The 72,089-nt window shown below is 35.2% G+C and overlaps 4 protein-coding genes and 1 long non-coding RNA gene across 38 annotated transcripts; 4 read left to right on the top strand and 1 right to left on the bottom strand.

Moving 5' to 3' along the window:
* Positions 1-25,261: 25,261 nt before the first annotated feature.
* LOC114298801 (uncharacterized) lies at positions 25,262-42,520 on the top strand. Of its 31 annotated transcripts, none has more exons than XR_014348979.1 (9): positions 34,925-35,053; positions 35,692-35,752; positions 36,739-36,875; positions 38,195-38,232; positions 38,407-38,452; positions 39,195-39,250; positions 39,847-39,912; positions 40,628-40,707; positions 40,901-41,167. It is a non-coding gene; the product is annotated as an uncharacterized LOC114298801 (long non-coding RNA). The 31 variants fall into 31 exon arrangements; XR_014348978.1 differs by having other exon boundaries at positions 34,930-35,064; XR_014348980.1 differs by lacking the exon at positions 34,925-35,053 and adding an exon at positions 35,079-35,425.
* Positions 42,521-43,633: 1,113 nt separating this feature from the next.
* LOC114310707 (uncharacterized) lies at positions 43,634-47,574 on the bottom strand. 4 transcript variants are annotated; one of them, XR_014349019.1, is made up of 6 exons: positions 47,266-47,574; positions 47,028-47,135; positions 46,803-46,890; positions 45,530-45,741; positions 44,580-44,658; positions 43,634-43,967 (listed from the first exon to the last, which is right to left on the bottom strand). XR_014349019.1 is itself a non-coding variant. In XM_082902498.1 (4 exons), the coding sequence occupies exons 2-4, from the start codon at positions 47,114-47,116 to the stop codon at positions 45,541-45,543; spliced, it is 378 nt and encodes a 125-aa protein (XP_082758624.1). In that variant the 5' UTR covers positions 47,117-47,135; positions 47,266-47,537; the 3' UTR covers positions 45,370-45,540. The 4 variants fall into 4 exon arrangements, 1 of the variants encoding a protein (XP_082758624.1); XR_014349020.1 differs by lacking the exon at positions 45,530-45,741 and having other exon boundaries at positions 47,266-47,537; XM_082902498.1 differs by lacking the exons at positions 43,634-43,967; positions 44,580-44,658 and having other exon boundaries at positions 45,370-45,741; positions 47,266-47,537.
* A 5,626-nt stretch (positions 47,575-53,200) lies between these two features.
* LOC114315700 (remorin 1.4) lies at positions 53,201-55,294 on the top strand. The gene is made up of 5 exons (XM_028262321.2): positions 53,201-53,541; positions 53,619-53,669; positions 53,793-53,880; positions 54,365-54,446; positions 54,945-55,294. Exons 1-5 carry the CDS (start codon positions 53,364-53,366, stop codon positions 55,143-55,145), a joined length of 600 nt encoding a protein of 199 aa, XP_028118122.2. The 5' UTR covers positions 53,201-53,363; the 3' UTR covers positions 55,146-55,294.
* Positions 55,295-65,372: 10,078 nt separating this feature from the next.
* Positions 65,373-65,822, top strand: LOC145805478 (uncharacterized). Its single transcript, XM_082900619.1, has one exon. It carries the CDS (start codon positions 65,373-65,375, stop codon positions 65,820-65,822), a length of 450 nt encoding a protein of 149 aa, XP_082756745.1.
* Positions 65,823-65,922: 100 nt separating this feature from the next.
* Positions 65,923-68,005, top strand: LOC114315547 (uncharacterized). Its single transcript, XM_082900618.1, has 3 exons — positions 65,923-65,944; positions 67,336-67,663; positions 67,915-68,005. The coding sequence occupies exons 1-3, from the start codon at positions 65,923-65,925 to the stop codon at positions 68,003-68,005; spliced, it is 441 nt and encodes a 146-aa protein (XP_082756744.1).
* The last annotated feature ends 4,084 nt before the right edge of the window (positions 68,006-72,089 follow it).

Genomic DNA, 72,089 nt, shown 5'->3' with positions numbered 1-72,089 from the left:
TTGGTCCAATGCGTTGTGCATACTTGCATGTGTTTTGTGCCTTAGTTTCATTATCTATTGGCCACTGATTTGGGTGTGGCTAAGGCCCATCCATTTTGGTTTAAGTCCATTTTGCATTGAGTATGCCATTGTAGTCCATAGCATTGAGTATGACATGTTGTCGTATGATTGATCATTGCATTGTGTATGCCTTGTTCATCTCATTGTGTATGTTAGTTTCTATGTGCATTGTGTATGCTAGGTGTCATGTGCATTGTGTATGCCATTGTTAGTTCATAGCATTATGAATGCTAGTTGCATGTTATCCCTTGCATGTTTGCATGGCTTAGTTGCATTGCATTTAGGATTGCATGCTAGAGTTGCATTTGTGCATGCCATGTTATGTGTTGCATTGTGTTTGGAATAGGAGTTAGTCTGAACACAGGAAGCGAGGGACATTTCATACTTGAAGTGATGAAACGTGCCTCGATTCTCGGTCGCCAACACTCTTGACCACCCATGACGAAGTTGTTGGCTTTAGGTGCTTGTGTGTGCATTCATTTCACATTGAGTCGTGCAATTTGGCTCCTCGGCCATCATGCATCAAAATGCGTGATTGGTGGCCCGAGGGTCGAGGACTACACTCCCTTGAGCTTATGCAATGATGAGGAGAGTGGTCGTGCACACATGTATTGCAAATACTTTGCCGTGCATCTCTCTTTCCCTTTGTTGCAAAAAACCAGAAACCAGGAGAGGAAACTGGTCGGCCGACCAGATTTACTGGCAGGGCGACCACTTTTTTGGTTTCCACCACAAAAAGTGGTCAGCAGGTGGTCTTCCATGCCCATAAGCTAGTCGGCAGCCTTCCCACATATTCCCAGCGTGGAGTTTCATCTCTCTAGAGCTTTGTGCAAGTTTCTGAGATCAATTGTAAACAAAGGCGAGTTGGGGCGTCGCGAAAGATTTCCGAACGAGGAAACTCGAGCATGCATGCATCCTTTGTCATCCAAAGCAGAGCTGAGGCAGCCTATTTCATTTGGTTTACATGCTTATTTAAATTACTTACTTAGTTAATTGGTTGATTAATTAGAGTTGTGTAATAATTAGTTGTAGCTTGTTATTCATTTTGTGTGTAATAACTAGTTTAATTAGATTAGCTTAGGTTAACTAGTTGGTTTTGTGTTATTTATTCGGACCCTCCGTCGAGAGGGCGAATTCTGTAATAAGTGTGCGTGTTTGTGATGCATGTCTTCCAACCCCACGTCTTTCTCCCTTTTATTTACCAGCTTACGATGGTTAGTTTTAGGACATGTTTCAATTAACATCCTTATGCTTCGCATGTTTGCATTCATTCATCTGTCTTGTATGCATCGGGCTCGGCGCATCATATTAACTGCATTGTATTTCAATTCCGAGTTGAATACATGTTATCTGTAGCATCTCATATGCCATCTTAGAATAGCCGAGCTTATCGTAGTTGCATTTTGCATGTGTTACATTAGCCATCTTAACATGAACTAGGATCATGCTCTGATTACTAACTAGTTTCTGTTTTGGCTTGGAGTACTCGGTGAGTGTTTATGCTTTAGCATCCTTGCATGTGTGTGAGTGACTGCCATGATAGCATGCTTGCCATGAGGCTAACTACTTATGTGATATACCTGCCTGAATGCCTATGGGTGAAGGTTGGATTATTTAAATTGGAACAATTCATCGATTGCGAGTTTTAAACCCATTTGAGGGTGACAAAATCCGCATTTTAGCCTACTTGCAAGTAGCAAACCGCTTTAAAAAATAAACATGAGATGTTTTGTTCCAACTTAGACGATCCAGTCTATACTTGTTTGTTGTATGCATCACGTAGCAATTCTAGGCTAATAAACCTGAATAAGAGCACATATGTTTTCAAAAATGAGATATCATGTTTAGTAGTGGCCGATCTTTGATCGGGCGAGCAGGGGTGCTCATTGCATGACCTTCCCCAATCGTACCCAAGTTCCCAAGCTGAGGAAACTTTGGTGATGACGGACACGTGGCCTTAGGCACGAGTCAGGGTTTCCTAAATTCCCTCAAAATAAAATATTTAGGTGGCGACTCTGTATCTGGCAAAGCAGTCCATGTTTGGCACTTCTTTCTAAAAATCAATTTTTCAAAACAATTTGCCAAATTTGGACTCTTTGGTGATTTATCAATCTCGCATTGTACTTTACGAGATCAGATTAAAAACCGTGACATTGAGTCCGAACTGTAGTAAGCCCAATGAACAAAACGAGATTTGCCCAGGGCATTCGGGAACGTCTACAAGGAGGGTCCGAATCAATGTCCGATAGTCTAAATTAAACTAATGATTACAAAACCAATTGAATTAATAACTACCTAAATAATGAGTTACAAATTCGAAGATGCACAATGCTTAGATGCGTACCATCCAGAAACTGCCCTGTCTGCCTAGATTGTTCTATTTCACTTTCAGCCACTGCCTTCTGTTTCTGCACAACACACTACCTCACCTTTCATTGATGCCCGGCTGGCCCTCACTGACACCTGACCAGGCCTACAGAAGGCCGGTCGTGCCTCAGTTTCATACAAAATTTTGTTTGGTGCTCCGAAGTAAAAACAGTGCAGACAGAGTATTCTAGACTCTATTTGTCTCTCTCACACTTCTCTGTCATGGGAAACTCTCGAGAGAAGGTTGAAATTGATTCCAAAACCATCAACGAGCAAATTGATTGCTTGATGATCTCAGGTACAATTTTGGACAAAAATTGATAAATGAAAAGGACTATAACCACCCCTCCCTCCTATCATAGAGTTAACTCAAAGAGTGAGGTAGAGATGCTTCAAGGTTCATCAAAACGTCATGAATTAGCATATGATCATTCTTGACTCAATTAACTTGGCATAACGTCCGGCCAAGCCTAAGTAGTTTAAGCCATCTTCTTTAAGTGTGTTGATTGCTTTTAAATCAATTCTTTTAGTCATTGTTATTCATTAATTTCTTTGTCCATGGTGATGTTAAGTCCTCTAAAAGGAGAGAAGTATCAAATAAGAAGTAATTCTCAGCATGAAAGAAAGATTACACCATTGACAATGAATCTCCGTAGAGATTAAGCCATTAAGTGCAAACCTTTAGTTCATGTGTTGAATAACCATCAACCATTTGAAGCAACTCTCGAATGAAATAGAGGAGTGACAACTTGATTATTAAAATGAGGTTATTAAATATGGAAATGAGTTGAAGAAAAGCTAGAACAACATGCAACAAGCTATACAAGTGAACTTATGAGACAACAAGCAAACTAATCAAAGCATAAGCTATTTAAATAAATTAAAACAGCCCCTAACATGCAAAAAATAGTAGCTAAAACCATGTTAAAAGAACACAAAAAAATAGGCAAAATAAAGAGATAAAAAAGCTAGTAAGCAAAGCTAAAGAGGGGTGGCTAACCCCTCAACTTTTGGGACTTCTAAACCATATTTTAGCCTCTGAAAATAGTCCAAACATAGCCCCAAAGCAGTCCTAAAAACAACCCCAAAACTGTGGCTAAATCAAGGAAAAGAGAGGAAATGAGTAAAAGAGAGATAAGGAAGAAGATGCAAAGTTATACCTCTTGAAAGAGAGGATGCTTGTTGTTAAACAAACTTGATTCTAAACACCCTCAAGTTTCTAAAATTTAGGTTGAAACTCTAGCAAAAAGCTTCAAGAACAAACTCCAATGGTGTATGTATTGTGTATGTATAGCTAAAGAAAGTTTGAAGATCAAAGGAGTAAGGAAGATAGTTTTAGCTCTCAAAGCCTCTTGGAAGGTTTTTCTCAACCTTGAATTCTGAAGGAATGAGCTCTATTTATAGAGTTTGAGCCAAAAAGGTTGAAAATATCTTTAAACAAGATATTTGTTTAATTCCCGTTAGCTATCTGTCTGGCGTTACTAACACTCGGCCGGCCCTCAAAACCCACGGTCGGGCCTCAATAATGCACAGTTGGGCCTCAAAATACAAGGCAAGGTGTAAAAGCACTCTGGAGAAATTTTCATTGAAGCCCGGTCGGGTCTCACTAAGGCACGACCAGTTCTCAATAGACCCGACCAGGTCTCAATGACTGCACTTCATGTCCGACTTCAAACGGGCATATCTCCTTCATCCGGACTCCTTTGTAGGTCATTCTTAAGTCTAAATTGAAACCCCAGAAGTCTACTTTCCAATGGAGGTGGCCTCACATCTAAATTCTAAGTATGCAAAGAGATATTCCTATTTTAATGAAGGTTGCTCAGTTTTGTCTTAATCGGATTGATGCCTAACTTCTTCGAACTAGTTTTCTTCTCTCCCCTCATATTTTCTTCAACTCCATACCTATAAAGAAGATGTTTTGAAATATTTTTCAAAGAGTTCACCTCTCTTTCATGTTTTTCCACTTTGTCCTTACTCGATTTACCGAAAAGTGCAATGTTTTAAACAAAATGCGAGCCTCAAAACATCGTAGAAGCATTTGGAAAAATATTTTGAAAGAAAGGTTTTAAGGTCTAAAATATTTTGGCCAAAACGGGGTGTAAGGTTGGGATTAGAACTTGAATCCAAATTTGAGAATTCAAAAGATTGCACAGTGTAACTTTCATCATCAGGTGTTTGGAATAAAGGGCCCAAGTCTTAAGGGAGGTCAAAAATGGGGTGTTTACAAGCAGCCACCCCAAATCTAACAAATTAAGGTTTAGAGACAAAATCACATTTTAAGAACAATATATTTTTATTGCCAAATGTGTCATTATATTTTTAGCAACAAAATTGGACATTTTGAATTATTATCTTTTTTGGATCAAAATTTTTTCTCTCAAAATAAACCTTTTTTAGACCAAATTATTTTGTCCCTACAATAAACTTATTAGTCACATTTTTAAACTTTTTTCGCTAAAAGCCTTTGTTTTTATTTTTCTGAATGATTTTTTAACAACTATCCTTACAAGTTACAACGACTTGAATTTGTTCTCAAATGTTTTTTGCAATAAAATGTTTACTTTTGGGGACAAAAAAAAAAATCCGTCCCTAAAATTCTTATATGTTAGACTGTATATTAATTTAGTCTTTGTAATTTGTCTCTTATATTAATTTAGTTTCAATAGTTTTAATATAGGTAAGGCTCGTCTAGTCCGGTTTTGGACTAGACCGTACTGTTGGGCCATCGTGGGCCAACCATGGAGTCCTCATCGATAATCCGAACACGTTGATTGGATATCGTTGCTACTTGATCATATCATATTTCTGTTAACAATTTATTTTAAAATTATACTGAACATTGACAGAAATGTACTACAATCAAGTGGCTATTGATATCCAATTAATATGATTTTTTGCAAGGACGACAAGCTCTACACATTGAACAGTTCTGTTGGCTACATATTTTGTATAAGCCAATCACAGTTCGACATGTGGCAAGATGAGGGCAATACGGTAAGACAATTCAAATCTTCAATCGTAATCACACATGTGATAGTTAGTATTGGTTATTGTGGATCTGCATAGCACTAGATCTACAAAGAGATGCAAAATGACGTGGCTTCAATAGTTACTCATATTTAAATTCAAAATCAGGAGGGAAGTCTAACTACAGATATGGCATAGTGGAGCCAACATATAGGCATCATGATCAACGATCATGGAGGGATGATTCGATGGTTAGAAATTCATTTCGACGGTTGTCATTGAGAAGTATAAATAGCAGGGAAGGCCCCAGAAAGAGCCCCAGACTCAGATCCAAAAAACCAGTTTTATCTACTTTATTTTTCCTTCCAGTTTTTACATTTCTTGTTCTTTACATTTCTGTACTTCAAATTCCTGCACTGCATTTCGTTTATATGAGTAGTTTCAAGTAATTTGTTGCTGTAAACCTCTACAAGACTAATTTGGATCTTTGTAAGTCTTTCATTTTACTTAATGAAATGCTATAATTGTTCTTCATTTAATCATTGTTTACTTAATTCTCCTAAACAAAGCCACCAGTAAAAGTCCTCTTCATTGAGGCAGAAAGAACTAAAACACAACCGTTTGATAATTGGTTGGCAATTAATATTCTGTAAGGACTGATTGATCGTTGCTGGCACACTCACAATTACAATAATAACCTTCAAAAGCCAAAAAAGCCAACATATATTTTTGGCACGCCCGGTGGGACCAATTGAAATGGCTAGATGTAGGAGACAAGGAGAAAATGAACACTTAGAAGAAGGCATGGAAGGAGAGGTATAAATGCCTAATCTATAGAATAATGTGATAACACATCCTGTGGAAGTACCTGTTTTATTAGAACCTATGGTTGAACAGACCAGCACTTCGGAACAAGTACCACATGTTCAAAATATTGGGCGAGGCCAAGGAATTGGGCCATCCACTGTTCCATCTACTCAACCAATAAATCCATAGGGAGGCCTAGTAGATGCTATGGGATAGCAGTTAATGAACACAATGGAAAGATGGTCAACATCCTTTTTGGATCGAATGAATACTCATCAACCAACTAACGCAAGGCACATAGAGAAAATTTCAAATTTCCCTCAGCAAAAATTGACTAGAGATAAACAGCCTATGCAGAATAATGGACATACTAATGGTCAAACTAGTAACCAAAACTATGAAAGATTATCACCTCAGTCTTGGTATGAGCCTCTTTCATGGCCTGTGACAAATCAAAATGCCTCATTACTTAACAGTGATGCCATGCAAATTGGTGGATCTAGCCCAACACAAGAAAATGGCATAAGGATGTTTCCAAATCCCATGTTCGAAGCCATACCTGGCACGAGAGGGTTCACTAATCCTTTGTTCGAATTTGTACCCGAGGGGTTGGAAGGATTTCCTACAACTGGAAGAGACACCACACCTGTTCCAACACCTTTTGCAGGTCTTTTCGTAGGACAGGTTCAGAGGGGTCACCCATACCCTCAACAGCAACCGGCACCATAGGGACAACCAATCCCAAATATGCCGCCCTATGGACCAAGAGGACCTCAGGCATAAGGTTGTCCACCAAATCCTGTGTTTGCCCCTCCAGTAGTGGTTCAACAAGCACAAAATATGGTTCCTAGGAACCAAATTGCTGATATTGTTAGAGAAATGTGTGGACTGATGGCTCGGGGGGTTCAAACTCCTGTGTACAGGAAGCCATATCCAGAATGGGTAGATAGGGTACATGAATACCCAAGAGGATTTAGGATACCAGACTTTGCTCTTTTTTATGGAAATGGAAACTAGTCAACAGCTGAGCATATTGCTAGGTTTGTTGCTCAATGTGGTGAATTTACCAATAATGATTACATGAAATTAAGATTGTTCCCAAATTCTTTGACTAGGACAGCCTTTGTATGGTATATTAACCTTACACCTGGCTCTATCCAAACTTGGCAACAAATGGAGGAGGCATTTCATGCCCAATTCTTCCAAACAGAGCCAAAAGTTTCCATAGCAAACTTGGCAAGGTTGAGTCAAAGGCCTGATGAGAAGGCCACTCAGTTTATTGCCAGATTCAAGATAGCACAAAACAAATGTAGGATCATTTTACCATAGCCTGAATTTGTGAGATTGGCTCAAAATGGTCTAGAGTTTAGGCTTCGAAAGAAGTTTGACTCAACTGAGTTTAGAGACTTAGTGGAACTAACCTATAAGGTGTCTAGGTATGAAGCATTACTAGAAGAAGAACAAGATTGAAGTAATGCATCATACAAGACATATTATAGAGATCCTAATTATGAGATTGATGCAACAGAGATTGTAAGAAAAGAACCTGTGATCTGTAAGGCATTAATTCATAAAGACATAACAATAGACCAGCAGTTTAAAAAGAAAGACTTTCATAGGAAATACTTTTTCGATTTAACGAAGGCAGATGACATTTTTGATCATTTGATTGTGGCAAACTTCCTGAAGTTACCAAAAGGTGTCAAAATTCCATCTCCAGAGGAACTTAAAGGAAAAGTGTATTGTAAATAACATAATTCTTGGTCTCACTCAACTAAAAATTGCATTATTTTTCAAGACAGGATCCAGGAGCAGGTTCGAAAGGGGAGTTTAAAATTCCCAGCTAAAGCATAAAAGGCCATGGGGATTGACACTAATCCATTCCCAGAAATTGGAGAAGTGGCAGCCAATGTCATTGTGCCAAACTTCCAGAACTTATCCTTGAAAGAATTAGAAGAGGTCAATGTGAAAATACATGTTGCTAGCCAGACTACTATCAAAAAAGATACTAGAAATTTACCAGCTGTTGGACAATGTGTAGCAAGCCAGAGGGAAAACTCTGATGAAGAGGCACTGGATGATAATTCTTTAAAGGCAGCTGTCATGCAAAGAATGTGTCTAAGGTGCAGGTTGAGCTATAAGTGGTTGAAAGGGCTTTCGATTGATGGAAAACAATATTATAAGAATGTGCAAAGGCATTCTAAACCAACCAGTGCTTATAACAATATGCCATATCCAACTGGTACTAGGCAGCAGCTATTCATGGGTCAACCAACAGTCACTAGAGTGCACTCTAAGGGCAAGAGACCTTTACATGAATTCAGATCACCCAACTATTAGAGAATGAAGGGCAATCATCCTGAGAGGAGACTTGAAGTGGGTTCAAGGCATGGGATCAAAGCCAGAGATTGATCTCTTAGACCAGCCTCACACAAAAGGGAAAGTGGCCACCTTCATGGAAGACCTGAATTAGGCCCAAAACAAGGAACCAAGCAGTGGCCTTCACAGCCAGCTTCGAAATTGGCTTCGAAGGAAGAAAGAGGTAGTTCGACAACTGGGCTAGTGGGTTCATGGGTACCTGGAGTCCCAAATTGGTTTGTCATACAAAACAAACCTAGAGAAATGTTTACCCAAATAAATATTGTTGGAGACCAAGGTAGGATAGTTAAACCTCCTTTGGTAGCTCCAAATCACTGGGTGTTACTAAAGCATCCAAAAACAAAGGAACCAAATATGGTCCCAGCGATTTCTAGGTCCTAGAGGAGGAAGATCTAACGAAGGTACACTCAGTACCAGAAGGATTTGAAAGAAAGTGGAGAAAGCTCTTCATTGGTCCAGCCAAAGGGCCAAATAGAGGGAGAAGAAAGTTCAAAGTTAGATCATAATCCAAAACCAACTCCTCAAGAAAAAAGGAGTTGCAGCAGAGAGCAATTGGCCAAAGTTCATTCTGAATTGAAAGCCAAAGAAAGATCCAGTTTGGCAAGATTGGAAAAGGCTTTGATAGAAAGTGATAGTGAGACAGAGGGAGAAGTTGGCCTGGACCAAAGGAAGGAGATAGTTAAGGAAGAAATGTTTGAAGCCTTCATGGCTGAACAGACATTTTTGGTCGAAAAACTAGCAAAAACAGACCATTCAAAGGAGGTTGTTAGTAATAAAGTGCCAGAATGCAGTATAGATGATGCTTTTGAAGAAATTGAACAAGTTAGCCAGGAAGAGAAGCAGGTACATCCAGTTGTCCAATTTGGCTCGTTTCCTCCAATATCAGTGAATATGGTGCATATACTACCATAAGAAGTCCAAGCTGAAGATGAAAACCAAGGTCAGGAGATTGACCCAATTCCAGTTTCTAGTGAAGACTCACAAGTGAGTATGGTGCAAGATGAATCCGAAGTGGCCACGCAAATGGAAACTGGAGATGAGAGTAAGGAAGAGGTGAGTATTAACCTCTCATACCCTTTTGAGTATCCCACAACATCCATGACACAGCATGTCAAACCCTTGTATATCAAGGCCTTCTTCGACGGGATACAGATGAATCGAGTATTAGTAGATAATGGGGCAGCAATGAACCTGCTTCTGAAATCTTCTTTGAAGAAACTAGGAAAGAGGAACCCCAGACTAATCCCAACCAGTACAACCATTGCTGGTTTCACTGGTGACAAACAGATGGCTCAAGGCATTTTGCCTATCAACCTGAGTGTGCAAACCAGGGACTATATGACGGCATTCTTCGTTATCGACAGCAATGCTAAGTACAATGCTCTACTTGGAAGGGATTGGATTCACACCAACAAATGTGTGCCTTCTTCTCTACATCAGAAGATCATGATGGCCTTGTGCAATGGAGAGATAGAGGAGATCAATGCAGACCCTCAACCCTTCATAGCTTGTGCAAATTTTGCAGAGGCCAAGCTGTATACTGAAGGAGTGGCACCACTCAATGTACTGAGGAAACCTGATGGATCAGCCGAAGTGATGGTTAATGAAGAATTAGCACACCTGAAGCACTTAGTCTGAGAAAGTGCTGATGAAGAGTTTGTCGCCAAAGATGACAATGATGCCTGGTTATAGGCAAAAAGATAGAACCCAGGAGGCCATATCTTTGGCTTTGATTAAGTTCTCAGTATTGGACATAAAATCAATAGTCCAAAGGGTGCAAGAGCAAGAAGCCATGGCAATTGGCTGTAAGCAAAAACAACAACAAGTCAGGGTTTTGACCTTGGATAAATACTGTGCATTGGACATTGAAACAAAAGTCCAAGAGATGCAAGAAGAAAAAGCCCTGTGGACAGACTTTGTCTATAAGGAAAAGGGCAAAGACGTTGAATCAAAGAAGCTAGGAGCAGGACAAAGCAAGGAGACTACTTCAAAGATAGAAGAAATAAAAAAGGAAGCATCAGTGAATCCTCAAATGCAAGACCCTCTGGAAGAAGTGAACTTAGGAGAAGGTTCTATACAGCAGCCCACCTATATAAATGCTTGGCTGAATGATCTTGACAGGGACCAGTTGTTAGTGGTCTTGAAAAGATATAAAGGTTGTTTTGCATGGTCCTATAATGAACTGCCAGGATTGGATAGGTCATTAGTAGAACATAGGCTCCCTATAAGGCCTAATTTCAAGCCATACAAGCAAAAACTAAGAAGGATGAGTCCTGAAGTGATTCAGAAGGTCAAGGAAGAAATTCGTAGGCTTCTCAAGGCAGGCTTTATTAGGACAGCCAGGTATGTTGAATGGCTATCCAATATTGTGCCTGTAGTTAAGAAGAATGGTAAAATGAGGGTATGCATCGATTTCAGAAATCTGAATTTAGCAACTCCAAAAGATGAGTATCCTATGCCCATAGTAGATTTATTGGTGGACAGTTGAGCAGGGCATCAAATTTTATCAATGATGATGAGCACTCTGGTTATAACCAAATCTGCATTGCAGAAGAGGATATCCATAAGACAGCATTCAGATGTCCTAGGAATATTGGAACCTTCGAATGGGTTAAAATGTCATTTGGCCTAAAGAATGCTGGAGCTACATATCAGAGGGTTATGAACACTATCTTTCATGATCTCATTGGCGGATATTTAGAGTATTACATTGATGATATTGTAGTAAAGTCCCAATCCATGGACGAACATTTGTTTTACTTGGAAACAGCTTTTGAAAGAATAAGAAAGTTCAAGCTGAAACTTAATCCTCTCAAATGTGCGTTTGGCGTATCAGCTGGAAACTTCTTGGGCTATGTAGTACACAAGAAGGTAATACAAATTGATCAGAATAAAGCCAAAGCTATCATCGAAGCCAGACCTCCATCAAGTAAGAAAGAAGTACAAAAATTCCTTGGACAGGTTAATTTTCTTCGAAGATTTATTTCTAATACTGCAGGAAAAACTAAAGTATTTTCTTCCTTATTAAGGTTGAAGGGTGAAGAGGAATTTGTGTGGACAGCAGAGCATCAAACTTCTTTCGAAGGAATCAAAGCCTACTTGGCCAACCCTCCAGTGCTGATGCCACCAAAGGGTGATAAGCCCTTGAAGTTGTATATAGCTGCAGCAGAAGATTCACTGGGAGTTTTCTTAGCCCAAGACAATGAAGAAGGCAAAGAGCAAGTAATTTATTACCTTAGTAGGTTTCTAAATTCTTGTGAATGTAAATATTCAGCTGTAAAAAAGCTGTGCCTTGCATTGTATTTTGCTGCAATGAAATTAAGATACTATCTTTTGCCTACAACTGTCTTGGTAATTGCAACCATAGATTTAGTTAAATATATGTTATCTAGACCTATGTGGAGGGGAAGAATTGGCAAAAGGATACTAGCTTTATCAGAATTTTCATCTAGAATATGTCCCCCAAAAGGTAGTAAAATGACAAGTTTTAGCTAATTTCTTGGCAAACCATCCATGTCAAACAAAAGGCCAAGAGATAATGGAACTTGGTATGGTTAGTATTAAACCATGGCACATGTGGTTCGATGGATCAAAAGCCAATGGTCTAACTGGAATTGGTGTGGTGATTAAGTCACCACAAGGGTAGAACCCACACATGGTTTCAGAGTGGATGAAATTATTTGTTCCAATAATCAACCTAAATACGAAGCTTTAATAATGGGACTAGAAATACTTATTGGGGTACAAGCTCATGCAGTTGACATATTTGGAGATTCTCAATTGGTAGTTAACCAGGTAAAAGGGATTTTCAAATATCAAAGTATAAGCATGTTGCCATACTATGTTGTTACATTACATTTGTTTTCTCAATTTCAGGTAGCAAATGTAACTTATGTCCCAAGATTCTTGAATAACAAAGATAATGATGTGGCTCAGAAAACTTCGAATTTCAAGAGGAGGGATACACTCAAATGAATATAAGTCAAACAACATATCAAAAGGTAATACCACCCTTAAATAAAAAGAATGTGGTCTTAGAAGTCAATCATAATGACTTACAAGAACAAGATTAGAGGCATCCAATAATGCAGTATCTAACTGGCCTATCTTCGAAAGCCAGCAGAAAAAACAAATTGTAATCTATGCAATACAAAAGGGGGGCAGATGGGTTATTATTGGAATGTTTAAGTCCAAAGGAAGCATTGACAGCCATGACTGAGGTTCATGAAGGCATCTGTGGTGCTCATCAGCCTAGTGTGAAGATGAGATGGCTGCTTCGAAGACATTCTTATTATTGGTGAACCATCCTTAAGGATTGCATAGAATATGCTAGATGTTGCCAAGCATGCCAGAAGCATGGCGCAATAAGACATGTACCCATAACTGATCTGCATGCAGTTGTGAAGCCTTGGCTATGGATATGATAGGGAAAATACACCCACCCTCTTCGAAGCATCATTGTTTCATCTTAGTGGCCACAGATTACTTCACTAAATGGGTCGAAGCTAAGCCGTATAAAGCTGTAGATCAGACCAAAGTCATTGGATTCATTAAAGATCTGATCCACAGATTTGGCATCCCACAGACCATAACTGTTGATAATAGAACTATATTTGATGGGAGAATGGTAAAATCTTTTGTGGCAGAGTTTGGAATTAGCCTTGTTAATTCTACCCCCTATTATGCACAAGCTAATGGTCAGGCAGAATCATCCAATAAATCATTAAAGAAAGGAATACAGAAAGTTATGGAAGACAATCCTAGAGATTGGCATAACTTGCTGTTGGATGTACTATGGGCTTACAGGACTTCTCCAAGATCAAGTACAGGAGTTACTCCTTATGCCTTAGTATATGGGCATGATGCAGTATTACCTGTAGAAATTAACATCAGGTCTTTAAGGGTGAGAGGTCAGGATCAGTTAGTTCCTAAGCAGTATCATCAAAGTATGTGCTTGGAATTAGAGAACATAGATGAAGCTAGAATTCTGGCATTAAATAGCATTCTTTTTCAAAAGAAGAAAGCAGCCAAAAATTATAATAAAAAAAGTCAAGCACATTAGCTTTGATAAAGGTGATTTGGTATGGAAGACAATACTCCCAATAGGGATTAAAAGCCATAAGTTTAGCAAGTAGTCACCTAACTAGGAAGGACCATATCAAGTTCATAGAGTCTTTCCTTTAAGAGCATATTATTTGAAAATTTTGAATGGATATGTACATCCCAAGAAAATTAATGGCAGATATTTGAAGCCTTATTATCCAACCATATGGGAGACACAAGGAATAGAATGAATGTTAAATAAAAGAGCATTAAAACACTCAAATGATGAATAAGGATTTTATTTCATACTGAGTTGAATACATGTAGCCATAGATTGGCCCAGAAGGCAGTACAATATTTCAGTTGTTCCTTTATAATAGATTTTCTACTCTTAAGAGATGAGAACAACTGAATGGCTGTAGCCATATCCTGTTTTCGATCAGCCAGTCCTTGGTTGGAGATTTGCAGCTTGGTGGCAGTTCGATCCAAAGCCTAATACTGCTGATAATACTTCTTCAAGTTGAGCTTTCTTCTCCAGTAGTTGAGCTCGGAATTGGGAGACAGATGAATGGTGCTCCTTCAATTCTGACACTTCAGCATGAATTTGAGAAACAAAACTCTGGTCTCTCAGTAATTTCTCCTCTGCGGCCTTGGCAACATGGCAGATGTTGATGTAAAAATCAATGGTGGCTTCTACCTAAGATAAATGACTTAAAACAGTCATACTGGATTGCTCAAAAATCTTACAACATGGAAGGAAGTCATTTCTGATTATAGGCCTTTGTAAGGCTTCGAAAGGAATCCTTGAGAAGGATGTCAGCAACTCCAAACAGCTGTCCAAGTCTATTGAAGGCAAGGGAGTCTTAACACTGGAGGAAGAGCTCTCAAAAATTTCTAATAGAAAATCAGCTAGGGCTAATGACTCAGTTTCATTGCTAGCTGTTGGAATGGTGGAAGGCACGTCAAAAAGACTAGCTAGCCTAGCTTCGAAGATGTCCACCTCATTTGTTGACATGGAGAGTATAAAAAGAACTCTAGTAGGAGAAAGAAATGACTGCATAGGAATAAGAGAAGAAGGTAAAGTATCCCTAGCAGCCTCTATAGTTTTGACTACCAGCAGGTTAAGAGAAGAGAGACTAGAGCTAGAGAGAGATGATAGACAAGGAATTGGAGAGCTACCAGCACCTTTTCTATGACAATCAACTATCACTGAAGATGAAGTAATAACTGGAATTTCCTCAGAAGGGAAAGGAGCAGCATGGTTTGAAAGGGGAATAAGTCGAGTAGAGTTGAAGGACAGAAGAGGAAAGTATGGAGTTAAGCCAAATGATAACGATGGAGGAATGCTTTACCTTAAGAAAGATAGGAAAAATGTAGGACTAAGGAGTGGGAGTATTGCTTGAATTGGCTCCACATTTTGAGGTCTTTCAACTTCGAATGAAATTGGAGGAATCTTTGTTGAAGGGGGAGGCAAAGTTGTTGTTGCTGCCAAAGAAGAAATACAAAGCAATGTCAAGCCTCAGTATCAAGAATTTGAAAAAACAAAAAAAATGAATAGTGGCACGAAGAAATTATTGGTTTTAGAAGTGGTGGCTACGATTGGAGAGCTGTGAAAAGTATAATGCCCAGCAATTTGTTGTTTTCGTGCAACTTCTCTTTGGAATGCATTAGCAGCAGCAGCTTCATCCTGAAGCATTTGTTGTTGCCTCCTCTTCTCAGCCCTCTGAAATACAATAAGTTCTTTGGAATGCTCTGCTTCCACTGCTTTAGCAGATGCTTCGTGAATAGGGTCTCCAGTGAAATCAGCAAGAGAGACAATCATTTTCTTCTTTCTTTTTAAGGGTGTCTCTTGCTCTTGTTCTGTCTCTTCTTTTTCTGTTTCCTCTTCTTCCACGTGAACCCCAGGTGCCTCCTCTTCAGGATCAAGTAAAAGCTTTCTTTTCTTCTGTTGTTATTGTTTGCTCCTGTGAAGGTTTAAAGCTTGGACTTTTTGGGGAGAATCTCTCTGAGAGGCGCCCACACCACCTAAATCAAAGAAAGAGTTATAAGTAAAGACAAGAGCATTACAAAGGAGAACAAAAGGAAAGATACAAGCGTATATACCTTTCTTCGAGGCAGCTCGAGTAACTCTAGAAGGAGTTAAGGCAGCAGGAAAAGACTTTGTGGTGACAGGTGCAAGAACTAAGTAGCAGGGGCAGTGGAAGAGGTAACAACTCCAGCCCCTTTGAGCTTGGCTTGAGGTACATCCAGTACCATTAACAGATCTTGAGGGGGAATGGCCAAATGTACCTCCATATTGGCCATCTACCAGTTCTGGCATCTTTTCAGTATATTGCTTTGAGGTATGAAGGGAAAATACTCAAAGTCAATAAAATCCTAGATGAATTTGGAAGTTGCTTCTTCCAATCTCGATCTTCGAACCTTCAGATCCCTGCTGGTAAGGCTTAAATTGGTTTGGCTACAAAGAGGTATTGAGACTCCTTGTGAGAAGCCAAATTTCCTGGCAAATTGGGCAGGATAATAGGGCTCAGCAATGCATTTGTAAGCTCTAGGGTTCATAGTCCCGATAAATAATTCTATGGGAATCATAATAGAGGCCCACATGTCTTTATGCTGAGGTGTAGAACAAGACCTATCACTCAAGAAGGTCCTCAACCAGGATAGGCCAATATTGGTAGGTTCAAAGGGACGGAAGCTGTGAGAAAAAGGGAAAACTGGGAGCTTGTGGTAGAAAGAAAAGTAAAAAGCAAAGGTGGAATGATAGAGCGAAACCTTGGCTAATTTCATGCCATGAGTGGTAGGATTTGGTTCCAAAAATTTTAAGCATTTAGACTGTAACTCGGTCAAATATGCAAAAAACCAAAGTTGAAGAATCCAAAATAGACCTCCTTGATTGGCATCCAAGGGTTTTTCACAAAAAAGAGAGTAAGCTCTATAAACATGGCCTCGAACATATGGAGCTAAGGCCACCTTTCTTTGTAAGACAAGGGCTTTGGCAAGAGGGGCAAACTCAGGCATGATCCTTTGAGAAGAAGTGCAGAAGAGGAACTTGCAAAGCCAATATAATATAAAAGAAAAGAATTCCCTATCCATCATAGGGCCCTCTCTTTTATTCTCAGCCTTGACAAAGTCACTATTGGATGAGTTAAGAGAGGGGAGGGAAAAAAGGGGTTTTGAGGTCAGGATAATCTGGACCAATGGGGGTGCTAGTAGGGGATAATCCTAACAGATGGCAGATATCAAGCATAGTAGAAGCCATCATCCCACATCTAAACTGAAAGAAATTAAAAGCAAAATTCCAGAAGAAAAGGGTAACAGGTATTAAAAAAGGGTCTTCCGAAATGGTAAACCTGGATAATTGGAGGGCGTCGAAGAGGCAAAGCTCCTGAAGATCCAGTGTCCTATCATGGGACGACCCCGTCATACCATTATTCCCACTTTAGTCTCACTATGGGCCAGTAATGATAGGGTCGGTTCACCCTCTAGCTTCCCTAATCAAGATCACCTTCGTAAATGAGACAATGATCTTCTAGACGTGGATACAGAGCTGGAAGCTCAGTGGGAATCTCCCTAAAAATGGGCCCAAGAACATACTCTTGTTGCTCATGACGACGAGAAATGAAGATGCGTCCGTCAATGGCACTTTTCTCACCAGTCCTGTACTTCTCACACTCCTCATCAATAATCCTTTTCAAGGCTACAGATGGACTCGCACGCTCTACAACTGGTATTTTCAAAGAAGAGGACTCCATTGGTAACAAGCAGCGAGGAAGAGAGGGTCAATAGAGATGAAAGGTTTGCGTGTTAGGCAAACGAGTGAATTCAAAGCACGAAATAAAAAGGGTTTTTAAACCTTTCTGTCTGAAAAAATACCCAATCGTGGAATTCATAAAGAAGTACTGAAGGTACGGATGCAAAAAGTTTTCTTCAATATTAATGGTTATGGAGGGAAACGCATCTCAAATACCAATGTCAGCTTCGAAATAAAATATTTGGCTTCGAAGCCAAATTTTGGTGCCAAAATCAGATAACAAACGGCTTCGAAGGTAGGAAATCGACTTCGAAGCACATTCCATACCTAAGGATGCAAGGATATTCAAGTATTTGTTTACTGCAAAAGGATTAAAGACTTGTTTTTAGATTTCCCAGTAAGAGTAAAATCCTTCGAAGTAAAACTTGAAATACCTTAAGGTTAGAAACTGTTTGTTCTAAGTTTCAAACCAATAGTTGGTTTGATAATATACAGAAGCAATCACTTTTTTAGAATAAAACAGTGCAGTCCTTAAAAGAAGTTTACATATTTTGGAAAATGTAGACTGTTTGTCTGAAACAAAATTAGTTGATTTGAAATTGCTTGATTGTATTAACCACATGTTGGGGAATTGAATATGATCAAATCAAGTTTCGAAGGGCAAAGTTGTTTAATCCAAAGCTGATAGTTGAAGAATTATGTTAGGCCTAAGGTCGGTTTGTGAGACGATGATTGTTTTATTAAAAGGAAGACTTCACACTTTGAAAAAGTTTAAGCTGGGATGGAATTAAAAAACATCAACCATACAAATTAAGTTAATTTGAGTGGTAAATCAGAATCTGACAAATGAAATTCAGAAAACTTAGTTATATTGATAAGTACTGTTTCATTTTATTACATTCTCAATTTCATAGAAATATGGAATGGACAAGGTGACAAGATCATGGAATTTAGTCCAACAAAATTCAATAAATAAGTACTCTTTCCTTACTCTATCCTCTATCTTGTCCTAGTTAGGTTTATCTAATTGGTAAGCCCTTAATTGAGAAGTGAGTTGTTGGGCCTTCACTTCAAATTCTAGCTGTTTTAAGGCTTTATCTGTGGCGTCCATCTCCTCTTCTTCATGCACTTCGTTCATTGCAACATCCTCCCTATACTCAGAATTCGAGCTCTTGAAGGCCTCATGTTCATCAAGGAGGTTCTCTGCCTTATATTGAACCTGAATTCGAGCAAAGAAGGCTTCATCCAGAACTTCACTAGTGATGGAAGCCTGGAAGTGCCAGTTGAGCAGGTGAGGAAGTTGGTCCAAAAAGGTATAAAGCTCTATTTGGGCCACATGATTGAGAAGATGACTTCGAGACATGATGTCACAGGCCCATAGAAAGTTTTTGTGGGGAATGTCATCTCGAAGGACTTCAAAAGATAAATGGGAGAAAGCAGCAAGTAAGGTCTGAGCTCTAAACTGCTGATAAGGAGTTGGAGGCACTGGGGCCTGGTAGGGGGTGAAGTATTGGCCCTCAGAGAGAGTAAGTCTCAATTCATCAATCCAATTTGGATTGGAAGGCAGAGGAGGAGCAGTCGGAGGTTCCCTAATTGAATCTAAGAATTCAGGTCTGGCCACACATTCTAGCTAATCGGAGGTATAAAGTTTTACTTCTTTGGCTAAAAGCGTAGAACTGATTCCTAAAGCTTCACCAGGACGCTGGACACTTCGAACCATCCGAGATGGCAAGGTAGAAGTATACCATGATGAAAGTAGATTGCCCTCAAGACTGCGTATGTGGTCAATAGGAACATATGGATATAGTACAGAACTGCGTTTGGAAGAAGGGATTTCAAGAGGGTCATCGAATTCTGGGAATTGATGATGAATGCGTTCCCTCGTCTGAGGTTGAGTAGGGGTAGGCCAAGGTCCCCAGCTAGAGGTCGTAGAAGAAGAAGCAGCGGCTTCATCCCATGCGCAAGGCTTTGTTGCAGAAGAAGAGCTTCCAATATCCATGATTGCAAATTTGTGCTCCAAAGAATCATAAGCAGTAGGTTCTTGGTTCGAAGGCCGGTGATTTGCGAGAGCTTCCATAACTTGTATAAATAGAGGTAGATAGAGGTGGCTAATCAATGCATGAAGGTTCTTTCAAGGACGAACAATATCATCAAATAACACTTTGTATGCTTGATCAATGTAAGAGGAGATTGGCTTGGCCATAAAAGATGTATCAGTCTTTTCAAATACTGAGATAGTGTGGATGTTCAAGGATTAGAAGAGAATTTAATGCAAATGTTTCATTGATGAATGATGGTTGCATTTCTGAAAAATGTAAATCCCATGCACGTTCTAAGACGTGGGTAAAATACCTTGATCCACTAATATCACCAAGTATTAGGTATATTAGTGCGGGGGGTAATGTTGGCTACATATTTTGTATAAGCCAATCATAGTTCGACATGTGGCAGAATGAGGGCAATACGAAAAGACAATTCAAATTTTCAATCGTAATCACACACGTGAAAGTTAGTATTGGTTATTTTGGATCTGCATAGCATTGGATCAGCAAAGAGATACAAAATGACGTGGCTTCAATGGTTACTCATATTTAAATTCAAAATCAAGAGGGAAGTCTAACTGCAGATATGACATAGTGGAGCCAACATATAGGCAGCATGATCAGTGATCATGGAGGGATGATTCGACGGTTAGAAATGCATTTCGACAATTGTCATTGAGAAGTATAAATAGTAGAGAAGGCCCCAGAAAGAGCTCCAGACTTAAATCCAAAAAATCAGTTTTATCTACTTTATTTTTCCTTCCAGTTTTTACATTTCTGTACTTCAAATTCCTGCACTGCACTTTGTTCATAGGAGTAGTTTTAAGTAATTTGTTGTTGTAAACCTCTACGAGGTCAATTTGGATCTTTGTAAGTCTTCCATTTCACTTAATGAAATGCTACAATTGTTCTTCATTTAATCATTGTTTACTTAATTCTCCTAAACAAAGTCACCAGTAAAAAGTCCTTTTCATTGAGACTGAAAGAACTAAGACACAATCGTCTGATAATTGGTTGGCAATTAATATTCTGTAAGGACTGATTGATCCTTGCTGGCATACTCACAATTACAATAAAAACCTTCAAAAGCCAAAAAAGTAAACATATAAGTTCAAATTATCGATATGAATTCAATAAATTCACACGGATTCAATAAATTCACGCGGCTAACATTACGGTCCAGTCCAATTACGAATTAGATACAAGCCACACCCTTTTAATTTCTCTCCGATGGTGTTGGTTTTATTGTCATTGCTCAACCAAAAACTGTGGTGCCAATGAGACTCAAATAAAGGTTCATAGCTGATTGAGATCCTATGTAAGGTTATGCACAACCACTTTATGGTTGGAATGTTAAAGACATCTTTTCGGAGATCACATACACACAATCCTCCTAACCAACTATTTTACCCTATATGAGTTGAGATCTTTTGCTAAGTATATGGACCACATTACTATAATTGGATCATGGGCCCATATTTTGGAAAGCAACCCAAATGCATACCCAGTGAGAATTATAAAAAGATAAGCAAAATTACTAGCTAATTATATTGATTGGAGTTATTACCTAATAAATTTTGAGTGCTGTTTTATAAATATATTAATTTTGAAAATTGTATTTTTTATTATTGAGAATTGTTGAAAAAAGGGGAGTTTGTTTTGAGAATGATGTGAATTAAGAATTGTGGGTTAATGGGTGAGTTGCGATGGTAAAATTGAAAATGTGAACCTATTAATTTGGAGCAAAACTTGTTGGGTAAATAGAGATTGGTTCATAAATCTCTTAAAAATAAATAGGATTTGGCTTCTCTCAAGTTGTCATCTCAATTTGAGAGGGCGTTTGGATTTGGAAGGCCATTTTGGAACCAATTTCGATGATTCAAACTGTTCATTTTTCAAGACTCATTAAGTAAAATATTCATGCAAAAAATCAAAATGATTGGATATTGGTAGCTATATGTTTAAATTATATTTGTTTTTAAAAAATAGACTATAAATATAATTTCAAGGATAACTATCTATTTTTTATAATACAAATTTGATTAAAAAATATAACTACCAATATCCAATCTTGATTTTTTGCATAAATATTTTACTTAATAAATCCTAAAAAGTAAACGGTTCAGATTGCTGAAGTCAGTCGTAAAATAGACTTGCCATACTCAAATGCTTTCTCAAATTGAGATGACCAATATGAGAGAAGTGGAACCATAATAAATATTGTTATAGTAGATAATGGATGGTATTATATTCTATATATAGGTAGTGGTCCCACATTAAATTATTAGAAACCTATTTTGGGAAGTGGGTTAAAAATCACTTCTCAGTTTTTAACCCACTTCCTTCTCTCACAAAAAAGTTTAAAAAAAAATCCAAAAAATAACTTTTAACCATCTTTCCAAAACACTCCAGAAAAAGTATTGTTTACAACATAATGGAACATTGACAATGTTAACAATTGTAGATCTTATTCAAATATGATTCAAGAATACGAGTTGGTGATGAAGGTTTGACTAGTTGTTAATTTAGGGTAACTCAAGTTCAATTGGACTAAGTTAGGTTGTGATGTGCTATCATTATATTGTTAATAAATATAAATGACAAGACCTATTAAACTAATATAATGATAACATGTGATATAGTATGTAAAATATGATAAAATAAACAGCGGTGCTAAAGGCCTCGAATTTGCTTCAACAGCATTTTTTTTTTCTTTTTTTTGGGTGGTGGCTGTGTTAGTTAGTTAATTTTTTTATTTGGTTTTTTTTTTTTTTTTTAAAGAGTGGTTTATGTGTAGGAATGTGTCAAAAATTAGACATTCCACACCAACTCATCGTATAAAATTATATGAAATTAACAAAATTTAACCAATAACCTAATTGATCAGTCAATTTTATCACTCAACCAATCCAACCTAATTGACTGATCAGTTAAGCTGCTGGTTAAATTTTATTAATTTCATATAATTTTGTACGATGAGTTGGTGCGGAATGTTTAGTTTTTTGGCACGCCCCTACACATAACCACTTTTTTAAAAAAAATATCAAACCAACATAACCCAACAAATAAAATAAACCAACATAGCCCAACAAATAGAAGAAAAAAAAAAAAAAAAAACTCAGCCTATGTAGTTTGATAAGATGAGTGAATTGGGTTAGACTTTATCAAACCATACAGACTGAGTTAGTGTGAGATGTCTAATATACATAACCACCTTTGCAAAAAAGAAAGGAAAAAAAAAAAGATATACAATTTTTTTTAAAAAAAAAAAAACCAAACACACAGCAAAAAAAAAAAAAAAAACTGAGGCTCCGTTTGGTGGAGTATTCAAAATCTAGTTCCACACTCACTTTTGAGTATGATGTTTGTTTAGGGTTTTCAAATCATAATTTTACACTCATTTTTCAAAACTCAATTCAAAACATAATCATTACTTTTCAAAACTCATAACCAAACACATAATTCAAAACTCTTTTCAAAACTCCATTCAAATCAATATTTTAAAAATATTTTAATTTTGTTAAGATTTTAAATATTTTAATATTTAAATATGTTACGATTTTTTTAATTTTTTAATTTTTTTAATTTTTTGAATATTTTTAATTTTTTTAATTTTTTGAATATTTTTAAATATTTTAATTTTTAAATATTACGATTTTAATTTTTTAAATTTTAAAATATTTTATAAAAATAAATTCAAACTCTATTTTATAAAAATATTTTTAAATATTTTAATTTTTTTTGTTATGTATTTGGTTACGATTTGAGTGTAGAGTTGTGAAAGTAGCATGGAGTTTCGAGTTATGTGTTTGGTTATGAGTTTTAAAAATAATTTTTTAATTGAGTTTTGTTTTATGTGTTTGGTTACGATTTGAATGTAGAGTTGTTTTTAAATTTAAAATATTAAAATTTTAAATTATTTTAATTTTTTGAATATTTAAATTATTTAAATTTTTACGATTTAAAATTTTTGAATATTTATTTTAATTTTTTACTTATTAAATTTTTTAGATTATTTAAATTATTTAAATATTTATTATTTAAATTTTTTGAATATTTATTTTGAAAAAAAATTATTTCCTTTGTAGTATTTTCAATTAAAAAATTGATTAATGTTATTTTTTGTTAATAATAAATTTTTTTAATTAAATTTTAAAAAGAGTTTGGTTTTGAGTATTGATCAAAATTTTCAATAATGTGAAAGTAATATGTTTTGTTATGAGTTATAGCAATTTGAATTAAGTTTTGAAAACTCTTTTCAAAACTCATAACCAAACAAATTTTCTTACTTCACATGTCAAATCAAACTTTCAAAACTCAATTCTACACTTAATTCCACACTCAATTCAACACTTTATTCAAAAACCATAACCAAACAAATTTTCTACACTCAAATCATAATTCTAAAACACACAAACTCAAAATACAACTCATATTCTCAAATCATAGTTACAAAGCTCTACCAAACGGAGCCTGAATTTCGAGGCAAATTCGGGGACTCAAGCATTAATCTAAAATAAAATGGTTACCATATGTAATCTTGTCTCCCAAAAAAAGTTTATGATGCATGTTTTGTCCTAAACCAAAAGTTTATGTAAATGGGGCTAAACTGCGTCTTACTCTTCTTCTCAAAATTTTCTATTATTATTATTATTATTATTATTATTATTTCTAATACAATCCTATTATTGATATTTTGGCTGAGAAATTTATCTATCAACTCTCATTCTCTCTTCTAATGTCTCATTTCTCCTCTCTCTTTTCTTCCACAGATATTTCTAATGCATATTTTGTATTAGGAGCGATGCAACCAATTCTTTTGCTGAAAATTAAAATTTCGAGATGTTTTTATATGTCAATTTTCCTCCACGTTCGAATTTGTCGCTACATTTAAAATTTACTTTCTATCCAACTCATCTCCAAATTAAATCATAGAATATTCTATTTATCCTCAAACTTAGTATTGAATTTTTATTATATTTCTTATTTTCGAACTTCAAATGGGAAAATTTTACTTCCCATCCAACTCATCTCTAAATCATAGAATATTCTATATATCTTCAAACTTAGTGTTGAATTTTTATTATATTTCTTAAATTCGAGCTTCAAATGGGAAAAATGAACGTAAAGTTACAATTCTCACTACAAATACCTTTGTTGTCTTGCTGACCAAGAAGGGGAGAGATTGCTTGCACTCATACATGGAAAGAGTAATCAAATTTATTTATTGCCTTTTTTACAAAAATAAAAATAAAATAAAAAGAAGAAGAAATCACTTGATCTTGTTAACAGAGTACTGCCAATACTGCAATTTTTTTTCCTTTCTAATTCTTTTATGTTGTGTTTGGTTGGGGGATTTGGGGAGAGATTTGGAAAAGGAAAGGGAAAAGGTGTGTGAAACTATGTGAAATATAGGCATGATTTATTCACATTTCACCTACTTTTTTCGGGTGATGCTATGGTACATTTAGATGTACCATACATTTAGTTATGAACTTGTATGATTTTATGTCATAACCAACACCATATTAGTCATAACTACTACCATATTAGTTTATAACTTAATTATATTCAGTTATTTATTTATAGGGCAAATTACATATACACCCCTCGAGGTTTGGCTAAATTACAGATACCCCCTGAGGTTTCGGAAATTACATCCCGCCCCCTGAGGTTTGTATTTTCATAACAATTTACCCCCTGAGGTTTATATTTCATAACAAATTACCCCCTAATTTCTTATGCAAATATAACATTCAGGGGGGAATTCGTAATTTCTCAAACCTCAGGGGTATTTGTAATTTAACCAAACCTCGAGGGGTGTATATGTAATTTGCCCTTATTTATACTATATCGCCTCATAACTAAGTCATAACTAAATTATTTAAATAATTTAACTCTCAAACAGGCAACCGGTCTAGCTGGTTACAAGGGGAACAAAATTGAATCAGTCGTGTTTGGCCCTCTTGTTGGCTCTTCTCCTCCCTCTTCTCTTCCCTCTTCTGTTCCGCCATAGCCGAAGCTTCCGAGGACCACCAGCCTCGTCAGCGATCCGGGCTTTAGCCATATCGACATCTTCTTCACAAGCTCTCACTCTCTGGACGTCTCCACCATGGGTTTGTGAGCAAAGACCTAGTCATCGCCTTTTCCCTTCCCTTCCAGTCGAATCGAATTTTTCCGAGAACTCTTTTCCGTAGTTAAGGTTTGTTGCTAACTCTAAGCTTCATCTAAATGTGCCCTTGGTGCTTTGATTTCAAAACCCTAACCCTTATTGAATATCTGTTATTAATTTTTTTTATCAGTCAAAGCTGAGAGTAGAATTCTACTGTTTATGTATTTCTTACCTTCAGTTTTCAATTTGATTTTTTTGGTTTGCTTTGCTTTTGATTGTTTAATATTTTTTTTATTTTTATTTTTAATGAATTTCCGTATTGCAACTATTGTAAATTTTAGGATTTTTTTTGTGTATTTGTATTTGTATATATATATTTTTTCTATATTGAGGAAAAATCATGCTTTGAAAATTTTTGTTCTCTCCCTCGTTTTGAGTTTCTTGAGTAAAACATATTGCGATGATACAAACTTATTTTTTTCTAATTTGTGCTTTGGAATATATTTGACGCATATTGGTTTCTCTTTATGTTTGACGGTGCCTTTACGAAAGAGAAGTTCCCACAGGATATTGTAGAAAAAAAAAAAGTTAGCAAAGAACCATGACCAACTGCATACACTACAAAAGGCAGGGCATTGAATTTCATTCCATCTTAATGCACCCATGACCATCAAGCATTGCTGGGTGTTATATCTGGAAAGTTCTGTATGTGCTGTCAAACTTTTGTTTGTCTCGTGGTCATATTATATTGAACAAGATTTCTATTTGTGCAATTCAACTTATTGCTCATAATGCCTTTTCTTCGTGGGTAGCTCTACTAGCAGATCGAAATTGTAGGATATCGTGTCACTGGAGCAGCTTTTTTACTGTGTCAAGTTTTCTTCATATGATGTGCATTCTTAGCGCAAGATCATAAAAGAGGTATCATAACTTACTTAAATCCAACCAACTATGGCATGCACATTTGTTAATCCTTCTAGAAGTTTTGCACTGTTGCCTTGGGTTCAAGATGGATTTTATGAGGAATTGGTATTATGGTTAAAGTGTTTTTCTTTTTATCTATTTTCATTCATTTTTAAATTTTATTTATTTATATTTTGCCTTAAAAAATGTGGATATTTATCTCAAATTTTGGATTCGAACTTTTTACGCGTCACATACTCCACAAAATTGTTAGGTGCATATCACATAGTGTATCTATTTCTTTTGAACTATTCGGTTTTTTTTTTTCTTTTTCAATGTTTAAATTTTTGGATTTTAGGTTTATTTGTATGAAAATTTTGGTTATATTATCCTGATGTTTTACATATTTAGTTACTAATTTTGGCTGCTTTGAAAATTGTTGTTGGTTAATTAATGCTTTTACGTTTGTCTTGGTGTGTAGACTTGATAATTGAAATTAGTTTATGCAATAAATTATGGATGATGCAGACACTGAATAGAATTTTGATCAGGATTTTCAAACCTTTGGTTACCTGACCTTGGATTTGGATGATTAGTGATTGGATGATTATGTGGTGTTATATTTTTTTAGTAATTAGTGTTTTGAAACCTTTAGTTGCAACTTACATCTCCTATTTGGGTGATTACTTTTATAGCTGACCATCCTAATTGTTCTTTTTTACTATGATATTTATTCTAGCTTCTTTGGTTTGATCTACACTAACCAAAAAGTTAGCAAAGAACCATGACCAACTGCATACACTAAAAAATGCAGGGCATTGAATCTTCAATCCATCTTAATGCACTCATGACCATCAAGCATTGGTGGCTGTTATATCTGTAAAGTTCTGTATGTGCTGTCAAACTTTTGTTTGTCTCTTGGTCATATTATATTGAACTAGATTTCTATTTGTGTAATTTAACATATTGCTCATAATTTCTTTTCTTCGTAGGTAGCTCCACTAGCTGATCGAAACAGTACAATATCGTGTAACTAGAGTAGCTTCTTACAGTGTCTACTTTTCTTCATATGAAGTGCTTTTTTAGCATAGGATGATTATGTGGTGGATCTTCCTGGGATTGCAAAGTTACGATTCCCATCATTTATATTTTTTCATTAATTGGTGTTTTGAAACTATTCACCATTTTGGGTGATTATATGGATTGTTGTCGCCTGCGATGTAACATATATTATTCCACTGATGGTAAATGTTTAATCTATAATTTCAATATTTAATTTTGATTAAATTTTTAATTCAAATGTTAAGACTCATGCCATTAATCATGGGTCACTGGCACCACCGCTGGCAGCCGATTGGCGACCACAGTTGCCGAACCCAAATGATCTTCAACTCTTTGCAATGTCAGTGTTTCGAACCTCGAACCATTTCTCCTTTTTGCTATCACTGTTTTTGGTGATGTTGCTTCTTAGCTACATTTAATGTCCTCAAGAAATAAGAGTCGATTGAGGGCTAGAAGTAACAGTGACATAATTTTTCAACCCTTCTTTAATAAATGAATCTTTCATAAGTTTTTAGAAATTAATTATTCAATAACAAACTTGTTTAGAAAAAATGCATTGGTTCATGGTGTTCTACATTTACTAGATTCAGTGACTTTGTTTAGGGCGAGAGAGAAAGAATTGGGTTTTTGCACTGTGGTGGTGCGTGGGGACCCACATGGTTGTTGTCCTAGGTAAAAACTGAAGTGATAGTAGAAGAAATGGAATAGAAAAGTTATGGAATTTTGGTAGTTATGTTGCCTTATTGACATTACTGTTTTTGTTTATGTACAAAAGTTTTTATTTGATTTCTTTTATTTACTTGAATTATGAGATAAGCTCTCTTTACTAACATTTTTTTAATTTATATTTCTGGTAAAAAAATCCAGGAGTCGTTAATATTAACCACACCACTGTTTCTGCAAGAGAGTTGCAATATCTGTTTTTCTCCAGCTCAAAGCACATGCACACCACACTGTTGTGTTTCTTTTTTGTATCTAAAGGATACATTGTTGAGTTGACTGTAGTTGTTTCGTCTTCTTCTTGGTCACTCCTTTGGTTTTTCCTTTTGCTGGTTTTTTCTCGAACTGAAGCTTGCTGCATTACTTCTGAGGTTTGCTTTCGTGTTCTTCTCTTGCTCTCTTTCATCAATTTTGGTGTTCTTCAAGTCATTGGACTTTCTGTTCTTTCAATGACAGGGTTCGCTTTCGAATATCGTTGGTTTTCTTTCTGCAGCTGAATACTATTCTGTTACTTTTCTGAGATTTGTTTTTGTTTTCTTCTCTTGCTCTCTTTCATTAATTTCTATTTTCTTACCATTTTCATTTTGTGTTTTCCTGGTGTTCTTTCTGCATCTGAAGCTGAAGAGTGTTTTCGTTACCTGAAGAGTGAGATTTATTTTTGTGTTCTTCTCTTGCTCTCTCTAATTAATTTCTATTTTCCTACCATGTTCGTTTTGTGTTTTCCTGGTGTTCTTTTTGCATCTGAAGCTGAAGAGTGTTTTCGTTACCTGAAGAGTGAGATTTATTTTTGTGTTCTTGTCTTGCTCTCTCTAATTAATTTCTATTTTCTTACCATGTTCATTTTGTGTTTTCCTGGTGTTCTTTTGCACCTGAAACTGAAGAGTGGTTTCGTTACTTTCTGAGGTTTGTTTGCATTTTCTTCTCTTACTCCTGCGATTGTTTCCCATTTTGTTTTCTAACCTTTTTCTATTACTTCGTTTTCTTTTATTTTACATGACAACTCAGCTCGTCTTTTGGTTTTGCTTTGAGTTTTGTTTCATTTCATTTTATTTGTTACATGTTTTTCTTTTTAATTTATTTTTCTGCAGATTGGCTGGATCTTGAATGAGTATCGAATGACTTGATCTCTTAACTATGGCTGGTTCTTGATTTTTTTGACTATAACTTGGCTGGGGATGGTTTTGTGACTGTAACATGTACCAAAATCTCTCTCTGTTTTTTTTTTTTTGGTCTTATATGCAATTATCTATCATCATTTTTTATAGTTTATGTCGAATCTCATGATTCTCGATTTGATTTGATTCACAATTCCACTATTAGGATTTTGTTTGTTGAATTGACAACTATGATACAATATAACTGGGACTACTGATACACTTGTGGACGCAAGAATAGCTGGCATCAACGCTATCTTTGGAAGGTGAGCTATTTTGGTTATAATTCTGTTCTTTGATTATTATATTTCCTATCTTCAGCAGGTCTTAATTTTTTGTGCTTTGAATCACTTGGGAGATAGGCAAGGGGAGTCCTACGATTCTGTTTGTAAGTCAAATGCTCATTGATGTTGTTCCAAACAAACTGAGTGCTTACTGTGCAAAATGTGAGCTCTATCTTTCATGCATTTTTCTTTCTTACTTTTATAACTGACCATCCTGATTGTTCTTTTTGACTATGATATTTATTCTAGCTTCTTGGGTTTGATCTACACTAACTACCGTGCAACCTAAATCAAACTTATGTTGGGATGATACAAACTTATTTTTTTCTAAATTTGTGCTTTGGAATATATTTAAAGCATATTGGTTTCTTTTTATGTTTGAGGGTGCCTTTACCAAAGAGATGTTCCCACAGGCTATAGAAGAAAAAAAAAGTTAAGAAAGAACCATGACCAACTGCATACACTAAAAAATGCAGGGCTTTGAATCTTCAATCCATCTTAATGCACTCATGACCATCAAGCATTGGTGGCTGTTATATCTGTAAAGTTCTGTATGTGCTGTCAAACTTTTGTTTGTCCCTTGGTCATATTATATTGAACAAGATTTCTATTTGTGTAATTACATATTCACTACAAGAAAATACACAATTGGCGACCACTTTTGCCAACTAAAAATATTTTGGTTGCCAAAAGTTGTGGAATTGGCGACCAAAAATTATGTTAGTCGGTAAAAGTACAATATTTAGCTACTAAATTTTTTTAGTCGGGGTATATTAATTTTTGGCGACTAAAAAAAAATTAGTCGCTAAAAATCTCACAATTGGCGACTAAAAAAATATTTTTGTTGCTGTATATATAGTTTTGGCAACTAAAATATTTTAGTCGCTGAAAGAAAAATAAAAATTATTTTTTATCTTTCGCGACCAAAAGTTTGGTCGGCGAAACCTTAATTTCAGCGACTAAAAACTATTTTGGTCGCGGTATATATAGTTTTGGCAACTAAAATATTTTCGTCGCTAAAAGAAAAATAAAAAATTATTTTTTATCTTTCGCGACCAAAAGTTTGGTGGGCAAAACTTTAATTTCAGCGACTAAAAATTATTTTGGTCGCGGTATATATAGTTTTGGCAACTAAAATATTTTAATCGCTGAAAGAAAAATAAAAAATTATTTTTTATCTTTCGCGACCAAAAGTTTGGTCGGCAAAACCTTAATTTCAGCGACTAAAAATTAGTTTGGTCACGGTATATATAGTTTTGGCAACTAAAATATTTTAGTCGCTGAAAGTTTATCTTTCGCGACCAAAAGTTTGGTCGGCAAAACCTTAATTTCAGCGACTAAAAATTAGTTTGGTCGCGGTATATGTAGTTTTGGCAACTAAAATATTTTAGTCGCTGAAAGAAAAATAAAAAATTATTTTTTATCTTTCGCTACCAAAAGTTTGGTCGGCAGAACCTTAATTTCAGTGACTAAAAATTAGTTTGGTCGCGGTATATGTAGTTTTGGCAACTAAAATATTTTAGTCGCTGAAAGAAAAATAAAAAATTATTTTTTATCTTTCGCGACCAAAAGTTTAGTCGGCAAAACCTTAATTTCAGCGACTAAAAATTAGTTTGGTCGCGGTATATATAGTTTTGGCAACTAAAATATTTTAGTCGCTGAAAGAAAGATAAAAAATTATTTTTTATCTTTCGCGACCAAAAGTTTGGTCGGCAAAACCTTAATTTCAGCAACTAAAAATTAGTTTGGTCGCGGTATATGTAGTTTTGGCAACTAAAATATTTTAGTCGCTGAAAGAAAGATAAAAAATTATTTTTTATCTTTCGCGACCAAAAGTTTGGTCGGCAAAACCTTAATTTCAGCGACTAAAAATTAGTTTGGTCACGATATATATAGTTTTGGCAACTAAAATATTTTAGTCGCTGAAAGAAAAATAAAAAATTATTTTTTATCTTTTGCGACCAAAAGTTTGGTCGGCAAAACCTTAATTTCAGCGACTAAAAATTAGTTTGGTCGCGGTATATATAGTTTTGGCAACTAAAATAGTTTAGTCACTGAAAGAAAAATAAAAAATTATTTTTTATATTTCGCGACCAAAAGTGTGGTCGGCAAAACCTTAATTTCAACGACTAAAAATTATTTTGGTCGCGATATATATAGTTTTGGCAACTAAAATATTGTAGTCGCTGAAAGAAAAATAAAAAATTATTTTTTATCTTTCGCGACCAAAAATGTGGTCGGCAAAACTTTAATTTCAGCGACTAAAAATTATTTTGGTCGCGGTATATATAGTTTTGGCAACTAAAATATTTTCGTCGCTGAAAGAAAAATAAAAATTTACTTTCGCTCATTACTCTTTCTCTTTCTTTCTATCTATCTGTCTCTCTTTTTCTCTCTGTGTCTCTATCTCTGTCTCTCTTCTCTTTTTCTCTCTCACTCATCACTCTTCTCTGTCTGTCTGTCTCTCTTCTCTTTCTCTCTCTCACTCATCACTCTTCTCTATCTCTCTCTCTGTGTCTCTCGCTCATCTCTCTTTTCTCTATCTCTCTCATCTCTCGTTTCTCTTTGTCTCTCTTCTCTTTATCTCTCTCGCTCATCTCTCCCTGTATCTCTCTCGTTTATCTTTTTCACTCTTTTTCTCTCTCTCTCTCTTTGTCTATCTCTTTTCACCTATTTTTTTTTATCTTCCTCTCTCTATTCTCTTTCTCTCTCTTACTCATCACTTTTCTCTCTCTGTCTGTTTGTCTATCTGTCTACCTGTCTCTCTCTCTCTCTATGTCTCTCACTCATTTATCTCTTCTCTCATTTCTCTATCTCTCTCTGTCTATCTCTCTCTCTGTGTCTCTCACTCATTTATCTCATCTCTCTTCGCTCTATCTCTCTCATCTTTTTTCTTTCTCTCTCTCTCTTATTCATCTATCTTCTCTCTATCTCACTCTCTGTCTTTCCCACTCATCTTTCTTCTCTCTTTACCTCTTTCTTTTTCTATGTATTTCTCTCGATCATCTCTTTTCGCTCTCTTTCTCTCTCTTTGTTTATCTCTTATTCATCTCTTGTTTCTCTCTATCTCTTTCTCTTTTCTACTCTGTCTCTGCCTCTGTCTTTGTCTCTGTCTCTCTCTTTCTCTCTCTCTCTCTCTCTATCTCTCTTCTCTCTCTGTCTCTTTCGTTCATCTCTCTTCTCTCTATCTATCTTGTTCATCTTTATTCTTGAGCTCTCTCGCATCTCTGTCTCATCTCTCTTCTCTCTTTGTCTCTCTCGTTCATCTCTTTTCTCTCTATCTCTCTCTCTGTCTTTCTCGCTCATATCTCCTCTCTATCTCTCTCTCTGTCTCTCTCGTTCATCTCTCTATTTCTCGCATTCATCTCTCATCTCTCTCTGTCTCTTTTTCTGTCTCTTTCTCTCTTTGTCTATCTCTCTCTCTCTCTCTTCTCTCTCTCTATCTCTTTTTTTGTCTCTCACTCTCTATCTCTTTTTCTCTTTGTCTCTCTCTTTTTCTCTCTCTTCTTTTTCTCTCTCTCACTCATCATTCTTCTCTGTCTGTCTATCTTTGTCTCTGTCTCTTTTTCTCTTTGTCTCTCGCTCATCTCTCTTCTCTTTATCTCTCTCATCTTTTTTCTTTCTCTATCTCTCTCACTCGTCTCTCTTCTCTCTCTCTCTCTCTCTCTCATGCTCATCTTTCTTCTCTTTCTATCTCTCTCTTTTTCTATGTCTTTCTCTCGATCATCTCTTTTCGCTCTCTTTCTCTCTCTCTTTGTCTATCTCTAACTCATCTCTTATTTCTTTCTGTCTATGTCTCTATCTCTTTCTCTCTGTCTCTCTCTCACTCATCACTCTTCTTTCTCACTTTCTCTCTCTATGTCTGTCTCTCACTCTTCTCTCTCTCTTTCTCTCTGTGTCTCTGTCTGTCTGTCTTTCTCTCCTATTGTATTCACTTTGCTCACTCTCTCCTTCCCCTCTTCTCTATTTACCGAGCTCTTCACTACAAGAAAATACACATTTAGCGACCACTTTGTCTCTCTCTCTCTCTCTCTCACTCACTCATCTCTCTGTCTGTCTGTCTCTCTATCTCTTTTTCTCTCCCTCTCTCTCTTTCTATATATATATATATATATATCTTTCTCTCTCTCACTCATTACTCTTCTCTCTCTCTTTCTTTTTGTGTGTCTGTCTGTCTCTCTCACACTCATCACCCACTCCATCCACCAGCTCCAGCTATGAAAAAGCATATACATACACTTTCAAAACCCATATCATAAATTTCTAGGGTTTGAATTTTCAAATGCAAATCCATTCTTCTTCTTCTTCATAGATCAGAGAGAGAGAGAGAGTGTGTGATAACTTGAAATTCACTACTACAAAAATAGTTAAAGATCACACTTTGACAAAAAAAAAAGGTCTCACTTTTATTGGAAGTGTGATAATATTTATTTTTTATGTCACTTTTCAATTAAGTATGATTATATATATATATATATATATATTAATCACACCTTCTAATTAAAAGTGTGATTATATATAACTACTACTTTTTAATCACACTTTTTAAACAAATGTGATTATATATATATTTTTTAATCACACATTCTAATTAAAAGTGTGATTATTTATATATTTTTTAATCGCACATTCTAATAAAAGTGTGATTATATATATACTACTACTTTTTAATCACACTTTTTAAACAAGCGTGATTATATATATATATATATATATATATATTTTAATCACACATTCTAATTAAAAGTGTGATTATTTATATATTTTTTAATCACATATTCTAATTAAAGTGTGATTATATATATACTACTATTTTTTAATCACACTTTTTAAACAAGTGTGATTATATATATATATTTTAATCACACATTCTAATTAAAAGTGTGATTATTTATATATTTTTTAATCACATATTCTAATTAAAGTGTGATTATATCACTACTACAAAAATAGTTAACAATCATACTTTGACAAATAAAAATATCTCTCTTTTATTGAAAGTGTGATAAAAAAAATTATATTGATATTTTAATCACACTTAATTTAATTAAGTATAATAATATTTATTTTTTATATCACTTTTAAATTAAGTGTGATTATATGTATATTTTTTATTCACCCTATTAATTAATGTGATTGTATATTTTTTGTGATTGTCGTGAATAATATGATCGAAATAAAAATAGGCGGCAAAATTGAAATAATCTGGCGCCAAACCCCAAACCCAAAAATATATTATACACAACTATTTGGCTTCTATCGTAAAGGTACATAGAAACTGGGAAGATGTGGAGAAGAGAGAGGGTTTGAAGAAGATACCTGGGCAAAACTAAGAGGGTTCTAATGGAGCAAATTTGAAAGAGCTCAGTCTCAGTCTCTCTCAATCGTCTCATCAAAGAAGGGTATTTACTTGGTACACTACTTCCTCCTCTCCTTCCTCTGAATCGTCTCATCGAAAAAGCGATTCACCAAATGATCTAATACAATGGGAAGCAGGAATTTTGATTCATTCATCCGGTGCCTATGTGAAACTAATGCGAACCTCATACATACAAGGTCCTCATAGTGATAAATTTGCAGAGAGGGGGGAACTCAATTTTTTTGAAATATGTTGTTCAATTGGTGTTTCATTTTCTTTTCTTTTAGAACTCTCTCTCTGTACTCTTTTAGTAGGCACATTCCATATTTTGCAGAGTTGACACTTCCATTCCATTTTCCTCTTTAAATAGCCATTGGACGGAATGCTTCAATATGTTACTTGAACATGGGCTATGGTATAATATTTATTTCAAGTTATTTGTTTTAGCTTTGTTTTGGACTTTTCACTCCACATGTTGGATCCTTCTGAAGTATGATTAATATTAGTCATGTGAAGGAATTTCTGACAATAGTGTTTATTCTTTTAGACTTCTGATAGGCCAGCCAATCTCTGCCTATTGGTAGAGATGAATTGTTTTGTAAATATCTATCATACCATATGTGTGTTTAACCCCCTTTTTTGGTGTTTCTATTCTAATTGGTTTGGAACTTTTAACTGCAGATGAAGATGAGTAGAACTTGGGCCGTGTGGATTGAAGCATCTTAAGACTTGGTGTTCATTGGTTGTAGACTCTCATTTGCTTAATCTACTGTTCTTTGTTTCTGAAGTTGTTAGAATCTCGCTGCTCTCTGCTGGCATTTTGTTTCTCATAAGCTCTGTGATTTGTTCATGCTGTGAATTGGATTGTCTTCAATAATTGCAAGCTTTGAAAGTATATGCATGCTAGTTTTCATCGCTTTATCGGTGATATGCAAGATGGTGACAAAGTAATTTGATATAATTAACCTTGACAACCCTTGGATGCAATATTTAATATTTCTTTATCGGCCACAAGAAGTTTTATTGATGCAAGGAAGGTCTCTCGATTAATAAACGGTGGTGCTACGTTCACCAATTGGTCTACCAATTAGTGTAGCAATATATGTTATAATATTATTACTTAAAAATTATAACCCCACCCATTATACAAATTACAAACACCCAAAACTTTTAAAATGATGCCACATCATCTGTTAGTACACTAATTGGTATACCAATTGGTGCATATAGCATTATTCATTACCAATTGATGTATATAGCATTATTTATTAATAAATAATGTTAAAAATTCCCTTCTTAGTTAAATTTGCACCTATTGATTACTAGAATAGGATTAGCAAACTTGGGTCATGTGAGAGCTTCTCCAATAGCATGAAAACTCAAGACTGAGCTCTCCAATGGCTAGCTAAAAGCCTTGACAAATTTTAGTTTTGCTAAACCTTGTACTAAATTTGGCTCAAAATTGGACCTGCTAATATGCTTAGAGAGTGTTGAGAATGGTGAAAAGCTCTTTTGCTGTAGTCTGAGTTTGAGTTGAGGCTTGAATTTCTCTTGCAATGATTGTTTTTTTGGTGTTTATTTGGGCAATCTGATCCTAACCCAAATGTTTGGTAAATGGGTTTAAAGTTCTTGGACTTGTCTCCAACATGAGCATCTGTGGTTTGATACTGAAGAGTGGTTTTGGCATTGCCAATTATTCATTTATTTACTTTTTCTTCATTGATGCAGGCTTATATCACGAGCTTGGGAGATAGCTGGCACACGATATGAGGATCCTATGTTATTAAAGAAACATGCATCTAGCTTGCTGTCTAATGGAGATGGTGTACTGTCATTGGAATTTTGGAATGGACGAACAAGTGTAGGTGATCCATTGAAATTCTGCACTTTTCACTAAGTTATAAACTAAGTTGATTTTGGCCAAAAACACATGTATTCATGCTAGATAAGAATTTTTTATTGTTCAATTCGTGCTTTTACGCAAGTGATAAAGCTTGGCTGAAAAAACCACTCACTGTCATTTTCTCAGCTAATGTTTAATTTCCAAATGCATTCACAAATTCTTCACAATGATAATATTAATATTGCAAAGCTTTCACAACTTGTTGATGTTTTTTTGTCATAACTATTAATAAGTAAGAGCTGTGTAAAAAACTGCAGAAACTGTCCTTCAAAAAGAAGATGGGGCACCACCATGTCATCAGGGATTACCATGTGGCTAACAGATGGGGCACATGGACACCCGAGCTGAAAGACATCTCAATACCCCTTTTAGGACAACAGCACTACAACATTAAGATCGAGACCAAATGCACTTGGTGTTTGTGTGGGTCAAAATCACCTAATGAGAGTCCTCCTGATGAGGCACTTCTTGATTGTCCTTTGGGAGTCAAGTACTAAGTAACACTGGGATAGTCCTTTGTGGCTAGAGCTAGGTTCTGTGAGGTACTTCACCCCCTTGCAGCTTTCATAAGCAAGGGGGAGATTTATCCATCTTATTCTTGAAATTTTGATCATTTGGGTTGCAAGGCATGTTTTCACCAAGGGGATTGGATCCTAATGATCTCTTAAGATTGTGTAGACGCCATCACATGTCACTCCCTACCTATTATAAACAGCACGTCCTTGCTCCCCCATCACAAGCAAGAACAGAGCTCTAAATCATTCTATGCCTCTCTTTCTCTTAGGCTGCCTTGTCTCTCACTTAGCCTGCTCCAAAACTCCTGTTGCCATTTCACAAGTTTTACCACCTTCCATTTGAACTCACCCACACTGAACAAAGGGCATACCCCAATTTGTTGATGTAATAAAAGCAGATTTGTAAACTCCAAAGGATATGATACAAAAATCTTTGATAAGTGGATGGAACAAAGAATAAAATTAAGGCATGAGTTGACCTATACTATGTTATTGCCCTCAAATAAGAATTACTTATTCTCATCTCAAATTAGTGTTTGATATGCATGCTTCATGTTGTTGATCACTTTCTTCATGTTGTATGCATCATCTGATTCATATCCTGTATCTTAGTAGTTCCCATTCACCTATACATTGATTGATGGATTGACTGATTTAAATTTGAGATTACTGGAAGTATTTTGTAGTTCTTTCTTTAATATCTTTGTTATGATTAACATCTTAAAACTTCTTGAAATTTTGTGACATTTGAATATTTGTAAACTAGGGCCAATTCCTATTGCTTGGATAAATTCCTTCAAGAAGGTGAACTCTCTCTCTCTCTCTGTCTCTCTCGCTCATAAGGACCTTTTTTGAGCCATAGTTACTATCTTTTCATTCATTTGAGTTTTCCTTTTCCTTTTTTTTTTCTTCTCTTCTTTCTAATCATTGAGCGACGAACTTAGGGTCATTGTTTCTTTTTATTCTCGTATATGTCAGGCTATATTTCATGTCAAGGATGGGATGACTTATGGACGGCTCATTGGTATTTTTTTTTACTTCAAATATATATTTTGCTCTACTGCCCAAGACTCAAAAAATCTTTACAACAGTCCATACTAAACTGCTAGAATTTAGCTGCTTTTTTAGTGTTGATATTATTGGATTGATCCATGATGTGGATCAAATAGTGATGTCCATGGCAGCTAAATAGGTCTTCTAGCACTTTCAATCGGACTTTCATTTACTCATACATAAAATGGGCATACTTTCTTCTAGCTTTCATTTTCCCTTAGTGGAGTTCCATTTTTGTAATGTTGTAGTAGCTGGATAGATCATGTAGAGCATAAATGCTAGCTGATGGAACTGGTTAAACAATTTGTTCCAAGTTGTTATATGATTTTTCAACTTTCGCCCCAGTATATATATATATATATATATATTTTAATCGAGAGTCTCCTCCTGCTGAGAGTCTCCTCAACCTTATCCATTTCTCAACCTTATCCAAAAATCTCCTCAACCTCAGTTTGCCTCTTTAAAGCAATTTCCTTCATCCTGCTAGCTTTTAGTTGATCAAGCCTTTCAACTGCCACCTCAGCCTTGACAACAAAAAACAAGTCAATATTTAAACAGCAGGTATTTGATACAAATTCAAGGACCTTGTGCAACCTCTTACTCTGCCACCAGATCAAATAATCAACCAAAATTCATTGACTCAGTGGGTATGAAAGTTAGTCAAATTGATTTTAATCGAACAATATGAAATAAATTATCTTTTCCTTTTGCAGTTCTTGGAGCCGAGACTGAAACTCATCCAATGCATATAGTAAGGAATACGTTCATAGTATGTTACATGATCTTGTGCCAGCACATTTGCATAATGTAGTGCCAACCATGTTTCATAATGTGGCATCAACACAGTTTCATAATGTAGCTTCTACACATGTCCATGACTCTAGGCTTCCGCATTAGCTTGAACTTTATTTTGTGGACGCTGGTTATAGCAGCATGGATTAGTTTTTTTCTTTTTGTTATTATTTTTTTTCTTTTGCCTTTGTAAATTAGAAGCAATAGTTAACAAAGGAACTATTCTTATCCAATTTATTTTTGCTTTCTTATGTTTCTCATATTTTTGGCCTTGAATTTCCATTAATTTGAGTAGGGTTGATCTGGGAAATGGTGGGGCTAGATGAAATATCATACCAAGTCATACTCGAGAGCTTTTATGATTTTATTGAGGGGTGTGAATATTCCCAAATGACATGTTGAAAAATAGATTTTACACAATTGTATGTTTCTGTCCCAACTTGCTGACCCACATGCAGAGACAGTTGGCACAAGGATGATCATCACTGATTTACCATTTTCTTAGCGCATGCAATTGGGTGACTTGTTCGTACTCAAATGGCAGTGATCCTTCTAACCAGCTTTTCCCTACAGGTCTTTAGCACTTGGAATTTAATTGAAGTTGCCAATGAAGTCTGATTCATGTTGTCTGGTCTCCTGGTAAGGCTTCAACTAAAGCTTTTCACTACCTCTTAGATTGCTCTCCTAGGATAACTTTATATTAAGAGTCATTATCTTAGTTTTACAGTGCAAGAGGTTTTGGTCCTGCACTTTCTTCGCCTTTGATGTTTGAATTGATCCTTCATTGTCCCATCTAGGTTAGATAGTGTTTTATGTCAATGATTACTATTAATCACAATAGCTCGATTTAGTTTGGTTTTTCAGGACAATTTGTTATTCATTTGGGTTAGACTTAGATACGCTCTGTTTGTTAAAAAAAAAAAAAATTGCGGCTTATTTAGCTTAAAATAATGTGCTTAAACAATGCACTTCTAAAACAGGGGGTTTGGTTCTTTTTGGGTTTTCAGGTTTAAAAACTCAAATAGTCTCTATTTTTTTTTTTTAAGCTGGATTTTAGATGCTTTTTCAATATTTTTATTTTATTTTATTTAATTGGAAACAAATGGAGCCTATTATTGTTCGATTGTTATTGAAAACCCCTCTTGGCTTATTCAATTGTTAATTCTCTAATTGCTCAACTCTGTTTGATCTCTTGCTATTGTTGTTGTTGTCGTCGTTGTCTTTTTATTTTAGAAAGTAATTTGTGGACATTATATTGATCAAATTCAAATTGAAGCAAATGAACCTAGTAGTTTCATTGGAGTTGCTTTTTATTTTTGGGCATTGAATTTATTTATTTATTTATTATTTGCAGTTTGCCAGTTAATCAAATATGTCCTCAGTTTATGCTGATCCCTTCTATTGTTGGGTAGCGCAACTTGAATAATTCAGTTGGTACGGCCAATCCAAAAATTTGCTGTTGTTTTCTCTCTTAATGGCTGATCCATCTTAATATATAAATATGATATTCAATTTCTCTATGACAAAATGGTTGGGTTCCAATTTCTCTATTTCATTTATGCATTAATTAATTTTATATATTTATCATGCGTCTCTGATAAATTTTCCAATTCTGTTTCTTTATCAGGTGCCTTACATCACTACTGCTTTGATGGATGCGAAGCTTGGCATGGAAGGGCGCAAGGATCTTTTTGATTGGCTATCAAGGCAACTTAGTGGATTAAGCAATTTTCATGATGCTGTAAATCTGAATTATGTATTGTTTCAATTTGTTATGCTAGATGGATGTGACTTGTGAATGAAAATTTAGAATAGTTGTATTGTGTCGAATGTTAATGAATTATGTATTGTGTCGAATGTTAATGATTCAGTTAATTTGAATGATGCTTTAAAATTATAGGTTTATTATGGATTGAATGAATTATTAGGAATTACAGGTGTGTTGTTTTCTTGCTTTGGCGACCAATTTAGTAGTCGCGCCAAATAAATTATTTTTTTTTGCAAAAAATAACAATTGCCGACCAAGAGTTTTGGTCGCAAAAAATACATCTATTGCCGACCAAAACAGCTCTTGGTCGTGGAAACTCACTTTTGCCGACCAAAAGTTTTGGTCGCGAAAATTAACAAATGGCGACCAAAACTTTTTTTGGTCGCGGAATGTCACGATTGGCGACCAAAATTTTTGGTCGCGGAATGTCACCATTGGCGACCAAACTTTTTGGTCGTTGAATGTGATAATTGGCGACCAAATTTTTTGGTCGGAAAAATATCACTTTTCGCGACCAAAGTGTTTTGGCGACAAAATAAATTAGTCGCGGTAATTAAATATTTAGCCACCAAAAATTCAGTCGCGAAATCCAACTTTTGTCGACCAACCACAATTTTGGTCGCGAATTACTTTTGCCGACCCTCAATTGGTGACCAAAGTAGCGACCAAAAAAATTGGTCGCGGATAACTTTTGCCGACCAAAAATAGACTTTTAGCGACCAATTTTGTTGTTGCCAAAAGTGTTAATTCTTGGTCGTGGAATCTCACTTTTGCCGACCAAAAGTTTTGGTCGCGAAAAATAACAAATAGCGACCAAATTTTTTGGTCGTAGAAACTATTATTTAGCGACGAAGAAGTTTTGGTCGTGGAATGTAATTTTTGCCGACCAATTTTGTTGGTCGTTGAAAGTAATTTTTGCCGACCAAAGTCTTTTCGCGACTAAATAGGTTGGTCGCGATAATTATATGTTTAGCGACCAACAATTTAGTCGCCAAATAGAACGTTTTGCCGACTAAAAATCTTTTTAGTCGCTAATTACTTTCCGCGACCCTCAATTGCCGACCAACTTGGCGACCAAAAAAATTGGTCGGGAATATGTTTTGCCGACCAAAAATGGACTTTTAGCGACCAATTTTTTGGTCGGCAAATGTGTTAATTCTTGTAGTGATTGCTCATAATTTCTTTTCTTCGTAGGTAGCTCTACTAGCTGATCGAAATAGTACAATATCGTGCTACTGGAGCAGCTTCTTACGGTGTCTACTTTTCTTCATATGAAGTGCTTTTTTAGCATAGGATGATTATGTGGTGGATCTTCCTGTGTTTGCAAAGTTACGATTCTCATCATTTATATTTTTTCATTAATTGGTGTTTTGAAACTATTCACCATTTTGGGTGATTATATGGACTGTTGTTGCCTGCGATGTAACATATTATTCCACTGATGGTGAATGTTTAATCTATAATTTCAATATTTAATTTTGATTAAATTTTTAATTCAAATGTTAAGACTCATGCCATTAATCATGGGTCACTGGCACCACCGCTGGCAGCCGATTGGTGACCACAGTTGCCAAACCCAAATAATCTTTAACTCTTTGCAATGTGAGTGTTTTGAACCTCGACCCATTTCTCCTTTTGCTATCACTGTTTTTGGTGATGCTACTTCTTGGCTACATTTATTGTCCTCAAGAAATAAGAGTTGGTTGAGGGCTAGAAGTAACAGTACGTAACATAATTTTTCAACCCTTCTTTAATAAATGAATCTTTCATAAGTATTTAAAAATTAATTATTCGATAACAAACTTGTTTAGAAAAAATGCATTGGTTCACGGTGTTCTACATTTACTAGATTCAGTGACTTTGTTTAGGGTGAGAGAGAAAGAATTGGGTTTTTGCACTGTGGTGGTGCGTGGGGACCCACATGGTTGTTGTCCTGGGTAAAAACTGAACTGATAGTAGAAGATATGGAAGAGAAAAGTTATGGAATTTTGGTAGTGTTGTTGCCTTATTGACATTACTGTTTTTGTTTATCTACAGAAGTTTTTATTCGTTTTCTTTTATTTCTTCTTTTATTTACTTGAATCATGACATAAGCTCTCTTTACTAACATTTTTTTAATTTATATTCTTGGTAAAAAAAATCCAAGAGTTGCTAATATTAACCACACCACTGTTTCTGCAAGAGAGTTGTTTGTGGCTAAATTAGCATAGTTGGAAATTTTATTGATATGTTGTCAATCTCATCTTAAACTCATTAATGTCTTATGCACGCTATTTGCTTTGCCATGTAGATTTTTTTTTAGAGACAATATGCAATGATGAGCGCATTATTGAAAGAAATATACATCTCAAAATTCTACAAAGCCCTAACTATGCAGAGGAGTATGGCTGCTTACTAAAATGAGCAAATTATTATCTTAGTCTACACTTCTATACTTAGTAAATGTTGTTTTCCTTCAGGACAGATTTTGAAGCTGGATACCAAGACTTCAAAAAGCTGATCTATGTTTCAACTCTTTAGTGCAGTTTTACTTACTACTTATTACAGAATAATAAACCCATTAAGTTAAAAATAAATAAATTATCTTCAAAATGGACAGAAGTATTTTTAGCTTTTATTTAGTATCATTTATTCAACTTACAAAAAGATGCAAAAATCTAACCCAAACCAAACTAATCACAATTTATTATTAACTCTATTGAATTCAAATACTCCCTCAAATTGATCCCAAGCCCCAAACTCACTCAACTTAACATCTAAAATTCAATATTGTTTGTTCACTACTAAGAATACAAGTTTTGAGCTCAACATTTGCGGACAATCTACTATGCCACTAATGTTTGTTGTCCACATGATGCAGTTCATATCAAGACACCACTTGCCATCCAGTCATATCAAGACACCACTTGCAACAAAGACCCATGAACTGCAACAAGAGGAAATGAAATATTAGAAATTGATTTATAGAAATCTACCAATCAAAACAAAGGAAAGGAAAGAAAAAAAAATAATCAAAGTGGTTCATTCATACTAATAGAGATTAGAGAAACAGGGGAGGAACAAAATGGTTTCTCTTTGACTTGAATGTGTTCTCATGGTTGTAATCTAACTTTTTTTGGTGAAATTAGTCAAGTACAAAAATGATAAGCCAAGTGTAAAACTTGTTAACAATGATCAAACTAAGAAAGAATACACACATACATATAGAGAGAGAGGGGCCAAACTTGCTAAAGAGTGATGTCCATCATAAATAAAAATTTTCCAGACACACACACATACACATACACAAGTAAATCAGCAACAAATTGTAGAAGAGGTAATAATTTGAAAACAAAAAAAACAAAAACAAAAGCAAACCATTCAAAATTTCAATCAGCAATCAAAGAATGTAACCTATTCAAATCCACAACCCAACACACACACACACACACACAAAAAAAAATCAAAAACATTAAAAAAAAAAACAAAACAAAAAAACAAAATCCTAACCAATTATGATAAATATGACAATGTTAATCTATTGCGACCATTCAATTACCTTGAAGTCCTGAGCAATTTCATGGACAAGCCTCTTGAATGGAAGCTTCAAGATCAGGAGCTCAATACTCTTTTGGTACCTACAAATTTCGTTACACATCAATTAATTAAGATAACAAAGAATCTAAAAAACACAAGAATTGTTATAAATATAATAACCATAATTCAAGCTTTAATTCACTAAGTAGAGAAGAATTTACTTGCCAAAAGAGGTGACTTCCTAGTTGTAAGAAGGGGTACCAAAATAATTTGTTTATTTAGAACAGCAAAAACCAGTGAACTCAACACTATCATGAAGAGCCAAAGACAAAGGCATTAAATCTGCTTCAAAAACTATGAAATATAGTGGCTAAGGATTTGCAAACCATCATTTAAAAACCAATGCTGTGAAGCCACAATCTAACAAAAGCAAAGTTACTATTGAAGCAACACTATATATAACATTTTTTTTTATTTGATATTTTGAGAGAAAAATCTAAAAAAAAATAGCGAAGTAACTACTAAAATAACATTCCTAAACTTTAGTATTTTGTCGTTATTCATTACTAAAATATAGCAATAACCGTCTGTTTGCAATTGAATCATTAGAGATGCTGTTAGGTAATAGCAAGAACATTGCTTCAAGACAACAATTTAGAAGCCTTCAAGCTTCATAAACTAAAATAAAAATAAAATAAAAATGGTCACTATATCAAACGCATTAACATCTACAATTTATTTCACAATAATTGAATCTGATAGCCATTTTAACAAGAAAATTACCCGAACAAGCAGGGTAAGCTAAGAGAGGGTATCATAAAATAGGCATAGCCTGGTGGAATTTCATTTTCATGGGAATTCTGAAAGTAGAAGAATTCTACATCACAGGTAGAACGACGACAACAAAGAATGCAGCAGTAGTGTAACCTCGTCTAGTTACTACTTTGTTCACAAAGAAAAATGAAAACTTACAAAATAATATATCAGACATCACTTTTGATGGCCACAAACATGGGGGGATGCAAATTATAGGCAGAAGCCTGAATCAAAATAAAAATCTTCTCATTTCCTTTCTTCTGTGGAGCAGATAAAGCTTCAAGGTTAAGATCTCCAACACCCTTAGTTGGACCAATGCTGCAATGAGCAGTGTTGTGCGATTCAATAGCATCCTTTATTTTTTTAAACTGTTAAAAGTATTCAAAACCATCAAAAAGTTAGGTATCCTTTGAATGACATCTTCAAAAGAAAAAAAGAAAATTCATATTTCACATTATAAGCATGTCTCTCATGTCTATTAGTACAAGTCTTGTCAGTATCTTATAATTCACGACCCAATCCATTTAGAGGTAAATTGATATGTATCACTAATACATGCTGGGGCAGGAACCCATGAGCCAGTTGGGATTCCATAGGCTCTATGATTCCCCAAACCAGCTCTTGGCCCTACTGGCAGAACTGGCCAGGGGTAAATCTTATATTGAATGTATCTTAAGGTGCAAATATGATGCATATGATAAAATGATATGATATACAACACATGAATGGTTAAATTTTCTTTAGCATTGGTGCAAAAGATAAATGAACATTTAAGAAATTAATGTTGTTAAAATGTTCATTTTTTATCAAAATTAAAAAAATGTTAGAAAGGTTCATTAAGATGAATAAGAACTTCTTTCGTTTTTGTCAACTTGTTTCACAAATATCTACTTGTTTAGTATATTATGACATTGATAAGCCCACCCACGTCCACTGAAGCTTGAAGTTCTTGTAGTAGACAAAATATTTGAAACTAAAAAGTTGCAAACCAAAGAACGAAGACCTACCTAAAGTGTTAACAGTGAGAGAAATATATTATACAGCTCTTATAAGTAATAGACATTTGAGGTAAACTTTCTAAATAGTTCTATTTAGATTTAGAAATTCCTTTTTCTCTTTATCTTTTCCTTTCATTTTCTTGTATATTGGATTAACTTCAAGCGAATTCTATTTGAAAATACCAAATCAATTTTTATTTTTTATTTTTTTATGTTTTAGTTTTGGTTTTAAATACATAAAGAAACTAAAACTAACAGCATGAATTTCATGCCAATTAAGATGATCAATTTCTAGCAAATTATGTTAAAAAATACCATGAAATTACTTTTTTTTTTTTTTTTGGCAGGACAAAAACAAACTAAAACTAACAACATTAGCAGTAGCAGTAATATTACTTGAAAAAACTTTTTAAAATTAAAAATTAAAAGACCTTGGATTCATTATGGCAATGCCTGCAATCAAATATCTCATCACAACAAGGTGCTCTGATCTTGCATCTCCTTCTGTAATGTGAGCACCTGACAATTATATATACACAAATATATATTATCTCCAAATTTTAACCAAAAAAAAAAAAGGTGAGAGAATCTAAACAAACAAATGGGTTAGAAATTGTAAATATTTATAAAAAAAATTAAAAAAATTAAAGAATTACCCAAAACTTCCAGATCCCATCTCCATCAAAGACTCATCTTCCGACCCATGAGAGGTGTTGCTCATCTGGGGATCCAAACCACTCTCCATTTCTGGGTACGCTCAAAATCTACATCAAACCCACATCATAAAAAGCCAAATAAAGATTAGATCTGCATATACAAATACCAGTATAAATCATATATAACACCCAAAATAATAATAATAATAATAAGGGAAAAAAGAGATAAAAATCGGACCCAGAAAGCTGAGAAAAAAATGGGATTTTGTGGGAGAGGTGAGGAGTATGAGAGAAACGAAGAGTCCAAGGCTATTAGGTAGACTCCTTTTATGAGAGAAACGAAAGCTGAACCAGTCTCGCCGCCGATTGAAACCCTTCCCCTTCAACCCCAGTCAAACACCCTCTATCTTCTCTCTCTCAGATTAGGTTTGCTCACTGTTTTGAAACAGTGTCGCGAAATTAAGGGCTCTACAAAACTGAAAGGAAATGAAAAAAAGGGCGGGGAAAGGCAGAGGGAAAAAAATGGGGGAAATTAAGAGGAAAATTTGGGCGGCCCGTCCAGTGAGTCAGTGAAAAAAAGAGGAAAATTTGTTTTATTTTTATTTTAATAATTTTTTTTTTATTTTGTAGAAGTAGAGGTAATATTTTAATAAAAAATATTTTTTGTTAAAATAAAATTAATTTTTTATGGTCAATGAAAAATATTTTTTTGTGACCCATTTTTTTTTTGTTACTAAAAATCAAGAGCTAATTTTTTGTGGTAGAGAAGAGGGAGCGGCAATAATAGTAAAGGTGGTGGATAAGAGGTGATGGTGATGGCAAAAGAGATTAGAGGTAATAGAGACAGAGAGAGAAAGAGATATAGAGAGAGAAAGAGATAGAGACAAACAGATAGACAGAAAAAGAGAGAGAAATAAGAGATGAGCGAGAGATAGACAAAGAGAGAGATAAATGGAGCGAAAAGAGATGATCGAGAGAAAGACATAGAAAAAGTTGGAGACAGAGAGAGAAGAAAGATGAGCGAGAGAGACAGAGATAGAGAGAAGAGAGATGAACAAGAGAGATAGAGAAAGAAGAGAAATGAGAGAGATGAAGAGAAGAGAGATAAAGAGAAGAGAGATGAACGAAAGACAAAGAGAGAAAGAGACAGAGACAAAGACAGACAAACAGACAGAAAAGAGTGATGAGTGAGAAAGAGACAGAGAGAGGGGTAGAGAGTGGGACACAGAAAAAGAGACAGAGAAATAAAAGAGATGAACGAGAGAGACAGAGAGAAGAAAGATGAGCGAAAGAGACAGAGAGAGAAGAGAGATGAGCGGGAGAGATAGAGAGAAGAAAGATAAGTGAAAGAGATAGAGGGAGAAAAGATATGAGAGAAGAGATAGATGAGTGAGAGACACACAGAGAGAGAGAGAGAGAGAGTCAGATAGACAGACAGACAGACAGATAGAGAAGAGTGATGAGTAATAGAGAGAAAGAGAAGAGAGAGAGGAAGATGAAAAAATGGATAAAAAGAGATAGATAAAGAAAAATAGAGAAAAAAGAGTGAAAATATATAAACGAGAGAAAGACAGAGAGAGATAAAGAGAAGAGAGAGAAAATAGATGGACGAGAGACACAGAGAGAAAGAGAGAGACAGACAAACAGACAGACAGAGAAGAGTGATGAGTGAGAGAGAGAAAGAGAAAAGAGACAGAGACATAGAGAGAAAGAGACAGACAGACAGACAGACAGACAGAGAAGAGTGATGAGTGAGAGAGAGAAAGAGAAAAGAGACAGAGACAGAGACAAAGAGACAGGATTTGGGGGTTTTGGTAACCCGAGCGGGAATGGAAAAAAAATGGCGGGCCGAGGGGGGAGATTAGGGGTTACTAAAAATCATGAACTAATTTTTTGTGGTAGAGGATAGGGAGCGGCAGTAGTGGTGAAGGTGGTAGATAAGAGGTGATAGTGGCGGTGGTGGTGATAGCGAATGAGATTAGTGGTGAAGTTGTGGTAGTGGTAGAGGAGATAGAGTAGCGGTGGTGGATGAGAGATAATGGTAGTAGTAATGGTGGTAGTGAAGTGGTGGTAATGGTGGTAGTAATGATAGTCGTAGAGGCGAAGTGGCAACAGTGGTAGTAGTTGTGGTAGTGGAATGTCATTTGCAGTAGTGGTGAAGGTGGTAGAGGAGATGGGTGGTGAGAGAGAAATGAGTGAGAGACAGATAGAGAAGAGAGATAGAGACAGAGATAGAGACAGAGTGATGAGCGATAGAAAGACAAAGTGGTCACTAAAAGTGCATTTTCTTGTAGTGTCTCGATAAATCAAAGATAGCTTGGTAAATAAAAAAGAAGGGAGAGCAGAGTAAGCAAGGCGAACATAATGAGGGAAAGACAAATAGACAGGCAGATAGAGAGAAAAAGAGTGATGAGTGAAAGAGAGTGAGAGACAGAGAGAGAAAGAGAGAGAGAGAGAGACAGACAGAAAGAGAGAGAAACAAGAGATGAGTGAGAGAGGCAGAGAGAGAAGACAAATGAGAGAGATAGAGAGAAGACAGATGAGCGAGAGACAAAGAGACAAAGAGAGAAAGAGAGAGATAGAGAGACAGATAAGAGTGATGAGTTAGAGAGAGAAAGAGAATAGAGAGAAACAAAGCGAGAAAAAGATAGAGAGTGAAAGATAGAAAAAGAGACAGAGAGAGAAGAGAGATGAACGAGAGAGATAGAGAGAAGAGAGATGAACGAAAGAGACAGAAAGAGAAAAGAGATGAGAGAAGATATAAATGAGTGAGAGACACATAGAGAGATAGATAGACAGACACACAGACAGACAGACAGAGAAAAGTGATGAATGAAAGAGAGAAAGAGAAGAGAGAGAGGAAGATGAAAAATGAGTGAAAAGAGATAGAGAGGGGGGGGTAAGAAGAGATTAGGGATTTTTGGTTTTGGGCAGGGTGGTTTGAGATTGAGGATTTTTTGTTTGGGATGGGGGTATTACAAAACGCGAATGGGAAAAAAAAAAGGAAGGGGAACGGGAAAAAAAATGGAGGAGAAACATAGCGGGAATAAAAAAAAAAATCAGTCACAAATGAAATTTAAACAACAAAACATGGTTTAACCTTTTTTTTTTTTTTTGCGACGGGGGTTGCCATCGCCAAAACAATTTATTTTGTGTTAAAATATTTTTTTTTTGTAGTTAATGATTTTTTTTATAAAAAAAAATCTTTTTTTTTAAGTTATAGATTGAAAATTTATTTGTTTTATTTTTATTTTAATGAAAAAAAATTATAATTATTATTTTAATCAAAAAGTCACATTTTTTTGCGACGGCAAGTTGTGCCGTCTCAAAAAGGCACATTTTTCGCGACGGCAAGTTGTATCGTCTAAAAAAGTCATTTTTTTTTTGCGACAGTAAGCTGTGCCGTTTCAAAAAGGCACATTTTTTGCGGCGGCAAGTTGCGCCTTCTCAAAAAGTCATATTTTTTGCGACGGCAAATTGTGTCGTCTCAAAATGTCACATTTTCGCGACGGCAAGTTATACCATCTCAAAAAGTCATATTTTTTTTGCGACGGCAAATTGTGCCTTCTCAAAAATGCACATTTTTTGCGACAGCAAATTGTGTCATCTCAAAAGGTCACATTTTTTGCGATGGCAAGTTGTGCTGTCTCAAAAAGTCACATTTTTTGCGACGGCAAATGTGCTGTGGCAAAAAGTTCCGTCTCATAAGCCCACTTTTCTTGTAGTGTATGCTATATGTGTTAGTGGTTATGAGATATGTGGGTAATTGTTATAAGCAAAGTGGTGTCAAAGGGTGTTTGGTTATGCTATATGTGTTAATGGTTATGAGATATGTGGGTAATTGTTATGAGCAAAGTGGTGTGGGTGTTTGGTTATGCTATATGTGTTAGTGGTTATGAGATAGGTGGCTAATGGTTATGAGCAAAGTGGTGTCAAAGGGTGTTTGGTTATGCTATATGTGTTAGTGGTTATGAGATATGTGGGTAATAATTATGAGCAAAGTGGTGTCAAAGGGTGTTTAGTTATGCTATATGTGTTAGTGGTTATGAGATATGTAGGTAATGGTTATGAGTGGTTATGAGATATGTGAGTAATGGTTATGAGCAAAGTGGTGTCAAAGGGTGTTTGGTTATGCTATATGTGTTAGTAGTTATGAGATATGTGGGTAGTGGTTATGAGATATGTGGGTAATGGTTATGAACAAAGTGGTGTCAAAGGGTATTTGGTTATACTATATGTGTTAGTGGTTATGAGATATGTGGGTAATGGTTATGAGTGGTTATGAGATATGTGGGTAATGGTTATGAGCAAAGTAGTGTCAAAGGGTATTTGGTTATGCTATATGTGTTAGTGGTTATGAGATATATGGGTAATGGTTATGAGTGGTTATGAGATATGTGAGTAATGGTTATGAGCAAAGTGGTGTCAAAGGGTATTTGGTTATGCCATATGTGTTAGTGGTTATGAGATATGTGGGTAATGGTTATGAGCAAAGTGGTGTCAAAGGGTATTTGGTTATGCTATATGTGTTAGTGGTTATGAGATATGTGGGTAATGGTTATGAGTGGCTATGAGATATGTGAGCAATGGTTATAAGCAAAGTGGTGTCAAAGGCTATTTGGTTATGCTATATATGTTAGTGGTTATGAGATATGTGGGTAATGGTTATGAGCAAAGTGGTGTCAAAGGGTATTTAGTTATGCTATATGTGTTAGTGGTTATGAGATATGTGGGTAATGGTTATGAGCAAAGTAGTGCCAAAGGGTATTTGGTTATGCTATATGTGTTAGTGGTTATGAGATATGTAGGTAATGGTTATGAGTGGTTATGAGATATGTGAGTAATTGTTATAAGCAAAGTGGTGTCAAAGGGTATTTGGTTATGCTATATGTGTTAGTGGTTATGAGATATATGGGTAATGGTTATGAGCAAAGTGGTGTCAAAGGGTGTGGTTATGCTATATGTATTAATGGTTATGAGTTATGAGATATTGGTTATGTGACTAGTGGTTGTGAGATATGTGGTGTTGGTTATTAGACATGTGACTAGTAGTTATGAGATATGTGATGTTGGTTATGATCAAAGTGACGTGGTTATGAGCAAAAAGGTGTTAATTATAAGATATGTGATTAGTGGTTATGAGATATGTGATATTGGTTATGACAAAAAGGTGTTGGTTACATGATATGTGACTAGTGGTTATGAGATATGTGATGTTGGTTATGACTCAAAGGGATTGGTTATGAGATGTGGTTATGATATATGTGGGTAGTAGTTATGAGATATGTAATTAGTGGTTATGAGATATGTGATATTAGTTATGACAAAAAGGTATTGGTTACGAGATATGTGACTAGTGGTTATGAGATATGTGATATTGGTTTTGACTCAAAGGAATTGGTTATGAGATGTGGTTATGATGTATGTGGATAGTAGTTATGAAATATGTGATCAATAGTTATGAGATATGTGATATTTGTTATGATCAAAGTGGTGTTGGTTATGAGATATGTGATTATGATTATGAAACATGTGATATTAGTTATGAACAAAATGGTGTTGATTATGAGACGTGGTTATGAAATATGTGATATTAGTTATGAACAAAATGGTGTTGGTTATGAGATGTAGTTATAGCTAAGTTATGATCAATTTGATTATAGTTATGAATAAATATGATTTTAGCTCATAACTATAAAAAGTGACCTGTTTAGCAGGTCACTTTTAATGATGTGGCTCAATCTTAACCATTGATTTTGTATGTACCGTACATTTTTTTGTACAAAATGTACTATAGACTTTCCCACTTTTTCCATTTCCCTTTCCAAATCCCTCATCAAATCTCTCAACCAAACACAGTATAATATTCATGAGCATTCCATTGCCATTTTCCATAGCAAACTTCTCTACAGAGATGAATTCCTTTTCTTCATCAACTTTTTTTAGGTTATGCGTGACATGTATATAATACATAGTTGTTATTATGTAGCAAATTTGTTAATGAGATACGACAAATCACAACGAGTAATTTTGCTATAATCTTTTGAGAACCCGATATACAATTAATTGGGTTGAACATAAGGAAAATGGTATATAATAGGTAGAAAAGAGGAGAAAATAAAAGCCCATAAAACTTTGTTTCTTACATCCTAATAAGTCGCCTATTGTGGCAGCACCCAACTCTTATTTCTACCAACAACCTCGTATAGCTATGGGTGTACCCATCTTGGTCTGTCTCTAAATTTTCTGAAGATTTTCTCTGCCTAGCAATACCTTGAATCTTGTAAGATTTGTGGTGCTGATCTTTGAGCATTTATATATTATATACATATAACTATGGTAGAAGAGGAAAACAAGAAAGTTGAATCTGAAGCAACTCAGGCGGTGGAAGCACCATCACCCCAAGAGGCCCCTGCAGATGCAAAAGACCACAATGACGCTGCATCGGAGAAAAGTCTTGCCCCAATCCCGGAGGAGAGGAACTCTGACTCCAAATCCCCTGCAACCATTCAAAGTAAAATCTCTCTCTCTCTCTCTCTTGCCTGATCGCATAACTGTCTGAAACTGTTCGAGATTTTGGGTTTGTGACAGAGTTTTCAGATTCGGCAGATGAAATGAAATCAGGGGATGCAGTTGACAGAGGTACAATTTTTTGGGATTAATGTCTATAATTTTTTTTTTTTTTTTGGGTATATGCATAAGTTGATTACTCAATTGAATTGTGACATACACTTGTAAATTTTGGGTTCGTATTGATTGTTTCAGATGCTCTTCTTGCACGGGTTGTAACAGAGAAGAGATTGGCTTTGATTAAAGCATGGGAAGAAAGTGAAAAAACAAAAGCAGAGAACAAGTATGATTGATTACATACATTCTCTTTCACTAATCTGTTTTTGATGGTGGTGGTTGTGGTGGTTGTTGGTGCTAACGTTCTCTTTTCATTGCTTAGCCATTAATCAATTTGCATATAATAGCATAATTGGAAAGTAGTTACTATGTTTCTTGAACACAATTGACAAAGAAAGAAAAAAAAAAAAAAAAACTACCACACAATTATATTTCTCCATTGATGTGTAACCTTGGGACTCCCTACATGCACTTCATATGAATTCAATACAATGGATTTAATACTTCACGTTATCATTCAAAGATGGCACAAATTTGTTCTCTTCAAATCCAAGTCTTTTCTTTTTCTTTTTTTTTTTTTTTTTTTTCAATTCATTTATCTATGATAAGCTCTCTTATTTTATTTTATTTTTATTTTATGGGATAATTTTTCTATAACAAGCTTGAACTCTTGAATTATTGTGAGTTAATGCTCCGAAACTATTGATTAGGGCATATAAAAAGTTATCAGCCATTGGAGCGTGGGAGAACAGTAGAAAAGCAATTGTAGAAGCTCAGCTAAAGAAGATTGAGGTAAATATATTTTTTCTCTACTAAATTTCTTAAACAAACATCTTCCGGTTGTTACAGCCTCAACATGATAAAAGCTGCCAAACACATGTTGATCCGTTTCCATTTTAATTACCTTTTTCCACTTTATTATAAGAATAGTATTAGGGATCATGAAAAAAAATCATGAAATGCTTTATAGATATTTTTCATCCATTGATTAGCGTGTTGTGTTTTCTTGTATGTGTAATCTAACGGTAGATAATTTTTCATAATCATTTTCATGATCCGTAACCTAATTATTTGGAAACAAAAAAGAATTGATTCAAAACTATCTATTTATCGCACTCTCTTATCAGCAAAACTATGATTAAAATCACACTATTCAAAATTCCCTACATTCTAAAGACATAAGAAAGGTTACAAAATTCACTAGTCCAAATGTCACATTAAAGCATAGAAATTGTTTAGTGCAATTTTATTTGAGTCGATATTGTTCTCATAGAACACTAACATGAACAGGAAAAACTTGAAAAGAAGAGGGCAGAATATGCAGAGAAGATGAACAACAAGAAGTCTGAAATCCACAAGGCAGCAGAAGAAAAGAGAGCGATGGTCGAGGCCAAACGTGGAGAGGATATTCTCACTGTAGAAGAGATAGCTGCAAAATTCCGTTCAACTGGCAATACTCCAAAGAGGATATTTGGATGCTTTCGCTTCTGATTTCTTAGGCTAAAACCAAACAACACACCTATGGAATTTAACACTTTGTTTTCTTTGTTGCTAAGCTTGTTTGAATTGTTTTCTTGTGTAATAATCCAGTGTGATTTTATACATCTGTCTTATAAGTATGTAAGAAAAGAAAAGAAAAAGGAAGGAAAGACGGAAAAAGAAACAGAGAAAAAAAAAATGTCTCTTTCAATGTTCTATCTCTGCGAAAACTTAATCCTAAATGAAAAATCTAGAAATCCGCTAGATATTGATTTGTGATTATGTATCAATTTTAAGCAATAAAACAATCAGAATCAAACAATCGACAAATCGACACAACGATTTTAACGTGGAAAAACCACAATTGGAGCACCTCCAATTGTGATAAAAAAACTACGGGCAACAGTCACAAAATAATCTACTAAGAAGATATAAAGGAATTACACAGGTATATTCTCAATTACCTAGCGAATCTACGCCCGAATTGAACCAACCCCTATGTGCCTCTTCCAGTCCCGTCTTCACCTCGGAATTGTCTTGACGATGAGCCACATCAGAATCCACTAAAGCTTCAAGCTTGAATTCTTCAAAATTCACTGAAAAACAACTCTCTTTTGTGTAGAATAAACGAACAAACCTTTGATGATGTATGCTTCTTAAACCATGAGTTGAATACTCAATGAAACATCAAAGAAAACTAGCAAAATAACCCCAAATATAAACCCTAGAACCCAAGAAGAAGATTTGGAGGCATTACCCTAGATTTGGACTGAAACACGTATTTATAGAAAACTGTCCCGCGATCTCCACTCGAGTTGGACTGAAACACGTATTTATAGAAAACTGCCCCGCGATCGTTGGAATGGCTGCTTGAGCGAACCTATGCTCGAGCGCTGGAAATCCTGCTCGAGCGGAAAAAAAACATCTCGCAGTATTTTTGCAGGCGATCAAACTTCTGGAACCAAGGATTCTTCGCTCGAGCGGACAGGCAATTTCTAGGCAATTTTGCATTTTCCTTCAAGGGTGCTGCCCCTCAACCCCGCCGTGGCGTTGCCCCAGACCCGCCAAAGGGCGCTGCCCCCTGGACCCCCGCGAGCTAACGGGGCAGCTCGATCGCCGTCATAGTCAGCGAAGTGGCAATCTTGCAAGAATTAAACACCACAAACTTCTCTGCAAAGCACGATTCGGGTTGGATTCGCATATAATAAACTCATAGCCTCACTAAAATAAAAGTGTGAAAACAAGTACAACTGAAAGGAGTTTTGTCAAACGGGATTACCAAGAATAAAAACCTAACAATCTCCCTATTTGGCAATGCCGTGACAAAACACACCTAACAAATAAAATCCTAAACACCCCAACTCATAACAGCCAACAAAAGCCAACTTCTTTCTCAAGGTCATGATCTGCAAAACAGTTATTAGTGCCACAATCTCCAAAACAACTATTAGTCCCACAAGAGTATATGAAAAAGCAATAAACATATGACAAGATTATCTTGAAGTAAAGATTATCTTTAAGTATGAGATGGAAAACATGAATAGATTTGACTTGGAGATTTTAAGACCATGTAGCATGAATAGATGAAAACTAAGACACATGCACCCTTCACATGACATGAATACATGAAAAACAACTTTCTCTCCCTTTTTGTCACGAATTGACAAAGGAAGCTCAATCAACTAAAGCAAGATCAAGAAGAAAATAGTAAGCAAACAGAGCATAGTAACATGCAAAACAACTATAGCCAATTTCCCTTACCAAACAAATCAAAGTGTCCATGTTAAAAAACTCTTGTAATGATAAACCAAACTCCTCCTCACTAAAAACAATGAACAAGAAGAAAATGACAAAAAATAATATGGTGGAGCAAGTAAGGAATTTCAGATTTGTACCTTGAAACACATAAGATTATCCAAGGAGCACAATTACTTGAAAACACAATGTGCACAGCTTCTAGAAGATTTCTCATAAAAGAAAGTGATGCATTATGTGAAAAGCATAGATCCCATGATAAAAGTGTGTGTGTGACTCTTGAAGTTCGACAAACACTAGATTCAAATGCTAGTAGTGATATGAAAGCTGGACCTCCGACAAGAGAATCTAAGCACAACTAAGGAAAGTCAAACCACTAAGAATCAAGGGGTATTTGTTGAGTAATAGCGGAGGCTCCCTCTCAATCAATGAATCCTTTTTTTTCACATTTTTTTTTCTTTTGCACATTTTTTTTTTCTTTTGCACACTCATTGGTGGCTGACACGCTCAAGAGTATGGAAACCGAACCAGAGAAGCATGGATATAATAAGGATAGCCTGGTTAGTGACTCTGAGGTAGCCTTTTCCTCATGCCTGGAGTCCAAAGAACAGAGGGGAAAGCCGTGGAGATGCAAAAAGATGGAAGGTGGTTAAGAGACTAAACATCACCCATGATATGCTAGTATAGGTTAATTCCTCTAGAAAAGCAAAAGATACAATGCCAGAAGTCCATAGAGAAAAATAATCACTAAGGCGGAAGACTCCAAAATTTGCTAATCCAAGAGTGTGTACAGAATGAGACATACTAATCAAAGAACACACACTCCAAAATGAGTAATGACCACAGAAATCACACACATATTAACATGTAATAGATATTCTCATCAATTCCAATATGCACCAAGGACATCTCAAAAATTTCAAGCTTGCGAAACCACATACTAAGAAAATCTTTTTGGTTTTTTTTTTTCCAAAAATAAAGCAACACAAAAATGAACAAGCTCACATTTTTTTTTTTCCAAACAAAGCAAGACAGAAAACAAACACGCACTCATTAAATGACTCAAAAAGAAAACACACAGAAACCCAAAAACTAAAACGAATAAACAAATTAACACAAGTCAAGTTTTCTCACCCAAACCGCTTTAGTATGAAGAAAGTTATGAGAATTTCAGTTCTTGGGTGGTGTCTTGATGTTGTGGTTCCCTTCCTTTTCAATGGGAACTCGTCCAGACGTGGTTTCCAACTTCCTATTTATAGGTCTAGGCAAATGCAAACTCGCTCTATGTTTGGTCTCAAGCACATCAAAATAACGAGGTCTAATATGACCCTTAACCTCATTACTGCCAATGAAGTGTCTCCTACCCCACGAGATGTTGGAATTTATTCCATCTCTATGAGACACTCTCCCATGCAACTTATAACAATAAGGGCGAACATGACCATGCATACCACAATGATGACAAAGAAAAACAGAGTGTACCTTCTTTTCTTTGGCCTTACCAACTCTAGGAAGTTTAAGAAGCCCATCCTTATGTTGAATTTTTTGTTCTCCCTTTCCTTGAGTTCTTGTATCATGAGATGTGGAAGCACTTTGTTTTTGTTCTTTCTTACCACCAAAGTCAATGCCACTCTTGTCAGAACAAATTTGTTGAGACCCAATGATATTGTCCAAAGTCTTTGATCCTCTGTTCCAAAGACCAATGGTAGCCATAGCACACTTGAGTTCCTCATCTTTCTTGATCATTAGTTCTTCCAAAGCAACTTGAGACATCTCGAGAGTTTCAATCTTTCCTTCATATGTTGCATAGATTTGCTGAAGCTCATTCCTCTCTGTCTCACAAGTCAAGAGTTTTGCACAAAGAACTTGTCGATCATTAGAAATCTTAAGGGCATCATTCCTAGCCTCGGAAATCTCTTTCTTTAATTTGACATTCTCACTTTCACATGCTTTGAGTTTCGTAGTGAGTTTGTCATTCAATTTGGATAAGTTAAGAGATTCTTTATACAACTTTTGATATGCTTGTTGAAGTTCTTCATCTTCACTCCCCGAGGATTCATCATCTGTGGATTCTCAATTGGGCTCTTCGGATACTCTATTCGTCCATCAGTTTCGGAAGCCGCTATGAAGGCAAGGAATTGTTTTTGTCCCTCTTCACCTTGATCTTCGTTGTCACTTTCATCTTTATCAGATTTTGATTCATCATCCCAAGTGATAGCGAGGGCTTTCTTCTTCTTCAAACGAGTGGGGCATTCTTGAGCAAAGTGGCCAAATCCTTGGCATTCATAGCATTGGACTCTTTCAGAGTTCTCTTGTATCTTTCCTTTCTCCTTCTTGGCTATAGAATTAATTTTGAGTTTATCTTTGCCTTTGGATTTATGAGTATGAGTAGAGTCCAAAATATTAGGATTTTTTTTCAAAAAAGATTTTTTAAATTATTTTACAAAAGCATCCGTAATCTTGAAATCTATCTCACAATCCTCATCAGAATCATCTCCAACTCTATGAGCACTACTAAAGGCAATAGTATCTTTTTGTTTCTTTTTGAAATTTCTATGTGCCTCAAAAGTTTGAAGATTTCCAACCAGATGATCCAGCTTGAGGTTATCAATATCTTGAGCCTCCTCAACCGCCATAACTTTTGGTTGGAACCGATCGGGCAAGGACCTCAAAATTTTTCCTACAATCTTAGATTCCGGTATTTTTTCACCTAAATTGAAGCTGAAATTTACAATGTCACTCAACTTCGCATAAAATTCATCAAAGGTCTCACTATCTTTCATTGAAAGGTTTCGAAACTAGACGTGAGCCTTTGAAGTTTTAAGCGTTTAATAGAATGAGTGCCCTCATGAATAGTTTGTAAGATATCCCAAGCCTCTTTTGCAACTTCACAATTGCAAATTCGGCTAAACTCTTCAAGTGTGACAGCGCAAAGGAGAGAATTGATAGCTTTACTATTCCAGCTACTATTTTGGTAATCAATTGTGTCCCACTTATAAATTGGTTTGGGGAAAGTTACTCCATCAACGGTAATCGTGGGTTCAGTCCACCCATACATGACAGATTGCCAAACTTGTTCATCCATAGATTTTAAAAACGATCTCATCCGAGCTTTCCAAAACGAATAATTGGATCCGTCAAGTAGGGGTGGTCAAACCATAGAATTTCCCTCACGAATTGAATCCATTATCACAAATCAAACAAGATCTCGCTCAAAAATTTTAAAAAACAAAAGAGCGACCCGCTCTGATACCAATTGAAAAATCTAGAAATCCACTAAATATTGATTTGTGATTATGTATCAATTTTAAGCAATAAAACAATCTCAATCAAACAATCAAGACAAATCGACACAACAATTTTAACGTGGAAAAACCACAATTGGAGCACCTCCAATTGTGATAAAAAAACCACGGGCAACAGCCACAAAACAATCCACTAAGAAGATATAAAGGAATTACACAGGTATACTCTCAATTACCTAGTGAATCCACGCCCGAATTGAACCAACCCCTATGTGCCTCTTCTAGTCCCGTCTTCACCTCAGAATTGTCTTGACGATGAGCCACTCCAGAATTCACCAAAGCTTTAGGCTCGAATTCTTCAGAATCCACTGAAGAACAACTCTCTCTTTTGTGTAGAATAAACAAACAAACCTTTGATGTATGCTTCTTAAGCCATGAGTTGAATACTCAATGAAATATCAAAGAAAACTAGCAAAATAGCCCCAGATATAAACCCTAGAACCCAAGAAGAAGATCTAGAGGCGTTACCCTAGATTTGGATTGAAACACGTATTTATAGAAAACTGTCCCGCGATCTCCGCTCGAGTTGGACTGAAACACGTATTTATAGAAAACTATCCCACGATCGTCGGAATGGCCGCTCGAGCGCGGGAAATTCTGCTCGAGTGGGAAAAAACATCTCGCAGTATTTTTGCAGGCGATTAAACTTCTAGAACCAAGGATTCTCCGCTTGAGCGGACAGGCAATTTCTAGGCAATTTTACATTTTACTTCGGGGGCGCTGCCCCTTAACCCCGCCATGGCGCTGCCCCAGACCCGTCAAGGGGCGCTACCCCCTGGACTCTCGCGAGCTGACCAGGCAGCTCAATCCCCGTCGTAGTCAGCGAAGTGGCAATCTTGAAAGAATTAAACACCACAAACTTCTCTGCAAAGCACGATTCGGGTTGGATTAGCATTTAATAAACTCATAGTCTCACTAAAATAAAAGTGCGAAAACAAGTACAACTGAAAGGAGTTTTGTCAAACGAGATTACCAAGAATAAAAACCTAACACTAAAGTTTCCCTAATTTCTATGGGTGAATTACATGTGTCTGCATCTGTTTTATTCACACATCTCCTTTCAATTCAAAGAATGGTATTACGTACCTATAGATTGTGACTTGTAAGACATATATATTATAGTTTGTACTAATAAGCATGAATTGTACATGTATATTTACATAAATTATATGAATTTCATTCCACATTCACAATGCACAATATTTAGATGAAATTGTGTTAAGTTTCTATTTTTAGAGGCCGAGTTATGTGTCAAAAAAAGCAATTCTTTTAGTATAGAATGTAAATCTACTTTTATGCTAAAGTTCATATAAATATTAATTTCCTAGCATTTACCAAACAAACAATAGATTTCAAAGTCTAAACATTTGAATTGCACAGATTTCAAATCCAGGTCTCATGTCCTAAGCCAAGGGTTATTTTTCAAAATGTTTTTTTTTTCTTTTTTCTTTTTTCACAACAGAATCTAACCAGCAAAGTCACCCTCATTGCAATAAAAACCAATTAAAATGAGGGGAGTTACGTGTAGGTTCTAATAGTGGACTTGTTGTCCAAAAGGTCCTGTGACAATTAATGACATTTTTCGTCAAATACTATCAAAAAACGTCACTAATTGTTAATTTTCAATGACGGTTTGAAAATTGTCATTAAAAATGTCAATAATTATAAGTTTTAGCGATAGTTTTAAGAAATTGTCACAAAAAAAGTCACTAATTTTTAACTTTCAGTGACAGTTTGAAAATTTTGTCACAGAAAAATGTCACTAATTGTAAGTTTTAGTGACGATTAATAAAATGTGGCCAAAAAAGTCATTAATTATCAATTTTTTACGACATATGTAAAAAATTATCACAAAAAATTATTTTTAGCAACAATTTTATTAGGATTTATTTTCAATAAGACCTAATGAGAATTAAGTCCAACTAGAAGGATCTATTGGTAGTTTACTCTTAAAACAATGACAGTAGTTATAATTATATGAAGAGTGATTCTATTTACACCACTACTTTACCTCTTTACACCCTCCATATGACATTTTTTTTTTCCTAATTTTACCCATGTGTGCCTTTAAAGACAAAATATTAAAATTAAATATATTTTATTATCTCCTTCACCATTTAGTCTTCAATCCCTACTCCTCTTATTCATTTCTCAAATTTTCTTCTCTCTTACACATCTCTTTTCAAAAAGTGAGAATCACAATGTTTTGATCATAGAAGAAAGCAATAGATTAAGAAACGATGGTGAAGAAACATCAAAAAAGGAAAATGGTAAGTTTTTTTATTTATTTGGTAGGTTTTTGTTTCGTTTTTCTGGGCTATTCTTCGAATTTTGTTCGGTATTTCGAAATCGAACAAAATAAAATAGTCCAGCATCACATTGCCGAATAAAAAATATATGTCTAGTAACCAACTGCCGAGTAAATAATACATTTTCGATAACCCAGGGCGGATTTTTTTTAATTTGTTCGGCTACTCATTACCTTGTATTTCTTTCTTTTTTTTTTTTTTTTTTTTTTTTTGCTTGGAATGATTATGCTTCTACTTATTGCAACAATGCAAGTACTCCATTATTAGTGAATTCCAGTCATGAATTCATTATAAACGATGTATGTTAAGTTTTTTTTTAGGAATACCATCTTTTCTTATTTTTAATTTGTATTGAGTTTTATTAATGATTTGGCATATAAATGTATTTATTATCTTTAGATTTTTAGTAGTTGTCAAGCATTAATTAAATGGGCTTCTGATGCTAAGAAGACTAGATTTGTCATTGTTATAAAGACATCAAATGCGAGAGGTAATGGCAGAAAACCAAGACTTACACTTGAGTTGCATTCGAATGTAGTACACTATGTGCAACTATTTGGTTCATAGGAAAAGGTTGATGACCTTACCTCTATTTTATCCTACTTCGAATCTGGCCATGGATTTAATCATTGGATGACTATGCCCGACATAAGCCATTTGATAACATCATACTATCTAGTCATTCTTTATCATTTATCCATGCAATAGTGCTTGGCATTACTACCACTTAGATTAGTACCGATTGCAACACCTGATCAAAGAGATATTTGTATAGGATTTGTAAATAGAAACCATTTCGTGCAGGTATAAACTACCGAGCCTGCTTAGACCATTACCATGTCTTATTTTGCAATTCTACTTATTGATGTCTTTGTTATAGGTTTATCTACAACCTGGTCATCCAGTATCTCTGATGGCAAATAATTGGATTCATTTTCATCACCCATGCGCTTGTAGATAAGAGAAAGCATATACTACCCGTATTCATCAATTTCATACGCCTGTCAGCCCTAATGTAGTAACTACTGAAACTATCAATATAAATGAATTGTGATAACATGTTTGATTAATGAATGCAAATAATGATAGATTTTATAGATGCTTTATGAATGTTCGTACACTTGATATTTTTATGAATATTTTTATTGATACTTTTATGTATGATTTTATGGATGCGTGTTTGATTTATGGAATTTTTTATGGATGTTTGAAGAAAAAAGTAAATCTTCTAACGTATAGCGATAGGTGGCTAGACAAATCTATTATAGTTTGGCAACATGACACTAAAGTAATTTAATTTGTATAGCAATGTATCACCGAACAGGTACTTCACAAGTGGCCCCGAATTAATTTCTTGTTATCATCTAATCAAACGACAACATATTGTTGGGGAAAATTTTTTTGTCTAGTAATATGGCACTGAATTAATTCAAATTCATTAGCATTGTATTATCGAATAGGCCCGGCACAAATTTAAAAATTGTTGTTTGGAAAAAAAAATGGCTCTGTAAATATATAGCAACAAAACGTTGGAGACATCTATTTTTTCCAACAACATAACACCAAAGGAATATAAATTGTTTAACACTGTGTAACTGAACAGACACTTCACTGTGGGCGCCACTCACTATCTTCCCTTCGTCTTTCTCTTTCCCCTTGCTGCGTCTTTCTCTGTTCCTTTATTTTCCCTCCAAAAACTATTGGTATAAAGAGATGAAAGGGTTTTTGAAGAGTCTTACTTTAGGGTTAGTTTTCGTAATATAATAGGTGTAATGAGATTCACATTTTTTTTTAGTAGTGTAATGAGATAGAGGGTATAAAGAGGCAAAGTAGTGGTGTAAGTAAAATCATTCTTATATGTATTTAAAATCTTAAGGGGTTGGCCTAGTGGGGACAACTTGGAGCCTACGGTATGCTCCCTCCAGGTCTAAGATTCATTACACACTAGCTGTAATAAGATCTTTGGGGCCAACATTTACTCTGGCTTTAAATAAGGCCCCTCGCAAATGGGCAGTAGCATTGGTCCCCGGGATTAGTCAAGGTGCAAGTAAGCTGGTCTGGACACTCAATATAAAATATAAAAAAAATTATATGTATTTAAATAAAGCAAAAATAGTTATATGTAGGAACAAAATAGTGCACAGCACTTGGAGAACTAAGCAAAAACACAATAAATGATTGTTGTTTGGCAATTGGCTTTTTCTGTTGTCTTTTTGGCTATTTTAGTTTAGAACTAAAAAGTTTGTTTAAGTTGGCTTTTTTGACTTTTGTGAGAGAAAATTGAAATGATTATGATTTAGATGTGATATTTTATCTTATTAACTTTTTAACCTAATTTGTCTTTTAGTGACTAATTTTAGCCCCAATTTATGGATTTTTTATTTTTAGTAAATTGTTTTTTAATATTTTGGTAAATTTTTTTAGATCATCTAATTTAGATATTTTTTAAAAGTAAAACATTTATAAATAAATGTTAAAAAAAAACTTTAATAAAATCAAACCAAAAAAAGCAAAAATATTGCAAATGTTTTTGAGCTAAAAAGAAACTGTTCGATAAAGGAGATAGAAACAAACAAAGTGTTCGGTAATAAAGTTGCAAATGTTTTAGAATTGAATTCCAAAATCGAGGCCTACCACATATGTATGTGCTTCTCTTCTTTAAAGGTCCAGACAAAATTCGAACATGTACTTAAGTAGACAAATTAGTTTGTGCAGAATTTCCAGATCCAAAAGATGATCCTACACAATTTGAAACTATTAAGTGTTGCATGGTACATGAACCATGTGGTGCTCGAAATCCCCAAGCACCATGTATAGAAAATGATAGATGCACTAAGAAATACCCCCGAGCCTTTGCAGAATCAACAACTATGGACCAAGATGGATATCCAATCTATCATCGTCACAATAGTGGTAAAGTATATATTGTGAGAGAACAAAAAGTTGATAACAGGGATGTGGTACCATACAATGTATATCTTTCTAAACGGTTCAACTGTCATATAAATGTAGAAGTTTATGCTAGAGTGAGATGTGTTAAGTATATACACAAGTACATTTATAAGGGTTATGATCGCACAACAATGGTTTTGGGATTGATTAATGAGATCCAACAATATCTCGATGCGAGGTATATTGGACCACTAGAAGCTTCTTGGCGAATATTCGGTCATCATTTGCATACAGAGATGCCAACAGTTGTTCGCTTAGCACTTCATCTACCTGGATTGCATCATGTTCTTTTCAATCCTAATGAGTCATTGAAAATTATTCTTTATAGAGCTGCACAACAAAAGTCGACTTTTATTGGGGTTTTTTAATGTTGCGCTTCCAATGAAAATGAACGCCCATTCACTTACCAAGAAATTTTGCAACGTTTTGTTTGGCTCAAGTCAAAAAATAGATGGAAACCAAGAGAACATGGATATGCAATTGGTAGAATGTAATTTGTTAGCCCTAACTGTGGTAAAAGATTTTATCTGCGTTTGTTGTTAACCGTTGTCAAAGGGCCAAGATTGTTTCAATGTTTGCATACAGTTAAAAATGTTTGGCATGATACGTTTAAATCAGCATGTGTTACAAGAGAACTCTTAGAAGATGATGAAGAATGGATACAATGCCTGAAAGAGGCTGCAATTATGAAAACCGGATATCAATTGAGGAGATTGTTTTGTATTATTCTGACCCAATTTTTCCACTACAACCACATACGTTATGGAATCAATTTTCAATGCATATATGTGATGATCTTGCATATAAGATTTGTACATTGTTTGCCATTTCTAATCCAATTGAGGCTCAAATTGAAGATTATGGTTTATATCTTTTGAATCAAATGCTTCAAGAATCAGGGAAGAGTTTAATTGACTTCCCGCCCTTGCCACAACCTACAACAAATTGGAGTGCAACAGTTGGTAACCAAATGATATTCAAACATCAATAACTACAGAATGAGGCACAACAGACAGATGTACAAATTATTATTGATCGCCTCAATAATGGACAATGAAGTGCTTATAACGCAATTACTTGTTCAATCTTTGAAAGTAAAGGCACTATTTTCTTTTTGAATGGGGGTGCTGGAACAGGAAAAACATTTTTGTACAATATGTTTGCATTAAAATGTCGTAGCCTTGGCCATATTGTTGTTACCGTGGCTTCATCTAGAATTACATCATTGCTCTTAGTAGGAGGTCGCACTGCACATTCAACATTTTCCATTTCATTGGATGTCTTGGAAAATTTAGTTTGCGGGTTTAGCAAGCAATCATTACAGGTTGAATTGTTTAGAGAAACAAAACTCATATTTTGGATGAAGTTCCTATGCAACATAGATATTTGTTGAGGCAGTTGATCGCACACTTCAAGATATTTGTGATAGTGAAAAGCCATTTAGGGGTATCACTGTTGTTCTTGGTGGAGACTTTTGACAAATCTTACTAGTTATAACCAAAGGAGTTCGTGAGTAAATTGTGAATGCATCATTGAGACACTCTGTTTTGTGGAAGAATATACATGTTTTATCTTTATATTGAATATGTGCTTGAATCATGCAAACCTGGGAAATGCTATTTTTGCAAAATTCTTGATGGAGGTAATACTCATTTAAACTATTTCCTTATCAAATGGTGCTTCAAATTTAGGATACTTTGTTTACATCATTTTTTTAATGGTGCTTCAAATTTAGGATACTTTGTTTACATCATTTTTTTTTAAAAAAAAAATTTATTTATTAGGTTGGGACCAATCTGCAAGAAATCATTAAAATTCCATCAACAATACATAAATGCTAAGACCTAAAGGAATTACTCTCAACAATTTATCCACAATTAGATGTGGCAAATACATCAACCCCATCATTCTTAACTGATCGCACAATCCTTTATGCACGGAATGATGATGTCAGTGCTATCAATAATGCCACATTGAATATTTTTCCAGGGAATACATATACTTGTCTTGCTACAGATAAGATTGCTGAAGATGATGAAATTGATCCTTCCATTACAAACATATATCCTAATGAGTATTTAAATTCATTAGATCCTTATGGGCTACCAGCTTTTAAGGTAGAGTTGAAAGTGAGTTGTCTTATAATGTTACTAAGAAACATTGCATCGAAAGATGGACAGTGTATCGGCACAAGATTGATGGTTTCAAGGTGCGACACTCACATAATTGAAGTTCAAATCTTAACTGGAGAGAAGTTTATCAATTTGGCATTTATACCAAGGATATCATTAATTTGTTTTCTTCAAAAATGCCTTTCCGAATGACAAGACGTCAATTTTCAGTTCAATTAGCATACACCTTGACCATTAATAAATCTCAAAGACAATCTGTGAAATTTGTTGGGATTGATTTGCGCATGCCTATTTTTAGTCATGGGCAACTATACGTGGTATTATTCAGATGCACATCTTTTGATCGTATAAGTATTCTCCGCTCTAAGGATGAGCCAGATTCCACTACAAATATTGTTTATCCTGAAGTTTTGTTATAGTGATCTGTTGGGATCAAATCACTTTTTAGCAAAGGGTACAATTTAATAACTATTTTATTTATATTGATTATTTTTATTTATTTATTTAACTGGCTATATGGACTTTATAGGATTGGGTTGTAAAATCTCTAGAGCTGAAAAGGATAAGTATAGTTAGTTAGATTGCTTTGATGGCAATGTGCTGAGGTGATTTATGTTTCAAAGTATTCTGATATGCATATTTCATACTATTATACTGATTTTATCATTTTCATAAATTACTAGATTGTTTTGCTTCAGCCTTATTGGGGATATACATACAAGTTAATTTGAAGACTTTTTGGAAATTGATGAGGCGTTCGTAAGAATTGTGGAAAAGGACAAATAATTTTGTAAAGTATACACATTTTATACAATAGACGATAGCTATGGCCCACTTTTTGTAAAGCTTTCCACCAATGTGGACTTTGTTGCATTTCTAATATTTTTGTAAAGCCTTTTATTCTTGAGAACTATATATCTAAGTTTGGCTTAAGTGTATTCAATATAATGTTGGTTTGGATTATATAGTGGCAAATCTTATTTTATTTTTTTTTTTACCTCTAGTTAATTTAATGGCTTTATTTTTTGTCTAAAGATGTACACGTTAATTTGGGACATCTCTGTATGGATATTTTTAGGTGTGTTTGTATTTTGTTTGGTTAAGGTCTCCTTTATACCAAAATAAAATACTTCATTTGTTCCAAAATAATAGTCACTTTTGGAGAATCTAACTTTTTTGGTAGTACAATTATTATACTTTAAAAATATTAATTTTTCAAAATTACCCTTTGATAGTACATTTTTTTGGCAATATCAATTGTCATAATTGTACTTTTTGTGTTGTTAATGAATTTAAAAGAAAGGTAAAATAGAAAATTTATATTATTTTAGTCCTTGATTTTTTAAAATAGACTAATATTTGAGGGCAATAAAAAATGGAATAAGAGACTAATATTTTGGGACAGGAGGAGTATTCGAAATATTGTTGTTTTCATGCATGATTGTTGATTTCTCATCTAGAACGCGTTTATTTCCTAGAACAGGTTTCATGTTCCTTTGTACCAATAAAATATATCTAAGGTCAGTTACTTCTCATACTCCTTTTGAAAATTTAGTATTGTTTGATATTATTCTGCTTTTAAAACTCCATACCTGTTGTTTTCCTTTTGTACTTATAAATGCACAATCAAAAGATTGTGCTACGGCAGATTTGAACAATATATTTTTGGTACCTATTAATAGTTGGAGCTATTTAATGTTTCTTTAATATAACGCCCCGAAAATAATACAATAATTCAACAGTAAAGACTAATACAAAATGACATAAATAGAGTACTAGGCTTTCACTAATCAAAGTCAATTTACAAAAAGGGCACATGCATTACACATTTATAAGCTTTGCCCTGAATCTATAGCATGTGGCACCAAACTAAATGATCAACGAAATAAATGCCCTATGGGCTTACAAATTTCCAAGACGATACTTGATTACAACAAAATGAGTTGGAAGCTCAATACAAATGAAACCCTAGGTTTGTACAAAAGTCAATACAAAATAATCAAAGTGAGCTCTCAGCTCCACAATCCTCCCAAGTTATGCCCTTGGGAGGCATATCAACGGCACTTGAAAATGATTTTTCCCAAATAGAGTGAGCCAAAGCCTAGCAGAAACAATCTAACGCAATATATGAACTTTAACAAGGTTATAAACATGATGTACATGACCAATGCTCAATGATAAAATCATTCACAACTTTTTTTCCAAAACCATATTATGTCAATCTGTTTCATCTCATTTCATATCTCCTCAATTCATGAGTCATATCCATTGTAATCTAGAAGACCTAACTAATATTACAACTCAGTGGTTTGCTTATCACACAAACACTTCACTTTTCCATATCACGGAAATTTCGTCTGCGGGATCGGCGGGATCGGCACCCATATATACCTATGGTTTGCGGGACTTGCACCCAGGACACACATGCCAACTTAATTTAGTGAAGTTCATCCCCTTTCTCCTCTTAAACATCATACATATACAATGTATTAAAACACAGTCATATTCAATGATAACCAATAAGGAATTAGTTTCAATTTACCTAATCCTCATGCAATTTCTACAACAATTATAACTATCCTCCGCCGATAGCCCAAAACAGATATTTCTAAACAGATATACAATTTTCTCAACAGATAAATTATTCAAGGCATTTTAGGGCAAAACTCCCTTTATTCCAATCTTATCCCAATCACCAAAAATCAACCATTTTAACATAACCCAAGGCCATATTCATTTCCATAACCATTTCTAAGATATCCATTTGAAAACCCCTCTTTCGAATTTAAACCCCAAACCCTAGGTTTGTTAAAACCACCTCAGTACCCAATGTTTCTCACACATCAAAGAACAAACAAGTTAAAACTCATAGAGAGTGTAGAAAGTCTCTACCTCAAGCTTAGATGACCAAGGCAACAATGGAGGAACTTCAAAGACGCCGAAACCAAATTCTACTCGGATCAAAATGGAGCTCTAGAGACAGTCTACCTTTTTATCAAAGGCACACGGGTAGAGAAACCAATGGATCTAGGTGAAAATGTAGAGAGAAGATGGGTTTTAGAGAGAGAGGGTCCCGATCTAGGGTTTTGAGAGAAAAAGAGATGAAAAAGTGATGTAAAAGGAGGCTGTTGCGAACTGACATATGAATAGTTCGCTCGAGCGTCAAAGCGTCAAACACAATAAGTTGTTCTACTCGAGTGCAAGAAATGACTACTCGAGCGCAGAATGCATACATCTAGTAGTTTTACAGATAGAAGAACATTGCTCGAGCGCAAGAATGGCTACTCGAGCGCACACCCGCTCGAGTGTAGGAAATCCCGCTCGAGCGTAGAATACACTCTCCTAGTAGTTTTGCAGACCTACAAAAGTACTGAGAGTTTGCAAAGACTGCTCGAGTGCAAGAAGTGCCGCTCAAGCGAAAAAGCAAAATTTTGGGCAACAGGAGTTGGGAAACCGAATAACCAACCTGCTCCAAACACAACCACAACTATCCCATAGTCAAGTTTAAGAGAAAAGAAAGTAAGCAAGATATGTTCAATAATACGAAACCAAGAAACCTGTATCCAGATTACAACAAGGGTTGGGTCAAAATCGGAGTCGCTATAACCTTATCCCCTTAAAGAATTTTGTCCCTGAAATTTCAAATCAAGTTTCACAGCTATGTTTAAACCAAACACAATAATGATAGATAATCAATTTCCATACCATGATCCATTCTCCAGTCATCCATTTTCATTAACTTGATACACAAGTCCCAATATTGAAAGTAAAATCCACATTTCCCAAAACATTTACAATGTTTACACTAAATTCATGTTTCCAAAACATAAACAACATATACAATGTTCTTATATTTCCAAAACATATACAACGTTTTCATATTTCCAAAACATATACAACGTTTTCATATTTCATTAACATTACAAAATTCCATTACATGTTCAAACATCAACAAATAAGTTCAGGAATTTCTCACGAACCTCCAACTCACGTTCCCAAGTTACTTCCTCAACCCTATGATATTTCCACAATACCTTAACCAAGGGAATTTTCTTGCCTCGCAAGACTTGCTCCCGAGTATCCAAGACTCTCACCAGTCTCTCCTTATACGAGGCATCCCCATCTACCTCTAAGTTGGTCCAATCCTACACATGCGATGGATCCGGCTTATACTTCTGAAATATACTAATATGAAACACATCATGTATCTCGGAAAACTGTGACGGCAAGGGCAAACGGTAAGCTACCTCTCCAATCCTCTTAAGGATCTCAAAAGGCCCAATGAACCAAGAGCACAACTTTCCACTCTTTCCAAACCTCATCAAACCTCTTATAGGGGATATCTTCAAGAACACATGATCTCCCATCTCAAAAGACAAGGGTCTCCTCCAACAGTCGGCAAACTTTTCTAACGACTTTGGGCAGTAGCCAACCTCTTACGAATAAGTGCAACTTTTTTCGTCATTTTTCGGACCAACTTTGGACCCAACATAGGTGCATCAC

The sequence above is a fragment of the Camellia sinensis genome, chromosome 13 (assembly GCF_055761805.1).
Source record: "Camellia sinensis isolate YWXY chromosome 13, ASM5576180v1, whole genome shotgun sequence".
Classification (NCBI taxonomy): Eukaryota; Viridiplantae; Streptophyta; class Magnoliopsida; order Ericales; family Theaceae; genus Camellia; species Camellia sinensis.
Note: the sequence above shows the minus strand (reverse complement) of the source record. Positions and strands in the feature narration are given on the sequence as shown.

Excerpts from the sequence above, each read along its gene's own strand:
- LOC145805478 (XM_082900619.1), top strand. The coding sequence starts at position 65,373 with ATGGACCAAGATGGATATCCAATCTATCATCGTCACAATAGTGGTAAA.
- LOC114315547 (XM_082900618.1), top strand. The coding sequence starts at position 65,923 with ATGGATATGCAATTGGTAGAAT. Across the intron at positions 65,945-67,335 it reads GGATATGCAATTGGTAGAAT|ATGTGGCAAATACATCAACC; the intron begins GTAATTTGTTAG and ends ATCCACAATTAG. Across the intron at positions 67,664-67,914 it reads ACAAGATTGATGGTTTCAAG|ATGCACATCTTTTGATCGTA; the intron begins GTGCGACACTCA and ends GGTATTATTCAG.
- LOC114310707 (XM_082902498.1), bottom strand. The coding sequence starts at position 47,116 with ATGGAGAGTGGTTTGGATCCCCAGATGAGCAACACCTCTCATGGGTCG. Across the intron at positions 46,891-47,027 it reads ATGGGATCTGGAAGTTTTGG|GTGCTCACATTACAGAAGGA; the intron begins GTAATTCTTTAA and ends TATAATTGTCAG. Across the intron at positions 45,742-46,802 it reads ATTGCCATAATGAATCCAAG|TTTAAAAAAATAAAGGATGC; the intron begins GTCTTTTAATTT and ends TACTTTTAACAG.
- LOC114315700 (XM_028262321.2), top strand. The coding sequence starts at position 53,364 with ATGGTAGAAGAGGAAAACAAGAAAGTTGAATCTGAAGCAACTCAGGCG. Across the intron at positions 53,542-53,618 it reads ATCCCCTGCAACCATTCAAA|AGTTTTCAGATTCGGCAGAT; the intron begins GTAAAATCTCTC and ends GGTTTGTGACAG. Across the intron at positions 54,447-54,944 it reads CTCAGCTAAAGAAGATTGAG|GAAAAACTTGAAAAGAAGAG; the intron begins GTAAATATATTT and ends TAACATGAACAG.